This window comes from Lutra lutra, chromosome 1, assembly GCF_902655055.1.
Source record: "Lutra lutra chromosome 1, mLutLut1.2, whole genome shotgun sequence".
NCBI classification, from domain to species: Eukaryota; Metazoa; Chordata; class Mammalia; order Carnivora; family Mustelidae; genus Lutra; species Lutra lutra.
The window spans coordinates 6,313,349-6,385,437 of record NC_062278.1 but is presented as its reverse complement, the minus strand read 5'-3'; positions in this window follow the sequence as shown (position 1 = coordinate 6,385,437).

The window sequence follows — 72,089 nt, the reverse complement described above, 5'->3', positions numbered from 1 at the left end:
GCAAAATCAGGACTTTTAAAAGTCTGTTCTGCTGAGGGACATCGCTCCAGAGGCTTAACTGGGGTGAAGCCCAGGCGGGGTAAGCGCGGCCTCAGGTCCCGCAGGGTCGCAGAAGGATCGGGGGTGTCTCAGTGTCGCAGAGCTTACCGGTATTAGAACGGGGAAGCCGGCTGCAGAGACAGAGCCGAGGAGTGACTCTCAGCTCAGGGTTGCCTTGAACCGGTCACAGGCTCGGTCAGCTCGGAGCGTGGCCGGAGGCCAGGGTGACGGGAGTCATTTGGCGCTGTTCTCTGAGGGCGCACTGAGGAGTGGGGCCCCGGGCTCTCGGCTCCTCCGGGCCGGAGACCGGGAGGCCGCCATCTTTATTCCCGTCCTCCGGACTCTACGGAAAGCGCTCAGGGAACAAAAGCTCCCGAAAGCGAACCCGAGCGGATGACTCAGCGCGGCCCCGGGTAAGGGCGGTGCAACTCCGCCTGGGGCAAAGACGCTTGAGATTCACTACAACGCGCCCCTCCCCCAGAAGATCAACGGGAAACCCAGCCAGGACCAAGTTCACCTACCAAGGAGAGCGGCGGAATTCCAGAGGAGAAGAAAGCAAAGCACGGAACTCATGGCTTTCTCCCCATGATTTTTTAGCCTTGCAGTTAATGTAATTTTTTTTTCTTTTTCAATTTTTTTTTCTTTTTCTCTTCTTCTGCTAAATTTTTTTTTAACTTTTACCGTTTTCTTTTTTTTAACGTTTTTTAAATAGTTTATCCAATATATATATATTTTTTCCTCTTTTTATATTTTTTCTTTATCGGCTTTCTTTTTTTTAATAGTTTTTTTTTTTCTTTCTTTCTTTCTTTCTGAACCCCTTTTTATCCCCTTTCTCCCCCCTCACAATTCAGGATCTCTTCTGATTTGGCTAAAGTATATTTTCCTGGGGTTGTTGCCACCCTTTTAGTATTTTACTTGCTCCTTCATAAACTCTTATCTGGACAAAATGACAAGGCGGAAAAATTCACAACAAAAAAAAGAACAAGAGGCAATACCAAAGGCTAGGGACCTAATCAATACAGACATTGGTAATATGTCAGATATAGAGTTCAGAATGATGATTCTCAAGGTTCTAGCCGGGCTTGAAAAAGGCATGGAAGATATTAAAGCAACCCTCTCGGGAGATATAAAAGCCCTTTCTGGAGAAATAAAAGAACTAAAATCTAATCAAGTTGAAATCAAAAAAGCTATTAATGAGGTGCAATCAAAAATGGAGTCTCTCACTGCTAGGATAAATGAGGCAGAAGAAAGAATTAGCGATATAGAAGACCAAATGACAGAGAATAAAGAAGCTGAGCAAAAGAGGGACAAACAGCTACTGGACCACGAGGGGAGAATTCGAGAGATAAGTGACACCATAAGACGAAACAACATTAGAATAATTGGGATTCCAGAAGAAGAGGAAACAGAGAGGGGAGCAGAAGGTATATTGGAGAGAATTATTGGAGAGAATTTCCCCAATATGGCAAAGGGAACAAGCATCAAAATCCAGGAGGTTCAGAGAACCCCCCTCAAAATCAATAAGAATAGGTCTACACCCCGTCACCTAATAGTGAAATTGACAAGTCTTAGTGACAAAGAAAAGATCCTGAAAGCAGCCCGGGAAAAGAAGTCTGTAACGTACAATGGTAAAAATATTAGATTGGCAGCAGACTTATCCACAGAGACCTGGCAGGCCAGAAAGAGCTGGCATGATATATTCAGAGTACTAAATGAGAAAAACATGCAGCCAAGAATACTATATCCAGCTAGGCTATCATTGAAAATAGAAGGAGAGATTAAAAGCTTCCAGGACAAACAAAAACTGAAAGAATTTGCAAATACCAAACCAGCTCTACAGGAAATATTGAAAGGGGTCCTCTAAGCAAAGAGAGACCCTCAAAGTAGTAGATCAGAAAGAAACAGAGACAATATACAATAACAGTCACCTTACAGGCAATACAATGGCACTAAATTCATATCTCTCAATACTTACCCTGAATGTTAATGGGCTAAATGCCCCAATCAAAAGACACAGGGTATCAGAATGGATAAAAAAACAAAACCCATCTATATGTTGCCTACAAGAAACTCATCTTAAACTCGAAGACACCTCCAGGTTTAAAGTGAGGGGGTGGAAAAGAATTTACCATGCTAATGGACATCAGAAGAAAGCAGGAGTGGCAATCCTTATATCAGATCAATTAGATTTTAAGCCAAAGATTATAATAAGAGATGAGGAAGGACACTATATCATACTCAAAGGAACTGTCCAACAAGAAGATCTAACAATTTTAAATATCTATGCCCCTAACGTGGGAGCAGCCAACTATATAAACCAATTAATAACAAAATCAAAGAAACACATCGACAAGAATACAATAATAGTAGGGGATTTTAACACTCCCCTCACTGAAATGGACAGATCATCCAAGCAAAAGATCAACAAGGAAATCAAGGCCTTAAATGACACACTGGACCAGATGGACATCACAGATATATTCAGAACATTTCATCCCAAAGCAACAGAATACACATTCTTCTCTAGTGCACATGGAACGTTCTCCAGAATAGATCACATTCTTGGTCCTAAATCAAGTCTCAACCGGTATCAAAAGATTGGGATAATTCCCTGCATATTTTCAGACCACAATGCTCTAAAGCTAGAACTCAATAACAAGAGGAAATTTGGAAAGAACCCAAATACATGGAGGCTAAACAGCATCCTTCTAAAGAATGAATGGATCAACCAGGAAATCAAAGAAGAATTGAAAAAATTTATGGAAACAAATGATAATGAAAACACAACAGTTCAGAATCTGTGGGACACAACAAAGGCAGTCCTGAGAGGAAAATATATAGCGGTACAAGCCTTTCTCAAGAAACAAGAAAGGTCTCAGGTACACAACCTAACCCTAAACCTAAAGGAGCTGGAGAAAGAACAAGAAAGAAACCCTAAACCCAGCAGGAGAAGAGAAATCATAAAGATCAGAGCAGAAATCAATGAAATAGAAACCAAAAAAACAATAGAACAAATCAACGAAACTAGGAGCTGGTTCTTTGAAAGAATTAATAAGATTGATAAACCCCTGGCCAGACTTATCAAAAAGAAAAGAGAGAGGACCCAAATAAATAAAATCATGAATGAAAGAGGAGAGATCACAACGAACACCAAAGAAATACAGACAATTATAAGAACATACTATGAGCAACTCTACGCCAACAAATTTGACAATCTGGAAGAAATGGATGCATTCCTAGAGACATATAAACTACCACAACTGAACCAGGAAGAAATAGAAAGCCTGAACAGACCCATAACCAGTAAGGAGATTGAAACAGTCATCAAAAATCTCCAAACAAACAAAAGCCCAGGGCCAGACGGCTTCCCGGGGGAATTCTACCAAACATTTAAAGAAGAACTAATTCCTATTCTCCTGAAACTGTTCCAAAAAATAGCAATAGAAGGAAAACTTCCAAACTCATTTTATGAGGCCAGCATCACCTTGATCCCAAAACCAGACAAGGATCCCAACAAAAAAGAGAACTACAGACCAATATCCTTGATGAACACAGATGCAAAAATTCTCGCCAAAATACTAGCCAATAGGATTCAACAGTACGTTAAAAGGATTATTCACCACGACCAAGTGGGATTTATTCCAGGGCTGCAAGGCTGGTTCAACATCCGCAAATCAATCAATGTGATACAACACATTAATAAAAGAAAGAACAAGAACCATATGATACTCTCCATAGATGCTGAAAAAGCATTTGACAAAGTACAGCATCCCTTCCTGATCAAAACTCTTCAAAGTGCAGGGATAGACGGCACATACCTCAATATTATCAAAGCCATCTATGAAAAACCCACCGCAAATATCATTCTCAATGGAGAAAAACTGAAAGCTTTTCCACTAAGGTCAGGAACACGGCAGGGATGTCCGTTATCACCACTGCTATTCAACATAGTACTAGAAGTCCTAGCCTCAGCAATCAGACAACAAAAGGAAATTAAAGGCATCCAAATCGGCAAAGAAGAAGTCAAACTATCACTCTTCGCAGATGATATGATACTCTATGTGGAAAACCCAAAAGACTCCACTCCAAAACTGCTAGAACTTGTACAGGAATTCAGTAAAGTGTCAGGATATAAAATCAATGCACAGAAATCAGTTGCACTTCTCTACACCAACAACAAGACAGAAGAAAGAGAAATTAAGGAGTCCATCCCATTTACAATTGCACCCAAAACTATAAGATACCTAGGAATAAACCTAACCAAAGAGACTAAGAATCTATACTCAGAAAACTATAAAGTACTCATGAAAGAAATTGAGGAAGACACAAAGAAATGGAAAAATGTTCCATGCTCCTGGATTCGAAGAATAAATATTGTGAAAATGTCTATGCTACCTAAAGCAATCTACACATTTAATGCAATTCCTATCAAAGTAACATCCATTTTTTTCAAAGAAATGGAACAAATAATCCTAAAGTTTATATGGAACCACAAAAGACCTCGAATAGCCAAAGGAATATTGAAAAAGAAAGCCAAAGTTGGTGGCATCACAATTCCGGACTTCAAGCTCTATTACAAAGCTGTCATCATCAAGACAGCATGGTACTGGCACAAAAACAGACACATAGATCAATGGAACAGAATAGAGAGCCCAGAAATGGACCCTCAGCTCTATGGTCAACTCATCTTCGACAAAGCAGGAAAGAATGTCCAATGGAACAAAGACAGCCTCTTCAATAAATGGTGTTGGGAAAATTGGACAGCCACATGCAGAAAAATGAAATTGGATCATTTCCTTACACCACACACGAAAATAGACTCAAAATGGATGAAGGATCTCAATGTGAGAAAGGAATCCATCAAAATCCTCGAGGAGAACACAGGCAGCAACCTCTTCGACCTCAGCCGCAGCAACATCTTCCTAGGAACATCACCAAAGGCAAGGGAAGCAAGGGCAAAAATGAACTTTTGGGATTTTATCAAGATCAAAAGCTTTTGCACAGCAAAGGAAACAGTGAACAAAACCAAAAGACAACTGACAGAATGGGAGAAGATATTTGCAAATGACATATCAGATAAAGGGCTAGTGTCCAAAATCTATAAAGAACTTAGCAAACTCAACACCCAAAGAACAAAGAATCCAATCAAGAAATGGGCAGAGGACATGAACAGACATTTCTGCAAAGAAGACATCCAGATGGCCAACAGACACATGAAAAAGTGCTCCATATCACTCGGCATCAGGGAAATACAAATCAAAACCACCATGAGATATCACCTCACACCAGTCAGAATGGCTAAAATGAACAAGTCAGGAAATGACAGATGCTGGCGAGGATGCGGAGAAAGGGGAACCCTCCTACACTGTTGGTGGGAATGCAAGCTGGTGCAACCACTCTGGAAAACAGCATGGAGGTTCCTCAAAATGTTGAAAATAGAACTACCCTATGACCCAGCAATTGCACTGCTGGGTATTTACCCTAAAGATACAAACATAGTGATCCGAAGGGGCACGTGTACCTGAATGTTTATAGCAGCAATGTCTACAATAGCCAAACTATGGAAAGAACCTAGATGTCCATCCACAGACGAATGGATAAAGAAGATGTGGTATATATACACAATGGAATACTATGCAGCCATCAAAAGAAATGAAATCTTGCCATTTGCGACGACGTGGATGGAACTAGAGGGTATCATGCTTAGCGAAATAAGTCAATCGGAGAAAGACAACTATCATATGATCTCCCTGATATGAGGGAGAGGAGATGCAACATGGGGGGTCGAGGGGGTAGGAGAAGAGTAAATGAAACAAGATGGGATTGGGAGGGAGACAAACCATAAGTGACTCTTAATCTCACAAAACAAACTGAGGGTTGATGGGGGGAGGGGGTTGGGAGAGAGGGTGGGGTTATGGATATCGGGGAGGGTATGTGGTATGGTGAGTGTTGTGAAGTGTGTAAACCTGGCGATTCGCAGACCTGTACCCCTGGGGATAAAAATATATGTTTTTAAAGCTGTAAAAAAAAAAAAAAAAAAGAAAAGAAAAAAGAAAGGATGAATCCCCAAGTTTTGTAGCAACATGGACGGGACTGGAAGAGATTATGCTGAGTGAAATAAGTCAAGCAGAGAGAGTCAATCATCATATGGTTTCACTTATTTGTGGAGCATAACAAATAGCATGGAGGACAAGGGGAGATGGAGAGGAGAAGGGAGTTGAGGGAAATTGGAAGGGGAGGTGAACCATGAGAGACTATGGACTCTGAAAAACGATCTGAGAATTTTGAAGGGGTGGGGGGTGGGAGGTTGGGGGCACCAGGTGGTGGGTATTGTAGAGGGCACGGATTGCATGGAGCACTCGGTGTGCAAAAATAATGAATACTGTTATGCTGAAAAAAATAAAAAAAATTTAAAAAAAAAAAAAAAAAAAAAAAAAAAAAAAAAAAAAAGAAGTGGCCCCCAAATAGTCACAGGGAGCACGAATACTAACAAACACATCATTAAACATATACGACTTCCTTCCAGTACATTCCGTCCAGATGCGGAGGACAGTTAAAGCTTTTATTTTCGGACCACCCTCATTATTGTTCCCGCCTACCCTCGTTTTATTAAGTTGCCTTTGGTCGAAAACAAAAACGAAAAAAGCCATAAAGACCTAAGTTGCTGCTTCTCCTTCTTTTTTTTTTTTTTTTTTTTTCAATTAAATGAAGCTAAGCAGGCAATCGCCAGTTCCAGAAAACGGCTGAAGACATTTCCTCATTTTCTGTTTTGCAGGTCCGGAGAAGCTGAGGCTGCTCCGTAAGCATTGGGGGCTCCCAAGCAAAGTCCGCTTCCCGGGAGGAACAAAGGCTTGAGCTGGGCAGAGCCTGCTGCCCACCTGCCTGCTGCTGCCAGCCTAGTCTGTCAGTGCCGGGTGGGGTGGGCCGAACTGTGTCCCCAAAAGAGTGTGTTGAAATCCCGACCCCCAGTACTGTGAATGGGACCTTACTTGCAAATATAATCAAGTTAAGATTCATCAGACTTAATCAGGCTGAGCCCTCCATCCAGGGACTGGCATCTTCATAAGAAGGATTTGGGACACAGACACACAGAGGGAGGATGGTGTGGGGATGTGGGGGCCCAGGCACAGCGCCCTGCGATGGGTGTGCATCTCTGCAAACCCAGAAGCCAGAAAGGTCTGAGCCCTCCAGAAAGTAGAAGAAGGCAGGGATGGAGTCTTCCTCTGAGCCCCCAAGAAAAAAACGCACTGTACTGACACCTTGGTTTCAACCTCCTGGCCTCCAGAACTGGGAGACCATTGATTTCTGTTGTTTTAAGCCACTCCCTCTGTGGTAGTCTGTGCTTTACAGCAGCAAAGGACACACAGGGGGAGGCCCTCACACGCCCCTTTTGGTCACTTGAACACAAGAGCTGCTGCCTGGCTCTGTTCTTCACATATCCCTTCTGCTTCTCTCGGCCTCTCTGGATGTTTCCTAAGCTTGATTTGGGCTGCAAATCTGAGCAAGAACAACCAACGCCCTCTTGGCGGTTCACCAGCTTTGTAGGGGGAAAATGGGGTGCCTCTCCCAGCCCTTCTTCCCCCAAGCTCTCTTCAGGTAGAAACACAGTACTATCACATCAGTGGTTGGCCAGGGGCTGGCAGAGGCAGGGAAGAAGATGAACTTCTACAGTTCATGAACATCTGAGCACATGCTGGGCATGGCCCCTGGAACCCCTGCACTCACCCTGTGAGGTGAGGGCCAGGGTTCCCGTTCTGCAGGTGCACCACGCGGGAGCCGGATCTGGGCCGGGGCCTCCTGCTGCAGAGGTCACACGGGACTCACCCCCAGCCTAGTCCTTGTCCTCTGTCTTGGGTTCATGCGGATCCCTTACTTTAAAATCAGGTCAGTGTAATCATAGCAGCTGCTTTCAGACTTCCAGGGAGGATCAGAATCGCCTGCGGGACCTGTTTGGACCCCAACCCTCCTCGGCACCCACCCCCAGAGTTTCTGACCCAGTGGGTCCAGGTGGGCCCGAGGCTCTGCATTGCTGACATGTCTCCAGGCAATGGTGGGCAGTCAGTCCAGGCTCCAGAGATTGGGAACCATTGGCTTACGTGACCATGGGATGACATTCGGTGTGGGCAGAGTCCTAGTGCTCCGGCCCTCATGTAATGGGGGCAAAGTGAAGAAAAGTAGGATGTCTCCCTCCTCACTGCCCTCGCCTCCCCTAACCTCTTCTGGACAGTCTATCCCAGCTATCTCCACTGCAGGAAGCTACGTCCTCCATGACCTGCCTCCTTCCAGGCTCAGTTGGCTCAGTTCCCCATGCGTCTTCCACTAGTGGTTTCATGTCGTAAAAGGGTCACTGAGGTGCTCACAAGGAGATGCCACTCCTTTCCCACCTTTTCCTGACCATATTGTGCTTTCTTTTTGGAACTATTTTGCTGTACATTTTATTATGGGCTAAATTGTGTTCACCTACAATTCATGTTGAAGTCCTCACCCTCAGGAAAAAGTGACTGTATTTAGAGAAAGGGATTTTTTAAAGAGGTGACTGAGGTAGAATACAGCAGTGAGGGTGGGCCCTGCTCCAATCTGACTGCGTCCTCATAAGAGATCAGGACACAGGGGCGCCTGGGAGGCTCAGTCAGTGGAGGGTCTGCCTGCGGCTCAGGGTCCTGGGACCGAGCCCTGCCTCGGGCTCCCTGCCCAGCCGAGAGGCCGCTTCTCCCTTTCCTTCTGCCACTCCCCCTGCTTGTGCTCTCTCTCTCTCTCTCTCTCTTGCTCTCTCTCAAATAAATAAATAAATAAAATCTTTTAAGAAAGAAGAGAGGGAGAGATCACAACATAGACACACACACAGAGGGATGGCCATGGAGGACACAGGGAGAAGATGGCACCCACACACCAATGAGAGAAGCGTCAGAAGAATCAGCCCTGCTGGCACCTTGGTCTTGGGCTTCTGGCCTCCAGAACTATGAGTGACTACATCTCTGTCGTTGACGCTCCCAGCCCGTGGTCCTATGTCATGCAGCCCAGGCTGACGACTACATACTGTTGGCATTCCTGTGTCTCCACTGGATCATAAACTCCTGAGCACAAGAACTATGTCTTTTTATCTTCAAATTCCCAGCACTTAGCATGTGCCTGCACAATGAAAAGGCATAAGAGTCATAATGATAATAAAATAATACCAAGAGCTATCATTTACTGAGCATTTACTATGTGCCAGGCCCCATATCTAGCACTTTATACCTAATCTTCATGGCCATAATGTGGACACTATAATGATCTCCATTCTAAAAATGAGGATCCTGGGGTGCCTGGGGGGCTCAGTCAGCTAAGCATCTGACTCTCAATTTCAGCTCAGGTCATGATCTCAGGGACGTGAGATCGAGCCCTACATCAGGTTCCATGCTGGGCACGGAGCCTGCTTAAGATTTTTCTCTTTCCCTCTCCCTCCGCCCCTCCCCCTCTCAATAAACATATTAATTAATTAGTTGAAATAAAACTGAAGATCCTGAGGCACAGTTAGGCGAGGAAACTTGCCTACAGACACACAGCTAGCAAGTGGTGCATGTAGTGGGCTGAATACTGACCTCAAAGGTGTCTGCATCTTAATCCCTGGCACCTGTGAACTTTACCAAAGAGACTCTGCAGGTGTGATTCCCTTAAGGACTTCGATGTGGAAGATATCCTGGATTATCCATATGTACCCTAAATGCCGTCACAAGGCAGAGGCAGAGGCAGGTCCGACAGAGGAGAGGGCAGCAGTGTGACTATGGAAGCAAGAAGCCATGCCACTGACTTTGAGGACAGAGGAAGGGACCTCCAGCCAGAGACCACGGGGACCTCCAGAGGCTGGACCAGCCAAGGAATCGATGCTCCCCTGGAGCTTCTGGAGGCAGCTCAGCCCTGCCAACACCCTGGTTCCGGCTCAATGAAACTGACCTCAGACCTCCAGCCTCCAGAACTGTGAGACAGTTCCGTTTGAAGCCACTAACTCGGGGTGGTTCGTACCGCTGTATGCGGTGGTGGTATTATCCTACAGCGGGGAAAGGATTTAAACCCCTGTATTCTGTCTTCAGAACCTGCATGGTGGTTGTGTTATTTTTTTAAGGTTTTGAAAAGCTTTCTTCTTCTGGTTTTGAGATATGAAACATTTTTTTCCTGAGGCAAATTTCATAGAGTGAAATGCACAATACATTTTGGCAAATGTAAACACCTGTGCAGCCCCCACAGCAATGGGGAAAAAGAGCACACCATCCCCTTTCCAGAAGGTTCATCCCGTGTCCCGAGGCGGCAGCCGGTGTCCCAGTTTCTATCACCAGAGACTGGTTTGTTTGCCTGTTCTTCGGCCTCCTTGAAGAAAACCATACGTTGTGTGTATGCACACTTGCTGCTTCTCCTCCGTACACACTTTATCATTTGTTTGGTGTCCCCAAGAGGGAATTTTGAATGTCTCCTGCACCACTCAAGTCAAGCTAGAGAAAAATGCAGGAGTGGTGCCCATGCCAGCTAGGAGGACCATGTGGTGGGGTTTCCACATGAGGCTGAAATGGGACAGTCCACAAAAGGCCTAGGATCGTGCCTCTCAGGCACACAGTCATTGCCCCAGAAACAGTTCTTCATTAAAGAGAATTCGTCCATCTGAAAAGTAAGCACTTTGGACCATATGGCCACAAAATATGGCCACACATTTAATGAACTATAGGGAAGGAAGGACTTTCTTCTACCTCCGAGGCTCTGTAGCTGTGTGTATGAAAGAAACACACGACAGGCACATTGACAGCAGAACAGTAGACAAATGTATTCATTTGTAATATTAGGTACTCAGGGGTATCATAGAGAAAAAAGAGAAAACCCCAAAATGGGTGAGATTTGAAAGCTTATACATATCTTCATAGGGGAAGACAGAAGCAGAAGGGGCCCTCAGAAGACTTGATGGGGAGTCTGACAGTTTGGGACAGAGTGTGTCTGGGTGCGGTGCCAACTTCTGGTCTCGTGTCTTCCATGATGGAGTCCATCTTCCCTGCGGAAGACACTCCCAGGAGGGGATTGATGATGACTGAGGTCCTTTTGGAGGACCTGCCTTCAGGCAGACGGTGGGGTTCAGAGAGAACCTCACCCCACACCTACTATTGTCCGGTGCCTTCAGCTCAAAGTAATCAGTGGACCAAAGTAGCCCATACTGAGGTAGCGTGTCCTGAAGTCCTTCAAAATCAGATTTCTTTTACTCTTGCTAAAACCCATGGGCTGCCCCTTCTGTGCTCCTGCTACGCAACTGCCATTCACGATTCCAGAGACTCGTCCTCCAGCTCTGCCCAGGACACAGAAGCCTTCGTTTGCGTTCATCACCAACTGTGAACCCTGATAGCATTCCCTTCCAGGGTAACACGTTACAGGGCCAGCGTGAAAGACCACCTGGGAAATAGCCCAAACACGTCCCCCTCTCTCCCTCCCTCTGACCTCAGGCTCACAGAAATGGCTCTCCTGACTAGACATGCATATACGCACGTGCAGGGTCAGAATAAACCCTGGGGCGTCCCAGGCAACAGGAGATCCGGAGCACGAACCAGGACTCACAGCCATTTGCACGCACCTCCCCTTTACAGGCACCACCTACCCTGAAACTTGGGGTTAGCCTTATTTTCTCTAATACCATCATTTTATCGCACATATGTATTCCTAAAAACATACTTTTGAGTTTTAGCTGTCTTCTACTTTTGCCAAAGGTTTATCGTGTTGAACATAATTTTCTGGGATTCACATTTTTCACTCAAGGCTGGGGTGCCAAACTCATTCGCACAGCGTGGATAGGCGTGGATAGTTAGTTGTAAGTCATTCTTCCTTACTACTAAGATTCCTCATTACGTGACTGCCACAATGTGTCTATCCACTGTCCAGCTGGTGGGAGTGGGTTACTTCCAAGGCTTTGCTCTTCCTAACAGTGCTGCTTGCAAAGATGTTTCTGCATGCTTCCCCGTCGGTATGTGCCTGGCACGGTAGTTCAAGTTCACCAGATCATGCCAGAGTCTTCCAACGCAGCTGCACCCATTCCGCATCCACAGTGATCTGTAGTGTCCTCACTGATGAGGAAAATAAGAATGGCTCAGGCGATAGAGCTGGAGCCTTTCCATGCAGAAGGAACGAAACTGAGCCCTCCCCTCATGCTATCCACACGACTCCAGGTGGCTCTAGGACTCAAACGCCAAACTCAGAAAAGTGGAAAAGTGATGTGAATATTTTCCTAACACGGGTAAGAAAGACACCAAAGACACAAACTGTAAATTAAACACTTGACAATTTTGACTCTTTTAAAGGTAGTAACTTCTGTTCATTGTAAAATACCTTAAAGAAGGAGCACTGGGTGGCTCAGTCGAACGTCTGACTCTTGGTTTCGGATCAGGTCATGACTTGCAGTCATGAAATCGAGCCCCGCCTTTGGTTCGGTGTTCAGTGCAAAGTCTGCTTCTGATTCTCTCTCTCCCTTTCCCTCTGCTCCTCTCCACTTTCTCTCTCTAAAATAAATAAATAATACTTTAAAGTGAAAAGACAATACTTTAATACACATAACAAAAAAGGATTAGAATCAGAATATATAAAGAACCCCTATGAAATACGTCAAGTTCAAACAAACACATATGCCAATTTTAATATATAGGTGATATATATACTTTCTTTGACATTTCAGAGAAGACAAAACAAAAGCAATAAACATATAAAGGGATATCAGATCACATTTGTGACCAAGAAACTACAAGTGCAGCCCATAGGGAGCAGTGCCAGGTGCTGGAGGAGGGTCACTGTGGTGGCCACCTCTCCGTCCGCATCCCCAGTCCCTGGAACCTACCACCATCTATGCATCTCCCCACAGACCTCCAGAACCCCCCAGGGGCTCTCTGTTCGTGCTCTGGCCCTTCCACAACTCCTTCTTCGCAGAGTAGGAGTCACACATGGCCTTTCCAAAGACCTGAATCAGGGTCCCTTCCCCTGCAGCTCTTGGGACTTGTTCTTGAAAGAGCCCCTTCTGACCACTCACTCTGAAGTCACTTCCTGGCTGCTTCACTCTGTCACCACACACCACAGTTTCCTGCACAGCTGTCCTGCTCCTCGCTCCCCCCACAGAAGGAAGGAAGGGAAAACACCCCTTCCTGAGCCTGGGTCAGGTCAGCCTGGGGGAACAGGAGTTTTAGCAAATGGAGGTTTCCTCGGGTGTCAGGACAAAGCCCTGTAGCATCCCATGCGTAGCTGTGACCGGGATTCTGCCTAAAGACAGCCCTTCCATTTCAGGGCTCCCCAGCTACCATGGTCCCAGGCGTGGGGACACAGCCTGGGATATCAGGCCCTGCCCACACACATACACACACACATGCACACGCATTCACTGCAGATTAAATACTCCACATACTTTATTTCTTTGAATCTTCACGGCAACCCTCCGTATGAAGTTGCTGTCATTGCCAAGCCCCTTGTCATTGTACAGACGAGGCCCTGAGAAGTGAAGCCTGTTACCTGAGGCATCAGCTCACGAGTGGGGGAGCTGAGCTCCGAACACAGAGCTGACATTGGGTCACTTCCTGGAAACTGCAGGACCCTCACAGCAACCCAGAGAAGGTGCAGGCAAGGGCACACCTCGTGCCCACGCAGACCCCACGACCGACTGCGAATCACCACACATTTCTGTTGACCTGTCAGGAACTTGGCCTTTTCTGTCTGCGTCAAAGGTAGGAGGTAGAGGATGAGAAGTCACTGCTGCATTTAAATATATTTTTAATAGCCTCCCCATTTTCCTTGTTACACAATGGAGAATGTGGGAGGAAACAGGTTGCTTTAGCCCATCTGGTGCCTTCGTCCATATTAGAAAAGCCTCCCCTTCCTCCAGATAGACCAGGTGCTCATCCAGGCTCATAGACTATGTAATGAACAAAGGCAAGCTCAGCCCCACGGAACCCTTCTTTGGGTGCCTGGTGCAGGGTGCAACCTGTGCAACTGTACAGAGCAGCCCTGTGACAGGAGAGGAGATCAGCTTTGGATGCAGTGGCTTGAAGGTAGCTTTCTCTCTGGTTGGTTTTGCCAAACCTCCCGGTGCCATGCTCAGAGCAGAGAAGCCAGCAGAGAGAAGCGCCAGCCTACCCCCAGCATGGGCAGCAAACCTGTTGAAAGAGAAATGTTCCTTTTTCTAATACCACTAACAGCTCCAAAAGTGTTTCTCCCATTCTGTGTGTCTCCTTCTGTTCTCTCCTCTCTCTCTGTTAGGACCTCTCTCTGTGCCCACCCACCACCCCCCCAGCCCCCCGCCAAATTTGCTGCAACAACCACGGAGGATTTGACCGAACCCTTTCGTTCAGAGCGCAGGCCTGAACCCCGCCTGCGATTGGCCAGGGAGCCCGTTGTCTTGGCAACGTGACCGGTGCTTCCTGCCTGACCCCCTGCTCTGGCATCCCCCTCATTACCCTCAGCGACACCACAGATTATTAAAGCACTTTAATTAAGTCCGCCTTCGTGTGGGGTCTTAATCATTGCTGCGGGGCCGGGACCCATCACCCTCTGCAGGGACCGCGGCCGCCCTGCGGCAGCTCAAGAATCAGCTCCGGCCCTTCTCACATTTTGGGCTCGAAGAAATTTATGTCCAAATAGTACTGGATCAGAGAACAGGAAACAGCTCTCGCTGCCTCTTTGGCCTTTTGCTGGTCATGAGGTCCCTATGTCTTTCTGAGACACAGTCATCTAATATAAATACCAATGTCTTTGAGAAGAGAAGGACTCCATTGTTAGATGCACAGAGGAAGAACGATTTGTAGGGGTTCCAGTGCTGGGGGGACCACGGGGACCAGGGCAGACCCCGCCCCTGTCTTCTGGGACCTCACCCGGGAAGGAGGAAGGAAGGGGGGAGGGACAGAGGGGATGCCATGGAGTCAAATCAAGCACGCAGGACTCCTACCTGGATCCAGGAATCTGAAGGGTTAAACCTTGCCTTTTTAATTCCGACCAGCCTCTCACTGAAATTCATCATTTCCTTCCAGTTTGTGTGTAGGCAACAACTGCAGTGTGTGTGCCGTCCTTGCGACCTTGACAATAGAAGTCACAGATCATTCCACACCAGGTTCCAGGTACGGTAGATACCCGGACGCATCATTTATGTCTGTCACCACTTCAAAATGGGTATGGGTGTTAGTCCTACCCATGCGTCCTGTTATGGGTCTGGTTACAACAGAGCATACAGGTGGCTCTATAATTCATTAGTTTTCTAATTATATCTTAATATAACCTATTTCCTTTATAACTCATGTGTTCTATTTCATGCACTTAAAAACCTTATTCTGAGAAGGGGTCCACGGGCTTCATGGACTGCCAAAGAGGGCCACGGGCATACTTGGTTAAGGATCCTGGAAAGGAAAAATTACCATCACTAGTCTTGTTCATTCTTTTTTTTTTTTTTAATTTTTTGCTTATTTATTTTTCAGAGAGAAAGGGAGAGGAGACAGTGAATACAAGCAGGGGGAGTGATGGGCAGAGGGAGGAGACTCCCTGTGTAGCAAGGAGCCTGATGTGGGACACGATCGCAGGACCCCGAGATCATGACCTGAGCCAAAGGCAGCTGCTCGACCGACTGAGCCACGCAGGCGCCCTGTGTTGTCCATTCTTACCAGTGTTTTCCCCTTCTTGTGACCTCATTAAGAAGACATACATGTATATTCATCTATTGCCCAATCCACTGATGAACAGATACAGAACTCTGGATACTTTGGATAAATCTGTGTATGGGGTGTGGACAGAGAAAGGAGACAGTTGGGTATATCTGCAAGGAAAATTAAGATTTTCAACATTTGTTGACCTATGTGTTTGATGATTTTAGTCCTTTACACGTGGAGCTGGGAACAGGTGAATTTGACCTGGGCTTTCTTGTGGGGGAAAAACATATTTAAAAATTAAGACCCAAGGCACAGAAGATCATCTCATGAAGCTCACTGCATGTTTAAAACCATTAAACTGGTTATTTAAAACCTAATTCTGTTTTAATTAATTCTACCAAAGTAGACACCGAAGGAGGATACTTTCCAAGATACATTGCGCACACACAAAGTCCCGGAAATAGTGGTAAGAATTTTATATCTATGACCTCTCATTTACTCATTTCTTTGCTTTGTTCAATAAGCATTTATGTTCCCAGCAACAACCCAGGTGCTCTAAAAGCATTAGCTTATCTAAATTATTCGCCACATGCAGGTAGCAAAGTCTGCCCCTATTTTCAGATGAAGAACTGAGGCACAGCAGTCCAGTAACCCAGTGAAGACCCCATAGACGGGCTTGATGCCCCCACCTCTGGCTCCACACTCCCAAGCCAACCCTCCCCACCCCAGGTACTCCGGGCTTCCCCTCAGGCTCCTGGCCATTCCTAGTCTTCTCATCATTGCTGCCTGGTAGGACTCAAACCCAGGTCTGTCTCAGTGAGCACACACACTAACCAGCAGGGTTTCCCGAGCTGTGGTTCGGGTGGGGGAAACACGTAGCAAAGAGCTCGAGGAGTTTGGTAAGATGCCGTGGGCTACTTGGGAAATCGTCAGGGCAGCTCCCCAGCCTGTCCAGTCATGGGAGGGCATGAAATGTTGAGAGTCTAAAAGGAAACTCCTATTCCCCTGACTTTGCTTGCTGATTTTTCATTCTTCAAAGGATGCCTGTTGTGCAGATACTGAACAAGCACGAGATGAAAGCGCAGGCTCGGTATCTAATGGGTCATCTCTACCCAGCTAGATGCTTCATAGCCACCTGCCCGACAGGTCCATCATTATGAGCGAAACTGCTGCTCAGCACTTAAGCCACACTTGGTAATTGGTTCTAAGTGCCGCGTGATGGCCAGCGAGCATACCAGCCAAGCCCCGTGCCTCGGAACAGGGTCAGGGACATCGCTTCCTCCTGACGATGGAGCAGCAGCACTCAGGGACCTGGTTCAGGTGCAACACAATCATCGGGGCAAGATCCAAATTCAACCCAGACTCTCATTTCTCCCTCCCCCCAAGCAATGACTCTGACGCTGCTTGTTTTTAAGTCAGCATTCTTGATCCGTAATATACACCCGTAACATGCCTCCGTTTTGTTTGTTCAGTTGGATGATCTTTGACCAATGCAAACACTCACATAATCAGCACAACAATAAATACGTAGAAGGATCCCACCCCCTGAAAGTTTCTCCTACCCTTCGTGGTCATTCCCACCCCGGGCCCTAGGCAACCACTGAAGGGCTCTCTGACACACGATTTGACTTCCCTTTTCTAGAACTTCATATAATTGAAATAAAATGGAGCCTGCATAGAGAGGGAAGCAAGATGTCGTGTTTGCTGAGCATTTACAGTTGCCGTGTTCTCCAGAGGTTGGGAGGACGTGTGCATCGGTGCCCTTTGAAGGCACTGCTCCATCCTAAATAGGGACACCTGTCTGGCCAGCTAGGGTTGGAAGGGCCTGATTGAAACGGGAATGACAAAGCGAGGTGCTCAGCCCCCATGACTGAGAACTCGGCCCAGCCTTCTGCACCCAACTCCACACACCCACGTACACCTGTCCCCTTCTCAGTCCGGTTGCTATGGAACAGGCGTTCCATTTCGTCCTCATAGATGGTGTGGCACGTCACCTTGAGTCCCCAGGGTGGCTCTCGTCACATCTGCTTCATTGCCCCTTTCTCAGCTCAAACCCCTTCCTGGGCTTTCGAGCCTCCCAAGCCTCTCTGTTTTGAATCCCCAGTCTCTCACTTCCAGCCTCCTTCTTAGGTTGGACCATTTCCATCACCGACTCCCCCACCTGACCTGGAACGTTACTCATTGTTTTAATTCTGTGTTTTCCCTTGACTCACAGGCAGAAGCAATGCATTTCAATAATGATGAACTTTTTAGATAGGCCAACATCTGTTCTTTCCTGAATCGGCCTGGGGAGGAGGGGGTCCTCATGGGACTCTCCCTAAAGCAGCCCCTGCCACTGTCAGATGAGAGCGGCCCATGTGCCGGAGCCCGTTCCCACATGAAACACCTGTGCTGAGCGTGGTAAGGGGAGCACTCACCACCAGGCCTTGCACGTAGCACGAGCACCCAGTAAGTGTTCACCATTATTCATATACACCTTGCCTTGGTCACAGAGGTACCATGCTGTAGCCAAACCCACAGCATTGCTCACTTTTTTTTTTTTTAAGATTTTATTTATTTATTTGACAGAGATCACAAGTAGGCAGAGGCAGGCAGAGAGAGGAGGGGAAGCAGGCTCCCTGCTGAGCAGAGAGCCCGATGCGGGGCTCGATCCCAGGACCCTGGGATTATGACCTGAGCCGAAGGCAAAGGCTTTAACCCACTGAGCCACCCAGGTGCCCCAACACTGCTCACTTCGTAAAAGCTTCATACTCGGATAATGAAACCATACTCCTCTTTCAGAACCATGGCCAGCGTGATGGTCCCCAAAGATGTCCCTATCTTAAACCCCGGGAACCATGGATATGTTGTGTTTCCAAAGGGACTTTTCAGATATAATTACAGTTCACACTTTAAAAGAGAGAAAAATATCCTGGGTTATCTAGGTGAGGCCCAATCTATTCACATGACCCTTGAGAGCAGAGAATTTCTCTGGCAGAAAGCAGAGGAACAAGGCAGCAGATGGAGAATCAGAGAGACTCCAAGAAGAAGGGTTTGTCATGCCTTTCCTGGCTCCGAGATGCAGGGCGGGAGAGCAGGGACCAGAAAGGGCCCCCAGCTGCCAGCCACGGGGAAATGGGACCTCAGCCCTACAAGCACAGGGAACAGGGATTTCAGTCCCTGAGACCCGAAGCCGAGAAACCAGCGAGCCCACCTGGCTCCCTGACCCTCAGATCTGTGAGATGGTGCATGGTGTAAGGCCCAGGCCTGCCTGTGCTGACCTCAGGGAGGTCAAGTCCCACCTGCAGAATGCCTGAGCCCCTGGCCTCTGTGTGTCCTCCACAGTCCAGCTGCCCTTATCCAGCTGATGGCCTCTCAACTTTGCTGGCACCTGCCATGTGTGCCCCTCTCCCAGGCTCCTTCACCCAGAATGCTCTTGTCCACCATCGCTTCTTCCCTCTCCTCGGGCTCTTTGTTCAAATGGTACTTCTCAGTAAGACCCACCATGGCCCACTCCTTGACCCCGGCTTTATCCCTGTGTAATTTGCATGTAGATTTCCTTATTTGGTTTATTTCTTGTTTGGCTTTTCTATTACGCCAATTGTCAGAAGGGTGTGATGTCTGCCCCAGCCCTACAGCCACCCACAAGAGGACAGATGGCACTGTCTGGAGACATTTCTGATTGTCGGGGACAACTGGAGATGCTCCTGGGCTACTGGTATCAGGCAGGTACAAGCCAAGGATGTTGCCAGACACCCCATGATGCCCAGGACAGTCCCCTGCAGTGAAGAATGGTCCTGCCCAAAATGTCAACAGGGCTGAGGTTGAGAGACTCCATCTTAAACTCAAAGTCCACAAGGACAATCTCCTTTTCAGCACTGTGTCCTAGTGTCTAGAACAGAGCCTGGCACACAGTAGGAGTTCCATGGAGATGCTGACAGAAGAGAATATAGAAGATTGTTCTCTAGGACTCAGAAGTGTTTGCCCATCTGTCACTGACGGGTCCGCGGCCATCCACCATCACCTCTTCCTTTCCCAAAGTCGGAAAACCAGGAACCATGTATGACTTACTTCTTCCTCCTTTCTCTCCAGAGTCCACAGGGACCCCTCATCACTGGGCATGGGCCTCCTACCCTCTCCATCCTCCTCTGCCCACTTCGGTCCTCCCAACCAGCAATCTATGGAAGATGGTAGGATCCCATGGTCCTGAAGGCAAAAAGGGAGCAAAGAAACTGAGGCAGGCCCTTCCTCTCCCTTCCAAAAACAACCCTCTGTTTCCTTTCCCTCCTAGCTCTCAAGAGCATTCAAGAATTCAGGAATGAAAAGAATCAAACGTTAGTCCACCTCACAGTGGGAGACCAGCACTAACATTTTGTTCCCTGGGCTTTGGGATGACCAGGGTCAGGGCATCTTGATTTACTCAAGCTGCTTGAACAAAGTAAGTGAATGGAGGAGCCATGGAGTCCCTGTAAACAAAGTCAGACCTGCTGGCAGCCCACTGAGCTGAAAACCACAGGAAGAAAGAGAAGAGATTCAAGCCACGGCTCTCAAATAAGACTTTCTCCCAGAACCTAATGTTCTGGAAAAATATTCCTAATTATTCATTAATTGGTACATTATCAGCGCCGTGTGCCCAGGATTAAATGGGTAATGGCCATTATTTCCAGAGAGCAAAGTAACGCATCTCTTAGCTGGCAAAGCACTCCTTTGCTTAGGTAACCCCCAACACCCCCCTAGCACTCCCCCAGCAGCGCTGAAGACACTCCTTTCCCACTTGTTGGATGGACCGTTTGGGGAATGGATTTTTCCTCTGAAAGAACGCTTTATGGTGGACCTCTCAGGAATTTCATGTTTCCAACCTCTTGGTCATTCAAGGAGAACACTGCAGGTAATTTTAGCATCGCTAATTGGCTCTGCTAAAGGAACTTATTTTAAACAACTATGATTCAGCTCTTAATCATGGCATTTTGTTATAGTGTCATTATGGGAAAAAAACCCACCCTAGACTTTATTCTCCACTAAAAAAATTGATTAATTATGCATCTTAATGGTTGGCCATATTCTCTATTGGTCAAAACCTTCTATATTTCTATATTATCCAAAATTTTTATAGCCAAGGCACCGTGGTATATGGAGACAGAGAGAGAGAGAGATAGCAGGAGAGAGACAGAGAGAAAGATAGTAAGGGAGAGAGGGAGAGAGGAAGAGAGGACCACTGTGGGAATCAGAAGTCGAGTTTGAGTCCCAGTTCATTCTTCAACCTGATGACTGCATAGACACATCCTCACCCTTCCTGGACCACAGGGACAGCTCTATCTCAATGGCAGGGAGGGGATGATCTCTCAGGAGAGTTGAAGAGGAGCTGCTCTGAGGGAGAAGTGATGAACAGTAATGCCTGGACCACCAGGGAGAGTCAGCACCTAGCCTGGAGATGCTCAGATGCCAGGCTTGGATGGCAGGCTTGGACTATGTCCACCAGTGGGACAGAAGGGCCAAAGAGTGGTGGAGAAGGTTGCAGGGGGACAGTGTCAGGAATTAGGGAGAGCTCAGAGTCTCTTTAGGTTGAAAAAGTAATCCCTTCTCCTCCTTTCTCTTCTCCTCCCAGGACTTTCAGAAACAGAGACACTGAGAAATGGGGACATATGCCCTGTCTTGGTTCCGTGCTTCTTTGTGTCTTTTGTCCCAGCTTGGCTTCCCCTGAGAGGAGGACACCAGTCAGCCAGGGCTGTGATGGAGGTGCACGCGCATCTGGACCAGCCTGCAGGGCCAACAAGGGACCAAGTTCATTAAGTGCTTGACCCTGCTAGGAAGAGGGTGTCGTGGGATCCTCCTGGACACTGTCCTCCCCCCATTTATTTGTTTCTTGCTCCTCTAACTTGGGTTGAGATACTTGGAAGACCTCCTACATCTCTGGGGGCTAAGTTTGTGGCCACTGTTCTGTTCTCCCTTCTTATTGAAGGGTCTGGACATTGGTGCACCCCTTACCACATCTCTGGGGTGTCCTTAGGCAATGACCACACGTGAGAGAACATCGTTAACATCAATGATGCTCTCTTGAGTGATCCAGAAGATTTTCCTTTCTGGATTGGAACATAAGGTCGAGAAAGCTGCAGGGACACGCATTCCACCAAGGGCATCAGTCTAGGCAAGGCTCCCATCCTCTCTAGATGTGTGCACCCTGGGCACCTGGTGGGTGGACCATCAGTCTGCATCACTATTCTGAAAGTCCTCCATCTTAGTCAGAAAAAGGTGTAAGTGTTAAAAGTCAGAAAGGGAAGGATTGACATACTCTATCAGAATAAGTTTGGTGTCAGAGATGCCAAATATCCATGGTTTAAACACATGAATGGGGACTTCCTTCTCTTATAAAGTCTGACAGAAGTTATCCAGGTCCATTCCACCAGACCCTAAGGCCCAACTCCATCTGTCCTTCCAGTTGGCCACCCCTATCATTGGGGTCCTTGTCTCATGGTCCACAATGGAGCCCCAGGCACCACATCTGCATTCCAAGAAGTGGGAAGGCTCCAGGCTCTGTGGGAAGATTCTGTTGCTGTTGTTTCATTGGCAAGATCCAGTCACATGTCTTCACTTTGTGGCAGGGACACTGGGAAATACAGTCTTTCTTCTAGGTGGCACATACCCAGCTAAAATTTTTATTCCTTGGAAGACATTTGAGGGAAACATCAAACTCTTACCTCACATGTAATGGTATGGGCAAGTGGTTCTAGTCCCAGAAAACAAAAATGTCCCCACATACAGTTTCTGTGAGCACCTTCCCACATCATGTCCAGACAAGATAGTAAGAAGACGAGAATAGCACAAGTGCATGTCCTGGTGGGGGTGTAGAGCTGGTGCCATGTCCAGAAAACCCCTCTCCCAGTGGCCAGTGTTTCTCCCTAAATGTCAGTGAGGCTAAGACAGTGCCGGGCAGCCATATGCTTTCTGCAGGGACCCACTAGATGCCTACAACTGGGCTCAGGCAAAGGGGTCTTTCTTTTGCAGTCACCACAACACAAGTCCTATGGGCCACCATCACAGTCCCTCAACTCAACAAACTCCCTACTGGTCCTCTCCCCCAAACCAGAGTTTCCCATCAACACTGTGGGCTACATACATCTCTGTTGTTGGACTGTCCTGTGCCCTGTAGGAGACTTAGCAACATCCCAGTTGTAATAACAAAAAACGTCTCCAGACATAGCATACTGTTTTTTTATCCCCTGGATACAAAAATCACACACAACCCTCCCCTATTAAGACTACCACCCTGAGCCCAGTACCAACTACTTCTACTCCCCCAGCTGAAGCTTCCATGTCTGTAAGACCCAGATAGGGAGGCTGGGATGGGACCTCCTTCACGTGCAAGGAGAGGAGGTGATTTTTGAAGATGGGGCATAGGGTTTCAAATGAAAAGATGGGAAACCGGGAAAAGAGAGAGGCAGAATGAGACAAGGGAATGTCACTAGAGATGTGCTCATCTGAAAACCTAAGGTTAGAGATGGTCCAGAGTTCTTTGGGGAAATTGAAATAGAGCTTAGAGTAAGAAATCATTTTGTCTGTAGGTATAGGAGCTATTAGGGGGTCATCCTGCAACTACATGGAAATATCCGCCTGAGGCTGGAGTTAGGCAGAGGCAGGTAGATGTGAGAGATGGGAGAGAGATTGGCCTGGTGACATCATCGGAGACCCTGGATTCAGCCGGGCCTGAAGCCCCATCCTTCTTCCTTCTTCCGCATCTTCCCTTCCTTTCCCTTCCCTTCCCTTCCCTTCCTTTCCCTTCCTTTCCCCTCCCTCCTCTCCTTATCACCTCTCCTCTCCTCTCCTCTTTTCTTCTCTTCCTTTTCTTTTACTTAAGCCAGTCTGAACTTGATTTCTGTCACTTATACCTGAAGGAGTCCTGATCTAGATAGTTTTAGTGTTTAGGTCTAGATAGCATTAGTCAGCTCTGTGAAGCCTCAGCATCTCCAGGCCTAATTGGTCTTAATATTACTTAATTTCTGTTAATTGAGTGAGATGCTTTCTGATCTAGGATTTGCATTTCCTCAGCAAGAAAGTGAAAAACAAACCCAAATGCAGACTTTATTTCTAACTAGAATCCGGATAGTTTGCTTTGTAGAAAAAAAGAAGAGTAAAAAGCCTTATTGATTTGAGCATGGAGAATGGGCTTAGGGGGTAACTTTGTGTGAGCCTAAGTGGCCTGTGCTTGCTTGGAACTCCCAGGGTAGGCCTCGTCCACACCACTGGTCCAGCACAGAGTGTATTACTCCCCTAACGTTCTTTGCTTCGGAGAAAGCATCTAGATTGTAAGAGTCATGAAGCTTGTGGTGACTTTTGTGTTTTCAACTCCTTTGCTAGATTTGACTCGAGGCCGGTCTAGAGATCACACTCAGTAAGTAGTATTTACGGTTGAAAGAACATAGGTGATAGGAACCAGATACCTGAGATTGGTCTTTGATTTTAACAACCTATTATTCATTATGGTTATTCACTGAAAACCTTCCAAGAAAAAGACACGGTCCTTAGTCTCACACGCCATGGAATCATGTTTAAGCCGCAGAAGAGTATCATATTCGCTACGAAAATTTGCTGAATAAGGAACAATTCAAGTTACGGCAAAGGAAACCCAAAAAGTACCAACAACCAAAAGCTTAGAGATCATTGAAAAGCAAGTTTTAATTTGTAATATAAATAATATCAGCAGTTTTTAATCAGCCAATTGTGTCCCAGAAACACAGCGTGATTCAGAAGATTAATATTATGCTTAGGATCTCAGAAACATTTCGTTTTACCTTTTTTTTTTTCTTTAAACACACGAGTACAATCTCAGAGATAGCGCCCAGTGTTTAGATTTTCTGTCTGTACTAGAGAGATTTTGTGGAGAGAAAACTATCATTTCTGGTTCTGGTAACAGCAAGAATGGACCAACCAAAATAAAAGCCTTGGTTAACAAAAAACTTCATTAGGAGGAAAAACAATCTTCCAAGTTGAGTGAGTTGTCATATGTCTACCATAAAAGTAACCTAGTTTCCATCTTGGAGGTAATAGATATACAGACTGTTCGTTGTATATATTGGCATTGGTTTAAAAAAAAAAAACTTTTGCAAACATATCCTATTAAAACTTAATTGCTACTTTTATCATTTACTCAAATAACATATGAAAGGACTAGGGCACATTCATCACGGAAGTAGTCATTTTATGAATGCTCAGGGACGGTGACTTATTGCACAATGTGCCCTGCCTTCCTGGTTTATGGGACAGTTAGAGTGCATAGCTGGTAAGTGTTATCTGCACACGGCTATAAAGGGCCCTTTAAAGAGGATCCAGAAACATGAACTCATTAAATAGCTCTATGTGTAAGTCTGTGCACATATATTTTTCCATTTCCTGGGTCACGTTTGTTTAAGAAAGATACTGAAAGTATCTTTCAGTCCAAATGTTGGATCTCAACTCTGAATGTGAGGTGAAGTGGGAAACTTTCATCTGGATTGAAACTTAAACCCAGGGCAACCTCCAGGAATCCTATCAATCCCTAAGAGTCCCAAAGGTTAGACTGACATAAACAGATTTCCATAAAGTGATTCCTATGTGTTTGGGGCTAAGTCAGGTCTAGCATCTATTGCTGAATTCCGCAAGATTCTACAGGGTGGGATTTTTTTTTTTTTTTGTCTTCTTTTTATCATCAAGACAGAGCAGCTCTGGGAGCTTTGCCTGGGAGTCAGGTGGCTGACCTTCAGTCTTTGAACAGTCCTTGCTAGCAACATGACAATCACCTCAGGACCATGTGACAATGCAGATTCTGATCAGATTGGGGGTGGGGCTGAGCATTCAGATTTCCAACAAGCTCCCCATGATGCTGATGTATCAATGCCCCAACACAGCTGGAGGCAAAAGTCCCATCTGTCCTTGTTTCCCTTCCTTTCTAGATCTTTCCACCTTCAAATTTCAGCTCTTAACCCACCTTCCTGTTGGTTCTCGACCCTCTTAGGAACTGAAACTGGCCTCCATATGCAGAAGGCAGGGAGTCCTCAAAGAGAGAAATGGCCACCACAGGTCAGTACGTGACAGTTTTAATAAGGGAACCTACACATGAGGCTTTTGTTGGGTGGCAGCAAGATGAATGAATCCCTGCCCCAGCCCTAAGACCGAATCTTGAAAGTCTATAAAGACGCCTTAAGATTCAGTCACATGTACCCCACAGGTATCTCAACTCCATATCACCATCTCAAGGTCGTGTCCTTGGAGCAGCCTCTGGGAGTGGGAAAGGCCAGCGGAACTCACATTCCAAGGATGAGGAGAAGTGAGGAGCCTCCAAGTGCCTGGGTCCTGCTCACGGGTCAATTGGAGGTCATACCTTTTTGATGACCTGTCCCAACACTTCCTCATGAGCCTTCCCTCACCAAACCAGGGTCCCGCCTGCCATCCTTCCTCTAGAATTCACAGCTTTATAATAATCTCCACGGAATCCCACATGCACACTATGTAATCCCACAAAGCCCTCTGTTTCGTGGTATCTTGCTGACCCACGTTGACTGTAAGACCGTGGAGGACAGGAGCTGATGGAGTCTTCTTGACAGAAGCCTATGCAGCAAGGCTGGCAACATCCCATCTGTGGGTGTCCACTCGGGCTGATGTCATGGCTGCTGCAAGTGTGTCGCTGGTGACCACCCACCTCATGAGCTGCAACACTGAAGGGCAGCCTCTCTGGGTTCTGGAACTCTCTATTCAGCACATTATACCACCTGCTGGGGATGGCCATGCTGTGAAGTCACCATGAATGTGCAGAGACATGCAAACTGTGTCAACCTCATCCTGCCCACTTTCCTCCATTACCTGAATGTAGCCGGGAGGGGACTGGACAGTCCTCTGCCCAGCCTTGAATGCAGAGAGGTCTGTGGAGGTCCAGTTGACCAACCAACTTGATGAGCTCTCTGCTGGAGAATCCGGACCTCAGTTTTGTCAGTTTGGGCACTTGATCTTTTATAGAGATGGTTACAGAAGTGTTCTAGGGCTTCTGGGGAAAGACCGATATAAAACACAATTAAAAAAAAAATCCAGCCCAGAGATTTCCATTCTCCAATTGGGTCCTCACTACCTCTGTTTAAAAGTGAGGAAACTAAAGCTTGGGATAACCTCCCAAAGCAAGGACAAGGGGACCAGGTTAGAAGCCCCAAGGCCCTGCTTTCCCCTCACCTGCAAGAAAGCAATGGAAATTTACAAAAGTTTCTGCACAGTGGCTCCTAGTGCTCCAGTGGCACTTTGCCTATGCTCACCACCTCCATGTTCCTCACGTTGGCTGGTCCCCAGGGAGGCACAGGGCCCCTCAACCTCTTCACCTGCTGACAAACCCCATCAACCAAATGACCAGGTGCCAACAGGTACTATGTACACAAGACTCCAATAAGAGGACACCTGTGTGTATCCTATTTGTCACCAATACCAGCTCACCCACAAGGCATGAAGGGGAGGAAAGCTGCTGAGCTCCTTGTCAGATAAATAGTCTGTTTGTCTTCATGCTAGAATAACCCCCTCTGTGGGAAGAAAAAGAACTGTGGATGGGAGAGAGATCAGGGGCCGGAAGCAGACCATTGCAGCTGGGAACCCGCTTGCCCCCTTGTGCGGACAAGTTACTCCCTCTTAGTCTCAGTATTCCTGTCTACGAATGGAGCTAACAATCAAACCATGCTCATATAAAAATAATGTTTGTCGGGGCGCCTGGGTGGCTCAGTGGGTTAAAGCCTCTGCCTTCAGCTCAGGTCATGATCCCAGGGTCCTGAGATCGAGCCCCGCATCGGGCTCTCTGCTCAGCGGGGAGCCTGCTTCCCTTCCTCTCTCTCTACCTGCCTCTCTGCCTGCTTGTGATCTCTGTCTGTCAAACAAATAAATAAAATTTAAAAAAATAATAATAATAATGTTTGTCCACAACGGCCAAAAGGCGAAAGTAATCCAAGTGTCCCCTGACAGGTGAACAGATAAACAAAATGTGCTCTCTACAAACAGTGCACTTGTATCCCATCTCAGAAAGGAAGGACGTTCTGACACCTGCTCCAACACGGAGACACCTTTGCGATGTCGAAACCAGCCAGTCATGACAGAAGGGCAGGTACTGTCTGATTCCACATGGATGAGGTCCCTAGAGGAGTTGGGTCTGCAGACTGAGAGTGGAGCAGGGAATGAGGGGTTAGTGTTTCACGGGGACAGGCTTTCCCTTCCGAGAGCGTTCTGGAGATGGTCTGTGGGGATGGCTGAGTGAAAATTCTGAATGGACCTATATGCTCAGAATTGGTTAAGATGGTTTTGTGCATTTTATCACAATTTTTAAAATAACAACAGTGATGATGATGATGATGATAGCATGTTTGCCCTAATTCTGTATTTGTTGCTGAGGACAAAGGAAAGCCACCCTGCTTCATGGAGCTCCACTCACCGCATGCGTTATCCACCATCTTGGCTGCAGGTTAGAACCCACCCGGAGGCAGCGAGGCAGGACTAAAACCACCACCGACCAACACCCATCCGGACAATCCAAATCAGAATCACTGGTGCTGGGGCTTGAGCGGCAGACTTCCCTCGAAGTCCTACTGTGTGCATGGGCCACGCATCACCCCTAGATGAGAGCTCCACTCAGCTCAGCCGCTTTAGGTCCAATGCTTGTGTATCGTCCCACTGAAGACAACAAGACGCATCGGGGGTGCACAGGCAATGGTGCGCATGGCACTGAATTTTTTTTTTTAATTCAACTCAAGAAACAGGCACTGCCTACACTGAGGGCTGGCACCACAGGCAAGGGTAACCTGTGCAGTGGCACGGGCCTGCCTCCGGAAGGGCCCCACTCTTGGCTTCATGCTCTGTAGTCTTGAAATTCTTAATGATTTTGACCACAGGGCCCCCAAGGTAATGTAGCCAGTCAGCAGGCGAGCAAAGGTCTTTGGCTTTGAAGTCTGCAATTCGGTCACTCATGATAATATACTCTTTGGTTGAACCCCTCCAGCGCCATGTGGCCAAATGCTATGGATTTCATAAGGCAGCATGTGATCTGGCACAAACTCAGCCAGTCCGTAAGTACCGTCAGAGGTCAGTGAACCCACAGATAAATCTAGATCACTCCCCATTCTGTAATTCCCTGTACTTGGTGAACAGTGCTCCTAAGGAGAGAGGCGAGGAGAAAGAACACAGGAGACAAAAGCTCTGTGAAGACAACGCGTTGTAGGCATTTGCTTTCTTCCCTCAATCCAACCAGCCTGCTGAACGAGTAGGGGGGCCAGTCTGTTGGAAGAAACTTAAAAAAAAAAAAAAAAGCGAGTGTGGACAGGTGCACTCCAGATAATGAAACTGAGCGGGGCCATTAAGCCACACTAAAGATAATGCTGCTTTTCTCAGGAATAAATTTCAGGGCGAGGTAAACCGGAAAATATGTAATCTCAGGTAAGAGGCGATGAACACTGTGTTCCGGAGCTTCTAAATGAAGGTTGTGCAGCTGGAGGCTGGGTGGCTCTGGTCTTAGCACCCAGGCTGCAGACGGCTTGGCGTACCAGCCGTCTCTGCTTCTCCGCGATGAAATACCACTCTGTACTTTGCCACCAGCTTCTTCCTCCCTCTTGGTGGAAAACTACTGCCTCCTTCAACTAGTGCATGGAAAAATACATGGTCAGTGCCAGTCCGGGCTAGAAAGACACACATCCCACAGCGATTTCAAACGATGCAGGCTTTCATCGTTTAAAAAAAAAAAAAAAGTCTGTGGGCGAGAAAGAAGGAAGACTCGTGAGGCCCCGAAGCAGATGAGTCACTTCAGAGAGAAATGACACAGTCGTTTTTGAACAGATGGGTTGACAGGACACTGAGCCAGCCTTCTCTTCATTCAGTCCTGCCGGCGTGCATGCATTCATTCAACAAATATTTCTGAGTGCTCACAGAGCACCGGGATCCGGTGTGGGCGCTAAGGAAGTCTCTGCCACGCAGAGAGCAAACCCGCAGCACGGCTCTTCTCTTGGAGCTTCCATTCATGGTGGACAGAGAGGCGACCGTTAGAAAACTGTATCACGTGGTGACGAGCTGGGGGTCTGGGGCAGGGAAGCTGGGAGGGGCTGGAGCAGGGGCTGCCTCCATGTCAAATGGGGAAAGCCTCGGGGGAAATGTGGTGTTAGAGTGAAGAGCAAAAGAAGGTGTTGCAGGAGCTAAGAGGTGGTCTTGGGGGAGAGGGGTCCCTCCAGGCTGTGGGGACGGGACAGCATGGCGGGAGCTGGCCAACGGGTGAGCAGGGTGGGAGGGGAGGCGGGTCTTCAGAGGTTCAGGTGGCCACCATAGGCACCATGGCTTCTACTCTGAGCGACATGGGAGCCACTGCTCCGTGGGAAGGGAACATAGGATAGGACTTGCTTTGTCCCAGGTTCACTCCTGCTGCTGTGTGCAGCGAGGCTGAAGGGGAGCAGGCAGCCGGACCCAGGGAGGAGTACACTGTGGTAATCAGGGTGCAGGATGGTGGACCAGAGCGTGCAGTGGGGAACATGATCTATCTGTGTGTTGATGGGGATGTGATTACTATAGACTAGAGACTCCTCGGGATTGCACTCCCTAGGGACAGACTGATTCGGGAAATCTCACCAGGAAGCCTCCCAGCCTGGCGGCAGCTTGTAACTAACAAAGGTCTCTACCTGTGTCTGTGGCCAGGATTCACGGGCTCCCGGAGCTGTGGCAATGTCATTCCCCACAGCTCCAGGATTAGGTTTATGATCTCTGTTTCCCAACAGAAAAGAATTTGGATGGAGGACTCAAATAGCTGGAAATGAAACGGCAGCCACGGGTCACACGTTGGCCTCTTCTCCGTGTGGCTATCCTGCACGCACACACCCGTCCTGAGCCTGCTGACCCAGCAGGAAGGCTGTTTCTCCTCGCTTCCACGGAACTAAGGTATAGAGTCACACTTTGTAACCTGATCCTTGTTTGCTCCGAAGACAGTCTGTCTTACATCCTGGTTGGGAGTGAGTAAACCATAAGTTTCAAAGTCTTCAGCCATTTATCGTTCTGGGGTTATCAGAATGAAATAAAAAGCAAAACGGTCCAACGTGGAGAAAAGATTTCCTTCCTCATCCAGAAACTTGAAGGCATGTCTCTATTTCCCGCAAACAGGCAATGTATTGATCCCCCGAGGTGAAGAAGCAATTAAGCTGAAACCTCAAATGCAAATTGTTCCAAAGCAAACATCCTAGCAGGTGTCATGTGAGCTAACCTCTGTGATGATTAACTGGGCTTTGCACCTATACCTTCAACCCTTTTCCAGGCAGTAGGACACAATTCTATGTCACGTTTCGGAAGTTGCCGCTCTTGTGCACTGAAGGTCTTCCACTCCCATTGAAATGAGTGTAAGAAGTTTCCCTAATGAAACCCCTAGGGGGCTTTGAGTGAGAAGGTTTTAACCACAGCTGCCCCAATAAAGGCAGCTGGAGTGGGTTGAAGGGTGGCTTCCCAAAAGATATGTCCCGGTCCTAACCCTCAGACCCTGGGTGCGCGACCTGTTTGGGGAAAGGGTTTTTGCACATGAGATTAAGGATCTCAAGATGAGGTCATCCTAGATGGGGGATGGGGCCTAAATCTTTATAAGAGACAGAAAGGAAGAGACAGACACAGAGAGGGGCCACGTGAAGACAGAGGTGGAGACTGGAGCCATCGGAAGCTGGAGGAGACGGGGTTGGCCCTGCCCTGGAGCCTACTGAGGGGACATTATTCTACTGATGCTTTGATATCTGACTTCTGGCCTCCAGAGCTGTAAAAGTACAAATTCCTGTTGTTTGGGGCGACCTGGTTTGGAGTGCTCTGTTGCAGCAGCCCCAGCAAAGGAAGGGGACATAGCCCTTGATTTCAAACTTGCGAGCCCTTGAGCAGAAAACCAGCCAAACCCATGGTGCCCCCACTTCCTCCTGCAGAACCGTGAGCTGAGAAATCATGATATGCTTCCTTACATCAGCAACAGGACACTACCACGGTGGGGATGGCATGGGAGTGGCCCCCAGGGGCATTGGTCTTGCCAGACAGTCGAGGAAGTCCTCCTCGAATGAGTGGCTTCAGGCTGGTAGAGAAGCAGTGGGTCATGGAGAAAGTCCATGATGAAGGTCTCAAGCACCTGAGGGCATCAAACACAGAACTGACATCCTCAGTTGTCACTCATAGTCACAATCCCAGAGCCAGAGAAGCCATTGAGTGTCCTGAAAATAGAGAATAGAGAACCCGAAGGTCTGGAGCAAGACAGTGTCCTCAGTGGCTGCTGCAAATGCTCTCAGTGGCCCAGAAGTTGAAAGTCCTCAGGCCATGGCATTTTATGTGTGTATGATGATAGGCAGCCCCATGACTGACTCCTCCTTACATCACCCAATAAATACGGAGTGAAACCAAGTCAGCTGAGGGTAAATGGCCCTTTTCTGTGGGATTCTGTCTCCTTGGAGATTTTTCCAGCAGAGTGTAAGGCATGATGCCAGCTTTAAAATTTCTCAACAACATCAGCAAAAAATCCTCCAAGGGGTTTCATCTTTCTCCAGTTTCTCTCCAAATGAAATTTAATTCTGCCCAACTGTTTGCTCCAACACGTTATTCAGACGCCAGTGACATTAAGGAAAGTGGCAGCTCTCAGAATATCTTGGGTAAGTGGCTAGAGCTGTGTGCACTTCCTGTACCGAGAATCACACGGAGTCCCCAGCATTTTCGTCATGCCTCGACCGGCTCCAAAAGGCTCTGCACACAGCCTCCATCCACCGCTGCTGAGGGGCGTGGTCCCTGGGGGATGCAACCCCATCACCCACCGTCAGTGAGGTCTTGACAATATTCTAAACCCGTTGGTGATGTCGTTTTTAACTGCTAAATATGAGTCACATCTTGATCAAAAATTAAACAGATCAGAACACCGATTTACAAAATCTTCATTAGTGGTCTTTCTGGCCACATAGAACAAGGCGTTCCTGGTGAGGATTCAGCACAAATCTGACCAGGGTTCTGCTGTCCCCAGAAACAGGTCCAAGACAGGGGTCAGGTCCTGCAGCTTTCCCATTGTGTCTCTGAACCCCCTTCTCACACACATCTGCCCTGTCCAGCTCCCCGTCCACGCCAAAGCTGCAGGTGGGGTTTGGGGAGAAGCACACCTGGGACCCAGAGGCCTCACGGGAACTCACCTGCCAGACACACACAGTGAGCTTATGAAGAATGAGCAGAGATTCTGAAGCCAAAGGAAATTTAGCTTGTGTGTGATTGGCAAAGGCTGGTCTAACACAGGCTACTGCTTCTGGAGTCATGTTCTGTGTGTCTAGGGGAAAAAGAAATCACAGCAAATCCAGCAGCCAAGGGACTGCTCACTGAGTCCCTCTGCCTGGGGACCTCCATGTCACTCAGGACAGAGGTTCCAGTGTGCTTTTCCCTGCCTCCGCCATGGGCCGAAGGAACGGACTCTTGTAAGATGGGTGCCCCCAAATCCCCTTGGATCCATTCGGTGTTTCTTGGTGGGATCTAGTTCCCTTCCTCTCGAATAGTTTCCTACTGCTGTAACACATTATGCAATTTTAGTGGCTTAAAACAACACAAACTTACTATCTGATGGTTCTGGAGGTCAGAAGCTCAAAACCTTAGTCTCACAGGGCTACCATCAAGCTGTTGGCAGAGCCGATCCCTTCTTCTTGACCTTTTCTGGCTTCTAGAAGCACTGTGTGTACCCGTTGGCTGTGGCCTCCCATCTTTAGAGCCAGCTGGAAAACCAGAGCTTCCGCCCACCTCTCTCTCTCTCTGCTTCCAACGTCACTCCCCCCTTTTTTTTTCACATGTCTGCCTTCTCCTAAAGACCCTCATGACCACATTAGGCCCATACAGATCTGAGACTGTCTGCTCATCTCAATATCCTATACCTAACCCCATCTGCAAAGTCCTCTGGGGAACCCACAGCCTCAGTTCTCACTGGGGCCCCAGCTGTGCCATATGGGGCCATGCACATGTGGTGGCAGGAAGAGGGACAGAGCACCTGCGGTCTCCTGGTCTGGCCTCCCATGGTGACAGTATTTATGGCCCAGTTCTCCAGAAAATGACCCCTCCCTACCCTATAAATCCCTTTCTCTGGCCAGCCCAGTGTACTGATCTGACATTTGGAAAATATGGCCACTGGAAGCCAAATGGGAACCCACCCATCCATTTCTGTGGCTCTCACCCCAGAATACAAACACCCACTAAAAAGCTCAGGGCATCAGATGATCTTCACCAGGTCTAGCAGCATTCATGGTCTTACATCCATGTGGGCTATATGCTCATCCTCTACATGTCTGGGCAGCTCCATCAGACCCTGCCCCAAACCCATACCCATCCCCCCTCCCTGCCCACTGCTCCCATGACCCAGTCTTCCAGTCTCTCCCCGGGACAACTTGAACCTTCTCCCGCTGTCCTACATGGCTGTGCTCCACTGCCAGTGTGTTTCCCCAGAATGCACATTCATCCTGTCCCCTACCCCACTGAGAACATTGTACCAGCTTCTCATCACACACAGAGTGAAATTTAACAGGTTCAAACGGACTCAAAGCCCCTGGGACATGGCCTTCACTCCTTCACCAACCCCATCTCACACCTTCCCCTTTCACTCATCCTTCTGGTTTCAAGCTTTTCCTTCTGTCCATCAAGTGAAACTCATTCTGGCATTAGACCTTTGTCCTCAACTGTTCCCTCTGAGTCAATTCTGCCCCCCGCAGCTGGCCCCTTCTGACCTGTGGCAAACAGTGGGTAGACTCCCGGGACCTTCTGTTCCACCCTCCTTCCAGGTACCTCCTTACTGCAGAGGCTGGTTGCTCTGGGTAGAACCATGTGCCCCAAATGCCTACACTGAAGTCCTAACCCCCGGAGCCACAGGACGTGAACTTGTTTGGGAGTATGGTTCTTGCTCATATAATTAATTCAGATAAGGTCATTAGGGTAGCCCTGATCCAGTGTGACTGGTGTCCTTATAAAGAGAGGAAATTTGGACACACAAGTAAGTGCACACGAAGAATACCATGAAAAGATACCAGGCAGAGCCTGGAGTGATGCTTCCATGAGCCATGGAACACCAAAAATGCCAGCAAACCTCCAAAAGTTGGAGAAAGCCTGGGCTAGACTTATTCAGAGCTCTCAGGAAGAACCAACCCTGCTGACTCTTTGATCTCAGACTTCCAACCTCCAGAACTGAGAGACAATACATGTCTATTGTTCAAGCCACCATGTTTGTGGTGATATGCTGGGGAAGCCAACAGTGGCATTTCAGGACGCCCAGGGCTGGACCTCCAGGAGAAGGTCCCACCAGCTCAAGTACCTGCATGAGATTTGGAGGGGGATGAGCCCCTGCCCTGGGGGGACAGTGACAGCATGGGGGGGTGTTCCTGAGGCAACATTCCAAGGCTTTCCTGGGTCCTAAGGCCATTACAGAGGCAGCAGGGGCCGAACTAAGCTCTGTGGGTATCCAGAGGCATTTCTAGGAGCTTCCAGATCCCAGGTTCCAGCCTCCAATGGGTTGCAGAGCCAGGGCTCCCATTGCTGACTGCTGGTTCCATGCTTGCCTGAGAGCAGCCGTGGGCACCGCTCCTGGCAGGCCATTTGAGTGGCCCAGCTCTTGTAAGACTTCTGAAAGCACCCGGTTGCCCGCCTGGAATCTCGTTCAGAATGGCTACCCTTCTACAACTGGATGCCGAGGGGCAGAGAGCAACGCTGCTCTCCTCAAAGGCACTGTCCTCTCTTCTTCACTCTTGTTGGGTTTCCATTTTGATGCCCTCACTGGCATCTAAATGAACTGTGGTTGGTATTTACTGTCTGACGGTGACCTCCATGGAGACACCACTCTTGTCTTGCTCGCCCACATCTCCCTTATCCAGCACGGGGCTCAGCTCACCATCAGGGCTCCTCGGGTGTCTAGAGAGGAACAAAGTGAAGGTAACAGAAGATGCCACCCCAGCACAAGCCTCTTTGGCAGAATGATTATTTTGAGCTGGTTATTTTTAAGAAACTGCAGACACAGGAGAAGCTCTGAAAACAGAGCCGAAGTTAGAGTTGATAAGGCCACTTATGTGGCCATCTCCGCTGGTGGGAATGTCTCCCTCCCTGCACCAGAACAGGGGGAGTCTGAAAAATCGCAGAACCCTAATCAGTGAAGAAGGCTAGACTTCAGTTTGCATAACAGCCTTAGCTTTGTTAGGTGTGTTTTTCCTGCTCACCTCCCATAACTGCCTCCTTCTCCCACCAACGTATTCCTTTTGTCTACAGCGGAAGGTGGTATTTAAGGTGGTGGCTTGGACCCTCTTGGGGTGTGTGTTCATTTTCTCTGGTCTCCCCTATTATCCATGACTTATACACGCTAATACACTTCTCCTCTCCGTCTTGTTAATCTCTTTTTTATGACAGCAGGTCTCAGCCAAGAACCCGAAAGGGTGGAGGGAACATTATTTTTCTCTACAGGAGAGAAAGAAGAAATTGCTAAGTTTAGCTTCCCCTTCACGAAGCTTCCAAAGGCATTGTTAGAACACTTAAAATATTTTAAAATAAGACCTGCATAAAGTAAATGTTAAGTGAATTATGCTGAAGAAGATAGTCTATGGCTGCTGGCTTCTCTCCTCTGCTTTCAAATATGTTTTACCATCTCAGATAAGAAAGTAACAGCTCCAAAATGGTGAAATAGCTTGCTTATCTTTAGAAAGTCACAGGAAGGGCACCTGGGTAGCTCAGATGGTTAAGTGTCTGACTTCATCTCAGGTCACGATCTTAGGGTCCTGGCATTGAGCCCTGGTTGGAGCTCTGGGGTTGAGCCCCAGGTCAGGCTTCATGCTAAGCAGGGAGTCTGCTTCTCCCTCTTCCTCTGCCTCTCCCCTCAACTCATGCTCACTCTCTCCAATAAATAAATAAAGTTTTAAAAAAATAAGTCATAGGAATAACAGAAGTGCTTCAAGGGCTTCTTTAAGTCACCTAATTTACCAAATTCCTGACCATGGCCATTTCTGGCACGTCCACACTCCCTCACTCCGTCCCCCCACCTCACAGTGGCCCTCTCCACTTGGCTTCACTTGGAACCCTATGTTTTTGTTAAAAACACAATTCTGGCTTTTTTTTTTTAATTATGTTCAATTAGCCAACATGTAGTACATCATAGTTTTGGGGGTAGCATCCAATGATTCATTAGTTGCATGTAACACCCAGTGCTCATCACAACATGTGCCCTCCTTAATGCCCATCACCCAGTTACCCCAACCCCCTCCCTTCTGTAACTTCAATTTGTTTCCCAGAGTCCTGAGTCTCTCATGGTTTCTCTCTCTCTTGGATTTTGGCTTTCTAAAGGATGCCCTGGGCCACTCTAAACCAGAGTCAGCAAACTCAGGCCCACCTGTTTGTTAATAAAGTTTTATTGGAACATGGTCAGTTCATTTGTTTACACATTGTCTATGGCTGGTTTCCAGAGCTGAGCAGGTGGGTGTGAGACCTTCTGGCCACAAAGCCTAAAATATTCACTACCTGGCCCTGTAGCAAATGTTTGTCAACTCCTACTCTCAATAACGCTCACTGCCCAAATGGTCTCCAGTCCTGCCTACAGACTCTATGGGTATGGTGGAGATCAACTGTGTTCACTGGCAGCCCATTCCCCTCTCCTTTCTGGCACAAAGGAACCCACACTTACCAGCTCCATGTGACCCATTCTGGCCCATGAAACACAAGCAAAAGTGATATGTGTCCCTTCCAGGCCAAGCAGTGACAAGCCCCTGTGCAATTCTCAGCTCCCTCCCTCTCTGTCTTGGTGGGGACCCTGAGTGTTAATAGAGAACAGAATCCCCACCACTGCTGACAGTAGGTGGCGGTGTGTGCAGTGAGCAAGAATGAAACTTTCACATACTATGCCACTAAGAGTTTAGGACTCTTTGTCACAGCGGCATAAACTTAGCTCATCCTGACTACTACAACAATCTTCTGGGGGGAAAGAATTACCTTGTGTTTCTCAAAGAATAAAAGGGTACATGTGTGCAAAATCTCAGATGGGCATTTGTGAACTTATCCAGAGGACAAAACACAACTGAGATGAACGGGCTTTTTTTCCAGCAAAGATGGCAACTCATTAGTACCTCTAAGTATGTTGAAGACTCCATGACCCTGGTCTCCACAGCATGCCACCTGGCTGGTAAGAGCCCACATATGGACACCCACTGCTACTCTTACTACTACTGATACAACCACCCCTCCTACTAACAACTGTGCAGCGAGAATATTTTGGAATATGCCAGACACTGTGGTAACTGCTTTCCCAGGATTATCTTACTTAATCTGAACAATACCCTGCAAGGTAGAGACCATTCTGATCCCCATTGTATGGATGAGGACTCTGAGGTCCAGAGGAGGTAAGCGACTTATTCAAGGTCACACACAGCTATCAACAATAGCACTGGATCTAAAACAGGCTCCTTTTGTAGGCTTTCAGAGCAAAGGCAGAAAATACAGGATGTAAGAGACACTCATTCACATTGTATCCTTGCAAAGAGAACATGATGAGAGACACAAAGGCAGCTGTCTGGGGTAAGGATGTCACCGGAGGAAAATGAATGGTTATTTCTGACTGTCAGCCAAGGAGGCCTGGGGACACACATGCAAGTCCCTGCCTTACTTTCTATCAGCAATGTCAATGCCATCCCCTTGAGATAATGAAAATAATATTATTTGATTTGGAGTTGTTTTTCTTAATCTTATGAAAATGTGGATAAAAACATCTTGCTCATTTTATTAACTGAAACTTGGCATCTAAGTAAGAATTTGCCAACTTATTATGCAAACCCAAACTTTTCTTCCATCCAGGTTATATCTCCAAGCCTCTCCTTTGGAGAAATTCTGGAACCCAAAACTGCTGTCCAGCCCACCTGTGATACACCCATGGCCCAGGCATTGGGGCAGGGCTCAGGAGTTCATCCCTCTGGTAACAAGAAACCCAGTGCCAGTCTTAACTTCCTGGGTAGAAATCTCTTCCCTGGCATTTGACTTCATGACAACCATCTTTCTTTTGGTACATACGTGTTTTTCACATTTCAGCAACTTTGGTGCTGTTTTGAGATTTGGGGGGGAGGTTTCATGACATTTTTAAATAACCAGAGACGCCATTACCTGATCGAGTCCTCTACAGAAAATCATTACTTTGGGGAGAAGTGATAAAGGCAGCTGACACATCTTTTCTTTTTTTTTTTTTTTAATTCAATTAGCCAGCATACAGTACACCATTAGTTTTTGATGTAGTGTTCAACGATTCATCAGTTATGTGTAACACTCAGTGCTCATCACATCACATGTCCTCCTTGATGCCCATCACCCAGTTACCCCATCTCCTCACCCACCTCCCTTTCTGCAACCCTCAGTTTGTTTTCCTGGAGTCAAGAGTGTCTCGTGATTTGTCTGCTTCTCTGATTTCTTCCCATTCAGTTTTCCCTCCCTTCCCCTATGATCCTCTGCACTATCCCTTATATTCTACATATGAATGAAACCTTATGATAATTGTCTTTCTCTTCTTGATTTGTTTCACTTAACATAATACCCTCCAGTTCCATCCACATCTTTGTAAATGGTGAATCTTTCATCCTCTCTGCTGGCTGAGGAATATTCCATTATATATATGAACCACATCTTCTTTATTCATCTGTCAAAGGACATCTTGGCTTCTTCCACAATTTGACTATTATGCACTGAGACATCTTTGCTTATGAACCAGAATGGCCGTATCTCCCCACCCCCAGATAACCCCACCAAGAATCAAGGGATGATTCTTATGATACCTTAAAGCAATGTAGCTTGGATATGATCACTTTGGAGACCACAGTTCCCAGCACTCCAGCTTGTGTTTTGTGACTATCAAAGTATATACCTGAGTCTTAGGTGGCCCCAAGTCCTGGAGCCATGTGAAAATTGTTCCAGTATAGAGCAGGGAACAGCAAGAGGTGCTGAGTTGCCTGGGAGTCCTGTGGTCCCTCAGAAGGTCCACAGCCATCTCTTTCTTGCCAGCCCACAGGGAGAAAAACCCCAGCTCTGAGGTTTTCAGTCAGAGTAATTCTGCCCCCAATGGTATTTGGCCACATCTGGAATTAGGAGAAGCAAATGAAGAACAAGGAAGAAAGGCAGAAGGCCCTCTCTCTCAGGTCCTGCAAATGCCGGTCACCTTACTCACCCGCCCTTCTGACCCGGGCCTGGAGGCACTCTCAGCTGTCACAACTGGAAGAGGGGTAGCTACTGGCTAGCCTTACTGGGTGCAGTCCAGGGTCATTGCTCAAGATCCCAGAATGTGCACAACAGCCCTCAGGACAAAGAATGGTCAGGTCCAAAATGTCAGCAGTACCAAGGTTGAAAACCCCTGGATGAACTTTGTGTATTTAATAAAGAAATAAGAGCCACAGTTGGTTCTGGAATTCTGAACTCTTACGAGAGCCAACAGCCAGTTTCCACCCTGCTGTAATTACTCAGGCAAAGTGACTTAACAATCTGAGCCTCCCCATAAAACTAGCCCTCTAATTGTTGTGGTTTAACAGACTCAGACCTCAGCCTGAGCAGCAGAGGAAGGAAGGCCTCACTGAAGCCAGACGAGGCCACTGCCACAGGGAACGCTGGGCAAGGCCTATATTCCCCTTCGTCTTACACAATCTCCAAGGCCACCCATACGCCTGACATCACATTAGGGACAAAACAAGTGAAGCTGAGCTGATGATTTAAATTTTCCCAACCATCTACCAAAAGTGTAAGCCCAGCATTATTTTACTACACTAAAAGCACACTGACCTATCACTATGTTACTATCCACAGTTTTGATGAGTAGACTGAGGTTTAGGGAGGTCCAATGACCCATGGGAGGTAGCACAGCTAACAGCAGCCAACCTGGGCAGCCAAGTTCTGCCTCCCCTACCTGCGGTCAGTCCCACATCGATTTCGAAACCAAGGAGGAAAGACGATAGCACCTACTCATCTGTTCCAAACGCTTTCTTTTCCTGGGAGGCCGTGAGAGGTTCTCATTCCAACTTAGCACAGAAAGGTCTTCCTGAAGGTTCGGGCTCACCTTGACTCTCGTAGATGAGAACATCAGGACAGAGCCTTTGAACTGCCTGTACCGAACAGGCCATGTGTCCAGACCAGGGCCACTCAGTAATAAATGGGACACCAAGCTTCATCGAACAAAAGAGTCTATGTCAATTTCAGGCTTGTTTTTCTCTTAAATTGTGTGTACTAATGTCCTTCCGGGTCTCTCTTCTCTGAACGGGAAATGAGATCAGAGTTTTGATCTTGGATTTTTGGGTCATTTCTTCTCCCAGTTCCTAACTCATTCCTCTCCATGGTTTTACCGTAGCCTTCTTGGGTCCTATAAAACAAAACCTGGATCAGCCCAAGGCTGCTTTCAAACAGAAATGAAGAAACCGTGCTCAATGCTGGGGTTTCTGTCTTGGCCCACCGGTGTCCTTGCTTACCACGTAAACGGTACTAATGGCGCTCATGCCCATTCCTGGGACACGGAAGCCAGAAGCTGCTCTCCGGAAAGTGGCATGTACTCGCTCACCTGTGACCCCCATCCCAGCCCCTCTCTGTGATGCCTGCACAGTGGGTACATCTCACAGGGCCGCCGTTAACCATCTTTCGGAGAACCTGCTCCATGCAGGGCCTGGGCCATGGAGGTGTCTGCGCACACTGAGAAAATGGATGGACGCTGGCTATGTACAGGCTCTGCTCACCTCGGGACACACCTCAGGGGGCACTCAACTCACACAGGGGACATGGCGAAGAGGTGCGCGTATCCACTCCGAACTGAATTGCCGGGACTGAATCCTGGCTCCGCCCCTTAGGACCATGTGATCTTGGCAAGCTCCTTGGCTACAATGTGCCTCTTCTACTTCTGTCGAAAAGGGATAAAAACCAGGCTTGCTCCTAGAAGAGGCCTGGGAATTAAATGGGTCACCAGGTGTGAAAGTCTCAGCTGGTGTTGGTCAGGGGAATCTTCAGAATCTGGGACTATTACCGTGTACCTTCACAATAACCCGGGATGTGGGTATTTGGGGCCTCTTATCACAGATGAGGAGCCTGAGACTCAGAAAATATATGTGACTCCCTCAAGTTCACTCAGCTGGTAAGTGGCAAACGCGTGTAACCCTAAAGCCAATGAACCCTTCCCTGGTGCAGCCAGTGCAGGGCTCAGCCCGGTTCAAGACTAACGGGGAAGAAGGGGCTGGCCTTGCTTTTGGTGGCCATACACCCTTCACAAGTGCATTTTTGGGTTGTGAGTCTGACCCGCTTCTGATGGAAATCTGACTTTGAGTCTAACGGGGATGATCACGCTGCCAGGCTGCACCTCTGCTCTTGCGCTGACGGCAAAGCCTAGACTGGAAGGACCCAGCACTGCTTTGCCATGCGCTGGAAGAGCATTTGTGGACTAGATTTGAAAAGCTCTCCCTTCAAGGAGTCAAGATGGCGGAGAAGTAGGAGGCTGAGACTACTTCGGGTAGCGGGAGATCAGCTAAATAGCTTATCTAAAGATTGCAAACACCTACAAATCCAACGGGAGATTGAAGAGAAGAAGAACAGCAATTCCAGAAACAGAAAATCAACCACTTTCTGCAAGGTAGGACTGGCGGAGAAGTGAATCCAAAGCGACGGGAAGATAGACCGCGGGGGGAGGGGCCGGCTCCCAGCGGAGCAACGGAGCAAAATCAGGACTTTTGAAAGTCTGTTCTGCTGAGGGACATCGCTCCAGAGGCTTAACTGGGGTGAAGCCCAGGGGGGGTCAGCGCGGCCTCAGCTCCCGCAGGGTCGCAGAAGGATGGGGGGTGTCTGAGTGTCGCAGAGCTTACCGGTATTAGAACGGGGAAGCCGGCTACAGAGACAGAGCCGAGGAGTGACTCTCAGCTCAGGGTTGCCTTGAACCGGTCGCAGGCTCGGTCAGCTCGGAGCGCAGCCAGAGGCCAGGGTGACGGGAGTCATTGGGCGCTGCTCTCTGAGGGCGCACTGAGGAGTGGGGCCCCGGGCTCTTGGCTCCTCCGGGCCGGAGACCAGGAGGCCGCCATCTTTATTCCCATCCTCCGGACTCTACAGAAAGTGCTCAGGGAACAAAAGCTCCCGAAAGCAAACCCAGCAAACCCAGAGCGGATGACTCAGCGCGGCCCCGGGTAAGGGCGGTGCAACTCCGCCTGGGGCAAAGACGCTTGAGAATCACTACAACAGGCACATCCCCCAGAAGATCAACGGGAAACCCAGCCAGGACCAAGTTCACCTACCAAGGAGAGCCGCGGAATTCCAGAGGAGAAGAAAGCAAAGCACGGAACTCATGGCTTTCTCCCCATGATTTTTTAGCCTTGCAGTTAATTTAATTTTTTTTCTTTTTCAATTTTTTTTCTTGTTCTCTTCTTCTGCTAAATTTTTTTTAACTTTTACTGTTTTCTTTTTTTAACGTTTTTAAAATAGTTTATCTAATATATATATATTTTTTCCTCTTTTTATATTTTTTCTTTATCGGCTTTCTTTATTTTAATAGTTTCTTTCTTTTTTTTTTTTCTCTTTCTTTCTGAACCCCGTTTTATTCCCTTTCTCCCCCCTCACAATTTGGGATCTCTTCTGATTTGGCTAAAGCATATTTTCCTGAGGTTGTTGCCACCCTTTTAGTATTTTACTTGCTCCTTCATAAACTCTTATCTGGACAAAATGACAAGGCAGAAAAATTCACAACAAAAAAAAAGAACAAGAGGCAGTACCAAAGGCTAGGGACCTAATCAATACAGACATTGGTAATATGTCAGATATAGAGTTCAGAATGATGATTCTCAAGGTTCTAGCCGGGCTTGAAAAAGGCATGGAAGATATTAAAGCAACCCTCTCGGGAGATATAAAAGCCCTTTCTGGAGAAATAAAAGAACTAAAATCTAACCAAGTTGAAATCAAAAAAGCTATTAATGGGGTGCAATCAAAAATGGAGGCTCTCACTGCTAGGATAAATGAGGCAGAAGAAAGAATTAGCGATATAGAAGACCAAATGACAGAAGAATAAAGAAGCTGAGCAAAAGAGGGACAAACAGCTACTGGACCACGAGGGGAGAATTCGAGAGATAAGTGACACCATAAGATGAAACAACATTAGAATAATTGGGATTCCAGAAGAAGAGGAAACAGAGAGGGGAGCAGAAGGTATATTGGAGAGAATTATTGGAGAGAATTTCCCCAATATGGCAAAGGGAACAAGCATCAAAATTCAGGAGGTTCAGAGAACCCCCCTCAAAATCAATAAGAATAGGTCCACACCCCGTCACCTAATAGTAAAATTTACAAGTCTTAGTGACAAAGAAAAGATCCTGAAGGCAGCCCGGGAAAAGAAGTCTGTAACATACAATGGTAAAAATATTAGATTGGCAGCAGACTTATCCACAGAGACCTGGCAGGCCAGAAAGAGCTGGCATGATATATTCAGAGTACTAAATGAGAAAAACATGCAGCCAAGAATACTATATCCAGCTAGGCTATCATTGAAAATAGAAGGAGAGATTAAAAGCTTCCAGGACAAACAAAAACTGAAAGAATTTGCAAATACCAAACCAGCTCTACAGGAAATACTGAAAGGGGTCCTCTAAGCAAAGAGAGACCCTAAAAGTAGTAGATCAGAAAGAAACAGAGACAATATACAATAACAGTCACCTTACAGGCAATACAATGGCACTAAATTCATATCTCTCAATACTTACCCTGAATGTTAATGGGCTAAATGCCCCAATCAAAAGACACAGGGTATCAGAATGGATAAAAAAACAAAACCCATCTATATGTTGCCTACAAGAAACTCACCTTAAACCCGAAGACACCTCCAGGTTTAAAGTGAGGGGGTGGAAAAGAATTTACCATGCTAATGGACATCAGAAGAAAGCAGGAGTGGCAATCCTTATATCAGATCAATTAGATTTTAAGCCAAAGACTATAATAAGAGATGAGGAAGGACACGATATCATACTCAAAGGAACTGTCCAACAAGAAGATCTAACAATTTTAAATATCTATGCTCCTAACGTGGGAGCAGCCAACTATATAAACCAATTAATAACAAAATCAAAGAAACACATCGACAAGAATACAATAATAGTAGGGGATTTTAACACTCCCCTCACTGAAATGGACAGATCATCCAAGCAAAAGATCAACAAGGAAATCAAGGCCTTAAATGACACACTGGACCAGATGGACATCACAGATATATTCAGAACATTTCATCCCAAAGCAACAGAATACACATTCTTCTCTAGTGCACATGGAACATTCTCCAGAATAGATCACATTCTTGGTCCTAAATCAAGTCTCAACCGGTATCAAAAGATTGGGATCATTCCCTGCATATTTTCAGACCACAATGCTCTAAAGCTAGAACTCAATAACAAGAGGAAATTTGGAAAGAACCCAAATACATGGAGACTAAACAGCATCCTTCTAAAGAATGAATGGGTCAACCAGGAAATTAAAGAAGAATTGAAAAAAATTTATGGAAACAAATGATAATGAAAACACAACAGTTCAGAATCTGTGGGACACAACGAAGGCAGTCCTGAGAGGAAAATATATAGCGGTACAAGCCTTTCTCAAGAAACAAGAAAGATCTCAGGTACACAACCTAACCCTACACCTAAAGGAGCTGGAGAAAGAACAAGAAAGAAACCCTAAACCCAGCAGGAGAAGAGAAATCATAAAGATTAGAGCAGAAATCAATGAAATAGAAACCAAAAAAACAATCGAACAAATCAACGAAACTAGGAGCTGGTTCTTTGAAAGAATTAATAAGATTGATAAACCCCTGGCCAGACTTATCAAAAAGAAAAGAGAAAGGACCCAAATAAATAAAATCATGAATGAAAGAGGAGAGATCACAACGAACACCAAAGAAATACAGACAATTATAAGAACATACTATGAGCAACTCTACGCCAACAAATTTGACAATCTGGAAGAAATGGATGCATTCCTAGAGACATATAAACTACCACAACTGAACCAGGAAGAAATAGAAAGCCTGAACAGACCCATAACCAGTAAGGAGATTGAAACAGTCATCAAAAATCTCCAAACAAACAAAAGCCCAGGGCCAGACGGCTTCCCGGGGGAATTCTACCAAACATTTAAAGAAGAACTAATTCCTATTCTCCTGAAACTGTTCCAAAAAATAGAAATAGAAGGAAAACTTCCAAACTCATTTTATGAGGCCAGCATCACCTGATCCCAAAACCAGACAAGGATCCCAACAAAAAAGAGAATTACAGACCAATATCCTTGATGAACACAGATGGAAAAATTCTCGCCAAAATACTAGCCAATAGGATTCAACTGTACATTAAAAGGATTATTCACCACGACCAAGTGGGATTTATTCCAGTGCTGCAAGGCTGGTTCAACATCCGCAAATCAATCAATGTGATACAACACATTAATAAAAGAAAGAACAAGAACCATATGATACTCTCCATAGATGCTGAAAAAGCATTTGACAAAGTACAGCATCCCTTCCTGATCAAAACTCTTCAAAGTGTAGGGATAGACGGCACATACCTCAATATTATCAAAGCCATCTATGAAAAACCCACTGCAAATATCATTCTCAATGGAGAAAAACTGAAAGCTTTTCCGCTAAGGTCAGGAACACGGCAGGGATGTCTGTTATCACCACTGCTATTCAACATAGTACTAGAAGTCCTAGCCTCAGCAATCAGACAACAAAAGGAAATTAAAGGCATCCAAATCGGCAAAGAAGAAGTCAAACTATCACTCTTTGCAGATGATATGATACCTTACGTGGAAAACCCAAAAGACTTCACTCCAAAACTGCTAGAACTTGTACAGGAATTCAGTCAAGTGTCAGGATATAAAATCAATGCACAGAAATCAGTTGCATTTCTCTACACCAACAACAAGACAGAAGAAAGAGAAATTAAAGAGTCCATCCCATTTACAATTGCACCCAAAACTATAAGATACCTAGGAATAAACCTAACCAAAGAGACTAAGAATCTATACTCAGAAAACTATAAAGTACTCATGAAAGAAATTGAGGAAGACACAAAGAAATGGAAAAATGTTCCATGCTCCTGGATTGGAAGAATAAATATTGTGAAAATGTCTATGCTACCTAAAGCAATCTACACATTTAATGCAATTCCTATCAAAGTACCATCCATTTTTTTCAAAGAAATGGAACAAATAATCCTAAAATTTATATGGAACCAGAAAAGACCTCGAATAGCCAAAGGAATATTGAAAAAGAAAGCCAAAGTTGGTGGCATCACAATTCCGGACTTCAAGCTCTATTACAAAGCTGTCATCATCAAGACAGCATGGTACTGGCACAAAAACAGACACACAGATCAATGGAACAGAATAGAGAGCCCAGAAATGGACCCTCAACTCTATGGTCAACTCATCTTTGACAAAGCAGGAAAGAATGTCCAATGGAAAAAAGACAGCCTCTTCAATAAATGGTGTTGGGAAAATTGGACAGCCACATGCAGAAAAATGAAATTGGATCATTTCCTTACACCACATATGAAAATAGACTCAAAATGGATGAAGGATCTCAATGTGAGAAAGGAATCCATCAAAATCCTCGAGGAGAACACAGGCAGCAACCTCTTCGACGTCAGCCACAGCAACATCTTCCTAGGAACATCACCAAAGGCAAGGGAAGCAAGGGCAAAAATGAACTTTTGGGATTTTATCAAGATCAAAAGCTTTTGCACAGCAAAGGAAACAGTGAACAAAACCAAAAGACAACTGACAGAATGGGAGAAGATATTTGCAAATGACATATCAGATAAAGGGCTAGTGTCCAAAATCTATAAAGAACTTAGCAAACTCAACACCCAAAGAACAAAGAATCCAATCAAGAAATGGGCAGAGGACATGAACAGACATTTCTGCAAAGAAGACATCCAGATGGCCAACAGACACATGAAAAAGTGCTCCATATCACTCGGCATCAGGGAAATACAAATCAAAACCACCATGAGATATCACCTCACACCAGTCAGAATGGCTAAAATTAGCAAGTCAGGAAATGACAGATGCTGGCGAGGATGCGGAGAAAGGGGAACCCTCCTATACCGTTGGTGGGAATGCAAGCTGGTGCAACCACTCTGGAAAACAGCATGGAGGTTCCTCAAAATGTTGAAAATAGAACTACCCTATGACCCAGCAATTGCACTGCTGGGTATTTACCCTAAAGATACAAACATAGTGATCTGAAGGGGCACGTGCACCCAAATGTTTATAGCAGCAATGTCTACAATAGCCAAACTATGGAAAGAACCTAGATGTCCATCAACAGACGAATGGATAAAGAAGATGTGGTATATATACACAATGGAATACTATGCAGCCATCAAAAGAAATGAAATCTTGCCATTTGCGACGACGTGGATGGAGCTAGAGGGTATCATGCTTAGCGAAATAAGTCAATCGGAGAAAGACAACTATCATATGATCTCCCTGATATGAGGGAGAGGAGATGCAACATGGGGGGTTGAGGGGGTAGGAGAAGAGTAAATGAAACCAGATGGGATTGGGAGGGAGACAAACCATAAGTGACTCTTAATCTCACAAAACAAACTGAGGGTTGATGGGGGGAGGGGGTTGGGAGAGGGGGTGGGGTTATGGATATTGGGGAGGGTATGTGCTATGGTGAGTGTTGTGAAGTGTGTAAACCTGGCGATTCGCAGACCTATACCCCTGGGGATAAAAATATATGTTTATAAAGCTGTAAAAAAAAAAAGAAAAGAAAAGAAAAAAGAAAGGATGAATACCCAAGTTTTGTAGCAACATGGACGGGACTGGAAGAGATTATGCTGAGTGAAATAAGTCAAGCAGAGAGAGTCAATTATCATATGGTTTCACTTATTTGTGGAGCATAACAAATAGCATGGAGGACAAGGGGAGATGGAGAGGAGAAGGGAGTTGAGGGAAATTGGAAGGGGAGGTGAACCATGAAAGACTATTGTCTCTGAAAAACGATCTGAGAATTTTGAAGGGGTGGGGGGTGGGAGGTTGGGGGCACCAGGTGGTGGGTATTGTAGAGGGCACGGATTGCATGGAGCACTGGGTGTGGTGCAAAAATAATGAATATTGTTATGCTGAAAAAATAAAAAAATTTAAAAAAAAATTAAAAAAAAAAAAAGAAAAGAAAAGCTCTCCCTTCAAAGGTCGGCCTCTCTTCAGTCCCTGTTGTAATGCTGGAACAGGGGATTGAATCAGAGAGCGGCATGGGGAGAGATGCCGTTGGCTGCTGACCACTTTGCTTTCTGTCTGGTTGTGTTGCTGTGCCTGAGACGTCTGGCCGAGTTGCCAGCTGGGTACTTGCACCCCACCCTGTAGTCCGGGGTCGATGGGACATCCAAGAGGGGGAAAGGGAAGGCGGAGCTGATGTCCATTCCAAGAGGAGGGAACCGGCCTTCCATCCTAAGTAAGACTCTCCTGACCTCTCCCCACGCAGAACCCCCTGCTCTCCCCACCTCCCTTCTTGGCCCTGTTGATGTCATCCTAATGCAGACCCTATTCGTGGATAGCCTTCATCATGGCAAAGAGAGTAAGCGACTAGTTAGCTCTCCATCAAGGGTGGATGGCCAAGGGAAGGAAGGAAGGAAGGATGGTCAGTTCTGACCTTTGCGTGCTGAAACAATAAAAGTCAGACTTCCCTCATGGCTTCTGTGATGCGTGACTCTGAAGTCCCAAGGCCCCTTTCCTGCTTCCAACTCTGGGCAGCCCGACTTGCTCCCGAACCCTGACCTCACGCAGAGGCCAGACCCGCAGGCCTCTTTCACGTTCTTGCTTTCCTTGCTGTCCTCAGCATTAGGGTCCGGGGGATGAGAGACCCAGAGCGAGGTAGGGGTTTGGAAGAGCCCAGACCTGGCTGGTCTCAGGCAGTGTGTGAGGACAGAGCTAAGGCGTGTGTCCTGCTGGGAACCACAAGAGATGTTCTCACACCTGCATCAGGGCTCCTCTGAGTCCCGTCCGCCGCTGGGACGTGCCCCCACTCTGTGTTAAAGCCCTTAGCCTCTTCATCGTAGCTGCCTTAAATTCCCCATCTGACTATTCCAACCTCTCCACCATACCTGAGTCGAGTTCTGATGCTTGCTCTGTCTCTTTTCTCTCCTTCGGTATGCTTCGTGATTTTTTTACCGAAAGCCGAGGTGTCATACTGGGTGTGGTTCCTGGGTAGGTTTCTGCTTGTATGTTTCTGCTCCCATACTGTGCTTTTCCACCTGTCCGTCTCTCACATTTCAGAAGACATGCTTTGCCTTGGGACCTCTGCCCTCTGATGGTTGTTGAGCTGCTCTCTTGCGGTGTGAAAGGGGGTCATGACCTCCAAGCTCCTGACATGCAGAACCAGGAACCAAGTCTACCCATTCCTTCCTTGCTTCACACAGCCCTCCTGACATCTGTCCCTGCCACTGCCTCCAGGCCTGGTGATGCTGTGAGCTCCCTCTGGGTTCTCTCCCTCGCCTCCTTCCAGTTCCACATCTCAGCAACTCTCGGGTCTAGCTAAAGGCTATCGCTCCCAGCAAAGTCTTCCCTGACACCCCAGTTGCCCTTTCAATGCCTTTGACCAGACCCTCCATCAGCACAACAGACACTGGGCTCCATGGAATCACGCTGCTGGCTGTGGACAGTCCTTCGTGAGACTGAGCATGTGGGCGTGGTCATCCTTCTATCCCCAGGAGTGGATGCTTAGAAAACGTTGATCAGAAAACTAAATGTGGCCATAATTACCATCCTACAGACAACCCATGTCGTATGCACTTCCAAAAACATATTCTCTTGATGTGTTACCAGCATATCACTTAGGGAAGGGGGTTCTCTATTTAGCAACTTTTTATCTTGATGCATCTGCTTGGGGTAGAAACTGAAGACCCAAGGGCATGGCTCAGTGTCAAAGAAGGAGGCCAAGCACAGCCCCGGGGAGCAGAGGATCATCCTAGAAACTGGGGAAAGGAAAGGCACAGAGAAGCAGGGCAGGGGAGGTGAGGGGAGAGGGGCTGAAAGCCACAAAGCAAGCCGTGAGCGGGCGCCGAGCTGGCGGCCCAGGGGACTGTTGCAGGCACAGAAACGGTTCTGCGCAGAGTCGCTGACGTTGCTGTGGCATGAGCGCACCCACTCCCCACGCCACTGGCCAAATCACACACGCTTTGTGTGAGCGAGTTTATAACAGAACGATCCGGAACCTGGTCTGGGTGGACCCTGTGAGAGACGGGGATGGTAGAAGGTCTCGAAAGAGAACCAAAGCCGCTGAAGCAGGAGTTCAGAGGACTCGGGCTTGCCATGGGCCACAGAGCGGGGGAATGCAGCCTGGAAGGGAAGGGGCTGTTACTGCCGCTGACATCTGCAACCTGGACACCCCAGCCAGGCCTGACCACCACGCCGCAGGAGGGCCTGCTGTTGTGGGCACTGCTGTGATGCAGGCGCAGGACAGGCCACCGAGAGAGCGTGAAGGGAACACAGCTTGTGGCATAGACCTCTCTCAGTTTGCTTTGTTCTGTTGCATTTTGCAAAGCAGATGCAACAATGACTTCCTCCGCCCCAAATGGAATGACCCAGGAGGGACGTGCAGCCACAGTTGGCCAGCTGTGAGAGAGGCGCCCAGGCAGGTGAGGAACAAAGACACTCGGAGCCACTGGGCTTGTCAGGCGGGTCCAGTCAGGGGACCAGGGTTACCCGTCCTGCCTCCTGCCTGAGGGGACAGAGCCTGGGCTCAGGGCTGACTCAGGAGTGGGCACTGACCTAGGATGGTTGGCCTGGAGGTGAAGTCTCTCTCTCCCTCTCTCCCCTCCTCTCTCTCATTTCCATCTGGAGCCTGGTTCTGAGAAGACCGTACGCTCACGTTCCACCCTCCACGGAGACCCTCTAGGAACCCCGTTATCCAACACAAGGGAGAAACCCCAAACAGCCTCTGGACACAGAATACAACATAAGCTAATTGCCAGGACACTTGCCCAGCAATAGCACGGAAAGTCCCCAAACGAAAAATAAATCCAAACCAAAAACACTCCCTCTGCAAGAGGCCAAGAGGATGAGGTACGTTGTGGGGCGACAAGGATAATCGTGCTTGGGGAAGCAGAGACTCGGGTAGCACACGGCTGTGAGCGAAAATCCTTGCATGCTTCCAAGCAGCTTCCGCAACAGCGCTTGGTGGGTGAAAACCGTAACTGCAGCTCCAGGTGTGTATCAGGTTCAGACATCTGAGTTCCAGGACCGGGCCCCGGCTGGGCTGGCGGGCTCCTAGCAGACATAACCATCCTACTCACCGCTTTCCTCAAAGTCCCTGTAATTCCCTGCAGGGGTCGTATTTCATGTTTACATCTCCTGGTCTTCTTTGTTCTTAAGAAAACAGCCAACCACTACCAAGCAGACCGAACATTCCCTAGAGTCATGAAATCACAGAAGGTCAGCCCTCGGAGGCGGCTCAGAAATCCAGACTCCCCCTGGGTTCTCAGGGAAGGTATGAGGCCTGTGGAAGGGAAGCAAAAGGCCAGGGGAGCAAGGAGTCTGGGGAGGGAGGGGCAGCCCTTGGCCGAGAACCAGATTCCGGAGCTTACACGAAATGGTGCCTCTCAGTTTCACACCACCTGGGCTCAACAATAAGAAAACCCAGCGTTTGTCTGATGTTTTTTCTGGTTTATAAAGGGCCCTCCATTGGAATCTCTTTTGAGGATCACAATGGGTATCTAAATGTGTGTTTTGTGATGCGCATTTTATAGAGCGGAAAGTGAGGACAATGATGATGGTGATATGGTGAATCTGTGATTCGCCCACGATCCCAAGGCTCGAGCTAATTGGGGGGTTAACCACATCTTCTGTCAGTTTTGAGGGCTGAAGCTCACTGGTGTGAACCACAACTGCTCCACGCAATCCCAGGGGTCGGGTCGCCCCACCTGTGGCTTCAAGCCGTACCAGTGCCACCCAGCCACGTTGCCCCAATGGCACTGTCTGTTGCATTAGGACTCATAGTGTTCAAAGGACTTTTGTGGCTCTCTGGTGCTAAGTGACCCTGTGAGTCAGGCAGGATGGGTGCAGGAAGACGAAAGGAAGCATCCAGAGTCGGCTTTTTCGGGGTGATCCAAGGTCCCTTACTTCTGCTCTAGGCCCATTCCCCACAGGCATTTCTGCCACCCATGAAAGGAGGGCAGTGTGCATTGACTGATAACATATGAAACCAAAAATACTTGTTTAAGAAAGAGAAAGATGGTGGTGGATGGAAGCAGCACCTTCCCGGAGTCAGGCCGCCAGGCGAATTCCCAGAATCCTGCTTGTGAGAGCAGGTTCTGGGACAGCATGCACACCCCTCGAACTGCGAGGGATGAGAAGGATCCTAGGTGCCCACCCACCATGGGGGACACAGCTCTGAGAAGGAAGCGGCAGCCTGGCTCTCTTGGTTTTTGAGGCCAAATCACCCCCTGCCTCAGGCCCCCAGAGCTAGGAATCAGAATCTGGTTGTAACCCGACCTCCAGACAATTCCAGCAGACAGCCAGGTGGGAGCCTGGAGTCAAAGACTCCATCAGCCTTGCAACAATGTCAAAATCTCCCTTTGATTTCGAATGAGACAATGAGGGAAAAAACAGTCAACAAAGTAAAAAGTAAATTACATAATTATTATTTTTATCAAGCACTTTCACGAAGCAGTTTTAAAGTAGGAGAGTGAGGGCTGGATTTGAGGAACAGAAGGTCCCAGGCTGAGACGCTGGCCCTGACCCTGTGGAGCAGGGGACCTCAGGCCAGTCACCCTGTCTTCCCAAACCTTGATTCTTCCAACTGTAAAGTGTTGATGACGATGATGATGGTGATGGTGCTGGAGAGTTTCTATGAGCATCAAATGATACATTGTCTATCAATCACCGTAGCATTGGGAGCATTCAAACACCATAGCTTTGGGCGCCAGGGCTGCCTAGTCGTTAAGTGTCTGTCTTTTGCTCAGGTCATGATCCCAGGGTGCTGGGATTGAGCCCTACATCAGGCTCCCCGCCCAGCAGGAAGCCTGCTTCTCCCTCCCTCTCCCTCTCCCCCAGCTTGTGCTCCTCTCGTTCTCTCTCTGTCAAATAAATAAATAAAATCTTTAAAAAAAATAGCTTTTAGAAAGAGTGTTTTGTTATCATTGTGTAATTTGGTCATCTGGAAAATGCACACCGTGAAGTACAGGACTGTACTTCTCTTGCTGAATCTACCACGTGAGTCCCCAGTTTGAGCCAGCACGGCCGACCGTCTTCTGCCTCGTACTTTGCACCCGGCTGCGCAGTCTGAGCTGGCATCCCCCTGCCCTGGGTTGAAGGCAATTGTAGGAGCACAGAGTAGTTCTTCTGTTGAGTGTTTTCCCCAGTCGGGTTCAGACCCAGGGCCGCAGGGGGAGATGAGGGAGTTTGGTGAATCCCTTCCCATCAATGAAGTAGGAGGAGCACAAGCCCATACACAAAGCAGGCATTCGAAGGCCACAGTGGAGGTTCCAAAGTGTGGCTGGGAAGTGGGATGGGGGGGCGTCTCAACCAGACTGTGATGAACAGGTGAGATCTGGGCACATGGGGATGGCTGGGAGAACTCTCTGGGCAGAGGGAACAGAGCAGACAAGAGCTCAGAGGGAGGTCACAGTGGCCAGGAATTTGAGCAGTCACAAGTTCCCAGCCTGGCTGGTGGTGTAGCCACACTCAGGGAGAGAAGAGAGGGTGGCATGAGGCCAGCTCTGTGCACCTGCTCTGCCTCCCTGCAGAGGGAGCTGGAGAGAGCTGGAGTGGGGCCCTACCCCCCAATCTCTGAAAGATTTTTCATTCCTCAAGAAGGGACAGACCTAAACCAGCAGGGCGACCCACACCAGAATCATGTCTAAGAGCATCCTTTGCAAAATGGGCTTAGAGGGACAAGGGCACCTCGGGCTCTGTCCTTTCTTCTGGTCCATATGTATACTGCTTACATATGGAGCCCAGGATTTCCCCGAGGGTCAGGTTTTGGCTTTACAATTAAACTACCATCAATCCTGACCATGTGATTCTTCCTGAGCGTTTACACCAAGAGTTATCTAAGTTAGACTGGAAGGTACCTGAGTGCTAGAAGCTGCTTGAGGTGCTGGACAGCACTGGCCCAGGTGAGAAGTCACCATGAGGTCTAAGTGACATCCTGCCGTGGTCTTTCTAATGGTTGGCACTGGGATAATATTTGGATTGGCCAAAGTGGTGTTGGTACACAACCTCCCCAACTCCTTTTGAGACACATTTCATTTTGGTTTAGTGCTCAAGACAAGACATTGAGGGGTGGGAGGGGATATTGGTGAGTTTTCCTCCTCCAGGAGCCCGGGTTATGCAACCTTGAACCTAGTCCACTAGGCCGGTACTAGTGATGAGTTCTCAAGTTACTTAGGCATTGAATGCATTCTTGCAATCAGAAGCTTTGTATCCCAAGGCCATGAAATTCAGGAGTCATGTTAAATGTGAAGTGGTCCTTTCTCTGCAAGATGATAGATGCCTCAGCTAAGAGAGGGGCAGAAGGTATAGGAAAGAAAGCAAAGTAAGTAACAAGGCATGATCCTGTTGCATGGAACGCAGCTCCATGAAGGCAGGCCTGGGGCCTGGTCTCTCTCACTCTCAGTCATCTGGGCCTGGCACTCAAAACTGCTCAAGAACTAGTGGTTTAATGGAGGAGATGAAGGGTACAGCTCTAGGTGGACATGAAGGCAAATTTTACAACAGTCTGAAACAGTTATTGGTAGCAAACTTCATGGTCTGGCTTCATACTTAGCCATTGGTGTTTCTTCTTGCCCTTGATTTAGCTCCAGGTAGAACTTTTATCAGCATGGATCTTGTTTTTAAAAACATAAATCATAATATTGACACTGTGGGTCAAAAGACAGGAGAGCCATGTGTCCTCCCTCAGCTTATTCTAGATGGAGGAAATTCTCCTTCTGGACCCACACACATTCTGGTGAATCTGGGGTTCACCTAGGGAACTCATGAGAAAGCAATTTCCTAGTCCCAGTGACCAAACTCCCTGGCCTTGGGCCAGGAATCTGTATTTTTCCAGGCTCCTCAGATGGACATAGCAGACACTAACGTTTGAGAAGGCACGTTGAGTTCGTCAAGCAGTGTCATCATTGACCCAGTAGGGGTCCTCAGGGGGAACATGGTAGGTACCCAAGGCACAGACCCCTTTCCCAGGACCACCCCACCACCCCATTGAGCTCTTTTAGTGATGGAAAGCTCCCAGCTACGAACAAATCCACTCGCCCCCAAAACAAGTAAACCAGGAAAAAAGGACACAGACAAGACCATGAATGGAACAGATGACAAATTTTATTGCAAAAAGAAAAAACTGCAAACACCTCTCATTGATGTCTACAGTGAGCAGAGCTCACCCCCACAGCCTCTGCCACATGAGTGAGCAGGTTTATAAGCTCTATAAATAAATCTGAGCAGTGCTATGATGTAATCATCTTTCCAAAGCTGTATCTCATAGCCCAGAGGCTGACGTTCATCAAGACCATCCCATGGCAGCAACCACCCACCTGTGGGGCAGCGTCCAGTGGCCTCAGATAATCCCTCCCCAACCTTTGCTACCAGCTCTTTCTTCTATCCCATGTGTCCCCATGTAGCACATTTCTCCAGCTAATTGTGGTCATGTGTCTGTAACCTTGGCAATTAGCCATCACAAAAATAAATGTTTCACCTCCTCAAAGAAGACTTCTTAAAGCTACAAAGGAAATCATCCCTCCAACCTCCCACCATTGTTCTACCTTCCTCACAACCTGAACAAACATTTGCACATCCCTAAACTACTGAAGTCATGCAGGAAAGATAGATGACAATTAAAGAAGAATCTAGAATCAGAGACCAAAGTCAGTCCCCCTGGTTCCTGACTGGCTAAGCAGAACTTCTCTGCAAATGCATAGGCACAAGGGGACCTCCTATCTCTTCCTGCTGGATTAGATGAGTGGATCCCAGGACCAGCTCTGGACCCAGCACAGGGAGCCATGCCAAGGGCAGGACATGGATGGGAAAGATACAGAGGATTTGTCCAAGAGTACTGAGGGGCACTTCTGCCTGTTTTCTGGTGTCTGGGTGATAGAATGTGCCCCGTCCCTGGAGGACACTGCTGGATACATTTGGCCCCCATGAGGCTGCAGAAAGCACCTCCTTCTTCCCCAAGTGGGTTCTGGTTGTGGATTTGGCCAGGTAACCCTAGAGAACCAGCTGATCTGGGAGGAACTTGCATAGGTTCAGGGCTTCTGTGTTACTAGTCTGTATCCCAAAGGGCACTTGTTGACATTCAACACGTCCCAGTTTGGTTCATTACTAACTCCCATTCCCTAGAATCTTCCTTCCCAGGGCTCCTTGGGCTGGGAAGGGATGTTCACAAAAAGGAATCTGAGAGACCCAGGCCTCCGACACATCTGCCATGCCCAGCTCAGAGGAACAGACGTGCAGAGTGCAGACATCCAGACACACCTACATATTTTCAGGAAGACAATGCAACTTGACCAAGAGGTATTCAAGCTGCCCTTTTGTAAATGAGTCAGGAAAGTGGCAGCGAAGATGTCCTCAGATGCCCCAAGTTCCAGCCTTTCACAGGCACGGTGGGAACCCAGTGGGCCCTCCCCTAAGAGATGGCCACTCACCTTCGCAGTTTGGCTCAGACTGCACTGTAAACTCAAAAGCAGGAGGATCTCAGTGAGAAAGCCATACAGGGCTCCAAAGGAAACCCAGCACAAAGAGCATAGGGAGAGCTCCCAGCAGGCCCCAGTCCATGGCAGCCTTGCGACTCTGGCACACACGCTCCTCCCCACCCCCGGGGGCAGCAGCTCCAGGTTAGGCGCCCATAGTCCTTCAGTCCCAGGACTCACGTGCTCGCCCTTGGGCCAGTTCTGTGCCTTGACCACATGTTTCCACAGTTTCCCCAGTGGTTTTTGATTCTTATCTTGACCAAAGATGCACAGAGATGATTACCATGGCCTCACCTACAGCTGGAACCTGCCCCACTTACAAAGGACAAAGGCCTTGAAAACCCCACCCCATTCAAAACGCTGAGTTCCCCAGCTCCCCATGGCAGAGCCCAAGACAGGATCTCCTTCCACCTGGCCAGCCGCTGTAAACCCAGGCCACCTGTTCCCACTGCAGGCTCCCCTTGCCCCGTCACCACAGAACCGGCTGCCTCCTCCCCATCAACAAGCCCTGTTCAAACTGTCATGGTTGGAGCATGAACTGTCTGCCTTCGTTTCTTAATTCATTTTCACTAGGGCCATCAAAAACGAAAAATGAAAACAGATCAATGTTCAATTCCCCCAACTGCAAGAACACGAATTGGGTGATCCTGTAGCCAGTGGTTCCCCCTTTCTCCAATCTATGAACACAGTGAAGGTCAATGGAGTGGAATGCACCCAAAAAATGAGGAGTTTAAGGTTTTTTTTTATGTCTAGGTCAAGGACACGATTGCCATCTCTGGACCTTCGTGAGTAAACACAGTCTACCTCTTGCCTTAGGGAATTTACTCATGTGTTCCTGAGCGAGGAGGTCTTTGCTCTGAGGTTGTGGTTCCATGGCTGTCCCACAGGACCCAGCGTGCAACCACATTCTGACATTTCCTGGAATGCGGTAGAATTTTGAAACCTCTCTTCCACTTGTCTGCCTCTCATTGATTCTTTCTCCGCATTATTTGTTGGAAAAATGTAACCTTAACTGAGGATCCTAGGTGTTATGCCATTAACACAGGTATTATTATAAAATAAATATAAACATCAGTCTAGAGGGGTACTGCCCAAAAAACTTTCCATATTGGTGGAAAGTTTCCATGTCTGTGTTGTCCAATATGGTAGCCACTCACCACCACTCCAGTGGAGGAACAGGATTTTAAGTTTTAGTCAATTCTTAATTATTCTACGTTTAAATAGACACAAGTTGGGGCACCTGGGTGACTCAGCCAGTAAAACATCTGACTCTTGGTTTTGGCTCAGATCATGATCTCAGGGTTGTGAGATCGAGCCCTGATTCAGACTCCACACTCAGTGGGGAATCTGTTCAAGATTATCTTTCCTCCCCACCCCTTCTATCACTTGCACTCACTATCTCCCTCTCTCTGTGTCAAATAAATAAATAAAATCTTTAAAAAAAGATATAAAGATTTATTTATTTATTTTAGAGAGAGAGAGAGAGAACAAGTGGGAGAAGCAAAGGGAGAGAGAAAATCTCAGACTCCCCACCGAGCACTGACCACCCCCCCCAACTCGGGGCTCGATCTTATGACTCTGAGATCAGGACCTGCACCACAACCAAGAGTCAGATGCTTAACTGACTAGACCACGCAGGCACCCCTGTGGTGCTTTCTTATGGCCACCCTGAGACATTCTTTCAGGTGTCATTAGTCAGCCTGTCTTGCTTCTCTGGCAAAACTCCATAGGATGGGTGGACCCATCAGATGGGTTCAGTCCTGTATGCAGGAATATACAGGGACTGACACAGACTGGCTTGACACCTTGAAAGGGGTTCAATCTCTAGCCTCATGATGAGGATCCTGTTTAGCTAGGATGGCTTAGGGAAGACAAGACAGGGCTCAGAAATAGCAGGTGGCCAAGGGTCATGGAGCCCCCAGGGCAAGCACGGATGTGTCCACAGGATGGCTGGGGCAAGGCAGCATCAACATGTGCCCAGAGCTGCCACCACCAGGGCACAGAACATGGAAGTGCCCCTGAGTTAGAAGTTTGGCAGCCTGTGAACTTGGATGGGAAAGAATTCCATTTGCATTGTCACTGGCCTCTAATAGAACACTGGCATTTCTTTTCATGAGGAGCACAGGCAACAATGCACAGAGTGCTGACCATGCCTGTGATTGTCCAAGTCACAGGGTCGCATATCGCTTCTCAGTTCCTGCAAACATCTAGAACACTGTCCATGCTTATCTCGATTTTGAAATTATGGTAGTTACTAAACAGATCATTCGTTTTTATTTTTTAAGATTTATTTATTTGAGAAAGAGAGAGCATGTGCGAGTTGGGGTGAGGGCAGAGGTAGAGAGAGACTGTCAAGCAGACTCTGTGCTGAGCGTGGAGCCCAACACAGGACTCGATCTCACAACCCTGAGATCATGACCCGAGACGAAAAGAAGAGTCGCACACTCAACCAACTGAGCCATCCAGGCACCCCTCAATCTTATTTTTAATGCATTAGGACAGAAGCACATGGGGAACCATGTCACCATTCTGATTTTTTATAATGTTTTGTTACCTGTGTTTCAGTATAATGGTTTTCTTTGCTCTCCTGTGTAATTTGTTTCTTGCATTTTAAGTCCGTATTCAAAGGAGGGATCTGTAGGCTTCACAAGGCTGTCAAAGGGATCTCAGACATAATGCAGCTTAAGAACTCCTGATTTTAACATTAGAAACCTACACAAGTGTTCTTGTGTCTCTTTCAAGACAAGTGTTGGGCAGCTCCAATTGTTTTAAAGATGCACCGTCACAAGAAGACAGGTGACTGTCCTTAGGCATTAACCAGAAGCAAACAGATCTGTCTCCATCTTCGTAGAACAAAGCAATTGATAAATAGCCAATAATCTCCACCAAATTGGCCCTGGCCCACTGCCTAAAGGGAACAGGCATATTCATCTCTGTAAATTGCTTTACTATGACGCTGTCTTACTTCCAGGAATCAGGCGATAAAAATGATATATTTTTGTGGTTTGGCATTTGGAGCTTTGCTCTGGCTTTGCTGGCTACTGCCAACATCTGCAAATTATTATACACTTTAAAAAAATAAAAAATGCAACTACCACCGCAAGCAGCACCCGCAGTGCCTGACTGGGCTCGGCCCTCAACAGGGCAAGTTGTGGGACCCGGAGGCAGAGGGGTCAGGACCCGAGGATTCCTAGTAAACCCTTAAAGGCTTGTGGTTCACAGGTCCCAGTTCTCACCACCATTGTTTCATCTGATTGAGGAAAGAAGAAACAAAACCGTGGTTGCCCCCAAATAAAAATTATACATCATGTTCACGCCTGCCTCAAGAGACATTTGGTTTCTAGACACACCGTAGCCCAAGGCCACCAAGACAAGTGAACACAACTCTGGGTGCTTGTCTGCAAATGTCTCAGTGGACACTGCCCATCATAGAAGACCATGCAATCCAACGGAAAGGCTCTGGCCAGGGCCTCAGAAAGTTGGTGGCACCCAGCGCCTCACCCAGGAATCTGTCCCCTACTAGTCTGAGCTGACTGGCTCTCGTGACTGGCTGGGAACAACAGAGCAGATGTTTGTGTGGGAAGCCAGCCACACCCGACATCTGTCCTGCGGTGGGAGGTGTGTGTGTTCACAGAGGGTGCTGGGGTTCCCTAGGGGGTGGGGCGGGCTATTAATGGCCAGCATCACGAGTAATCTAATTACAGGGGAAATGGGGTAGAGCCCCGTGTGATAAGCAGGGCCTCTGCCCCAGGCTGCTCTGTCGTTTTTCCTCCGTTAATTTGCTCCATAGATCACGTGAAAGTCAAACAGGTTATTTAAAGAGCATGGGCAGGCTAGTGTCATCTGCAACCCGACAAAAATGTGCTGCATGCCTGTGTGTGTGTGTGAGGAAGGGAGGACGGAGGAACAGGCCTTGTATGTGGAGTGAGACTGAGGATTCGGGAAACAAACACAATCAGACACACAATGTAGAGCAGTGTACTGGCAAGCACCCGATTAGTATGTACTCAGAGGGATGATGGAAACCGTGAGGGGGAAGGCAGAGGAATGATTCCAGGAAGGCTTCCTGGAAGAGGTGAGCTCTTAAAAGAGATGACGTGCATATTTTGGTATATTTCGACATTTAGATATCGAAAAAAGAAAAGACATGAAAGCCAAGGAAAAAGTAGGAGCAAGATCAAAGGGGCAAGAAGAACCCAGACCACATGGTTGGAACTTCAAGACGAGGAAGTGACTCGAGGGAAGGGTCTCCTTCAGAGGGCCCACCTGACCTGGGAAGGGGTGGAGAGGGTAGAGGATGTCCTACCCCAGGCTCACGACAGACACCCAACGCTTGTGCAACCTGGGTCAGAGCAGCCGAGCATTCCATTCATGTCAGCCAGAGTCCCTGAGACACGGAAGGGACAGACGCTGGCATGCCGGGAACATGTGAGCCTCATAACACCTGCGACTGCACAGAGGAGGCAAGAATGAGACAGGTGTGGTCTAACCGAGGAACTTCGACCTCTGCGCACCACCTCTACTGCTTGTGGGTGCAGTGAGTGAAACAGGCCACGGAATATCTGTGGCAGGCCAGTGCACTGTCCTAAGCAGAAGGTCATGAAACTGGAGGGTTTTTGTTTTTGTTTTTTAAGTTAACACAGGGATTTTCTTTTTTTTTTTAAGTTAGTTTTTTTTTTTAATTTTATTTATTTATTTAACACATAGAGAGAGCGCACAAGCTGGTAGAGCACCAGGCAGAGGAGAAGCAGGCTTCCCACCAAGCAAGGATCCCGACACCAGGCTCCATCCCAGGACCCCAGGATCATGACCTGAGCCGAAGGCAGTTGCTTAACCAACTGAGCCGCCCAGGCGCCCCAAAACTGGAGTTTTTAATTTGTTGCATATGAAATCACATTCAGATTCCTTTGTGTTTTCAGAACGTACCCAACTGATGTCGTTGGAGGGTGAAATGCGACACATATCACCCCTCCCCCGCTCCTCGGAGCAGGAGGTGCGTCCCTGAAAGCCACATTTCCTAAGACGGGGAGGGGTCCTCATACCTAGATGGGAGACAACATTACCAGCGTGAGCCCCCTAATCTAGTCACCTGCCTGACAATATCTCAATCAATTATCTTAATTCGAGACCTCACAATGACGATCAAAGATGACTTGAGTCTGACGCCAGCGGGGAAGGCATCCTACAGAGCACAGTGAATAGATGACGTAACGTTGGTTCATCCGCACACGAACACACACACCTAAGTTAGGACAATCTGACGATGTACTTCTTGGTGTTACCAAGCCTGTGGGGCGCATAAGAAACAGTCCGCCCTAGGTCTGGCCAGCCCCTCCTTATTTTTGTGTCTGGATTCCCTAATCCTGGTAGAGCTGCTCTATGCACCCTGCTACTCCACTACCCCCTGTGTTGGACTAGTCTCTTCCTTGAATTCAGGATTTAGGTTAAACTGGAGGGGATGCTGCGTCTTCTTGTCTGTAGTCAAGTGAAGGTCGCGCTATGGTTTCCCAGGGTTCCTGTGGCCAAACACCATGGGTGGCATGGCTTAACCACCAAAAATTTACTGTCTCACAGTTCTGGAGACCAGAAGTCCAAAATCAAGGTGTGGGCAAAGTTGGTTCCTTCTAAGGGCTATGAAGGCAGAGTCTGTTCCCTGCCTCTCTGAATCACTGTTGTCACCAACAGTCCCTGATGCTCCTTGGCTTGTAGACACATCACTCCTGTCCCTGTCTCTACCAACACGTGGCCACCTCCCTGTGTCTGTGGCTCTTCTCTTCTTAGAAGGGCACCTGTCATTCTGGATTGGATTGACCCTCAGACACAGCATGACGTCATCTTAACTAATTACACCTACAAAGAACCCATTTCCAAATAAGGACACATGCTGGGCTACCAGGGGTTAGGACTTCAGGCATATCAATGTGTCACATTAGGCAACATGACATGACCCAGAGCAGACGTCCTCACCGGCTGCATAGACACACCTACCTTCTGTGGTTTCTCCTGGATGCGCTGCTCTGTCCAAGGCTGAAAATCGAGGAGACCGCCTCTCTGCCAAGGCTGTTTTCACCGGACATTGCCCCCTCACACCACACACCTGTGACAACAGGCTGCACCTGTGTTTTAGACGCACCCACAGAGAGACAGCAGGGCTTTGGTGGGAAGAGAATGACGTCTAGGTGGCGTCTGTGTGAAAGAGCCTTCCCCCAGAAGTGTTGCTACATTTCAATTTCAATTTCAGACAAACAATGAACGGTTTTTCAATGTAAGTCTGAATATCGGGTGTCCTTTATTTTCTGTGGCAACCCTACCCCACGTGGTGGGAAAACCATTGATCTTAAGGCCTGTGGGGTCATCCCCAACCCCGTCTTCCATTCCACACGGCTCTGATAACTCTCTCCACAGACTCGCCAAGGGAATCCTCTTTCTCATCCAGACCTGATGGGAACGATGTCCTCGTCTACCCCGTCCAGTGAATGCAGCTGGGGATGGCTTCATGGTGAGCTGTGACCGCCTCCACCAGTAGCCGGCCCCCACCTTCCTTTCCCCTTGGCCCGCAGAGAACCAGCTCACTTCCTCGCCCCCGTCCCCTGCTCCCTGCCCTCTCCACCCCCGAGGACACACTGGTGAGCTGACATCAACCGACCTGAGCGGCAGTCCAGAGGCCCTGAGACCCAGCTGGGACCACGCCAGGCTTCACAGAGCTCTACTCCTCCGCACCCCCAGCTCCACCTCCCTTGAAATTGAAATTTTGCTCTGTCTTAAAAATCAGAATAGAAATGGCCCCTTAAAATAAGGCTTTTTCAACAACGACAAAGCATGTAATTTTCTAGAACTGCAGACCTAAAATCTCAGGGCTAATTTCCAGGATAGTCTTGCATCTATTCCTGATCTTCCTGTCCATCTGTCCGTTCTGCAGGCCACACCCATGCGCTGCTCCAGCATCCACCCCGCGAAGGTGCCACCCCACTCCCCACCAGACTGGCAGCAGCTGCCTTGTGTGCCCCGATCATCACTAGCAGCTCAGGATCTGATGCCTCTGCTTTACCTCCCTGGTCACAGGTCCCATCCTTGAGGATGGGAAAACAGTGTCCTTCGGGTTGGTCACTTGAGCTATGCCAAGCTGGAAACAACATCAGGGTCTCCACCCCCAGAAGAATGGGAGACCTTATCTGAGCCCCTTGCTATGGCCCCTGACACCTTCTCTAGCCTAGACTCCCCTCTCAGGATAAATGGTCCCCCTGTTAAAAAAAAAAAAAAAAGAAAAAGTGAATAAAATGATAAGAATGAGTGAAAGGTTTTTCCTCAGCTGGGAAATCTGTATCAGCTTCTGTCCCATAGCCTGGGCAGGCCAGGCCCACGGACAACTGAATCGATTGACCCTTTTACCGACACCATCCATCTGGGAGACATCCCCGTGGCAGGAGCCCTGCAAGTGATGTGTGGCGATCAGGTGCCGGACAGCGGCTCCGTGCAGAGCTGCTGCCCACACGCCCGCGGAGGAGGAACGTGCCCAGGTACCTCCCGGGGCCCCAGCAAGGAGAGGCGTGCTGTTGGCAGTGAACTCCCAGAAATGCTGGTGGGAACGGCACTCTGGAAATCAGTGGCACAGGGCTGGTTCACCCCAGTCTGGCTCTGTGTACAGTTGGGCTTTCTGGGGAGCGGGGCTACCCCGCCATTTCCTTTGCTCATGTTCATTTGGGGGCACATAGCCCATTAACCCAGTGACCAGAAAGCACCCCATCACCGGGAACAGCGCTTTTCAGAGAATTCACCAAGTCCACGACATCCCACACAGAAACTCCTCCGCCGATTAGAGGGTGCACGCCCACGTAAGAGTCTGGGTGTGCGTGTGTGCCCGCACGTGTTGGCACATGTGTGCATGTTTAAGGAAAAGCAACCTGCTCGGAGTCCATCAAAGGCTTTGAGAATTAAGTGAGGCTCCGAATGTCTCCACTGCAGAACGAGCACCCTTCGAGGGGAGGTGTTGACGGCTCAGAACACGGAGCCAGAAGTGTGGAATGCCACCCACCCAAACCCAAACCAGCTCTGAGGCAGGGGCGTACACAGCAAGTCCTCTGCTTGTTTTCCCTTCCATCTACAAAAATACAGAAGTAGAAGCCGAAAGGCTAGGAGACCAAAAAGGCTTCTTATTACCTGAATGACAGCATCACTGGAACTGAACAAAGTCAGGGAACTGCTCTGAAGGTTAATGCGGGCACATAAATGTGGACTTGTTATGAGGACTTGTCTCTGAGGACATTACACAGAGCACAGAAGACCTGCATACAAAATGCAGCACGAGGGCCCTCGGCTTTCACGACAGGCCTCCTGATGGCATTCAAGTGACTCCATTGCTGGGGCCGAGAGGAGCTAGCTAGCCCAGTGCTCTTCTTTTAGGCAAAAAAGGGAGACTGTGGGTTGATGGGTTCTACAGAAATCATTGTTGCATGGGAAGCAGAGATGCCAAGGGGAGGAGTTAATGGCAGTCCCTGAAAGTCCCTGAAAATGGGGACATGCAATGACCCCCTTTCCCAGGGAACTCAAAGTCCCTTGAGCAGACCAAGGTGACAAACACCTTTCCTCCACCATCATGTGCAGTTTGATGGCTCTCTCCCAGTCTGCTTGAGAGAGGACATGTCCCAAGGTGGCCCAGTAACCACAGGCTTTTTTTTTTTTTTTAAGATTTTATTTATTTGTCAGAGAGAGAGGGAGAGAGAGTGAGCACAGGCAGACAGAATGGCAGGCAGAGGCAGAGGGAGAAGCAGGCTCTCCGCCGAGGAAGGAGCCCAATGTGGGACTCGATCCCAGGATGCTGGGATCATGACCTGAGCCGAAGGCAGCTGCTTAACCAACTGAGCCACCCAGGCGTCCCCCCCCTTTTTTTTATCATTTTTTTTATCTCTTTTCAGTATAACAGTATTCATTGTTTTTGTACCACACCCAGTGCTCCATGCAGTCCGTGCCCTCTCTAATACCCACCACCTGGTTCCCCCAACCTCCCACCCCCCGCCCCTTCAAAACCCTCAGATTGTTCTTCAGAGTCCATAGTCTCTCATGGTTCACCTCCCCTTCCAATTTCCCTCAACTCCCTTCTCCTCTCCATCTCCCCATGTCCTCCATGTTATTTGTTATGCTCCACAAATAAGTGAAACCATATGATAATGGACTCTCTCTGCTTGACTTATTTCACTCAGCATCATCTCTTCCAGTCCTGTCCATGTTGCTACAAAAGTTGGGTATTCATCCTTTCTGATGGAGGCATCATACTCCATAGTGTATATGGACCACATCTTCCTTATCCATTCGTCCGTTGAAGGGCATCTTGGTTCTTTCCACAGTTTGGCGACCGTGGCCATTGCTGCTATAAACCTTGGGGTACAGATGGCCCTTCTTTTCACTCCATCTGTATCTTTGGGGTAAATACCCAGTAGTGCAATGGCAGGGTCATAGGGAAGCTCTATTTTTAATTTCTTGAGGAATCTCCACACTGTTCTCCAAAGTGGCTGCACCAACTTGCATTCCCACCAACCGTGTAAGAGGGTTCCCCTTTCTCCACATCCCCTCCAACACATGTTGTTTCCTGTCTTGCTAATTTTGGCCATTCTAAGTGGTGTAAGGTGGTATCTCAATGTGGTTTTAATTTGAATCTCCCTGATGGCTAGTGATGATGAACAGTTTTTCATGTGTCTGATAGCCATTTGTATGTCTTCATTGGAGAAGTGTCTGTTCATATCTTCTGCCCATTTTTTGATATGATTATCTGTTTTGTGTGTGTTGAGTTTGAGGAGTTCTTTATAGATCCTGGATATCAACCTTTTGTCTGTACTGTCATTTGCAAATATCTTCTCCCATTCCGTGGGTTTCCTCTTTGTTTTCTTGACTGTTTCCTTTGCTGTGCAGAAGCTTTTTATTTTGATGAAGTCCCAAAAGTTTATTTTGGCTTTTGTTTCCTTTGCCTTTGGAGACATATCTTGAAAGAAGTTGCTGTGGCTGATATCGAAGAGATTACTGCCTATGTTCTCCTCTAGGATTCTGATGGATTCTTGTCTCACGTTGAGGTCTTTTATCCATTTTGAGTTTATCTTTGTGTATGGTGTAAGAGAATGGTCGAGTTTCATTCTTCTACATATAGCTGTCCAGTTTTCCCAGCACCATTTATTGAAGAGACTGTCTTTTTTCCACTATATATTTTTTCCTGTTTTGTCGAAGATTAACTGACCATAGAGTTGAGGGTCCATATCTGGGCTCTCTACTCTGTTCCACTGGTCTATGTGTCTGTTTTTATGCCAGCACCATGCTGTCTTGGTGATCACATCTATCTATGAAAAACCCACAGCAAATATCATCCTCAATGGGAAAAAGCTTGCAGCCTTCCCGTTGAGATCAGGAACATGACAAGGATGCCCACTCTCACCACTCTTATTCAACATAGTATTAGAAGTCCTAGCAACAGCAATCAGACAACAAAGAGAAATAAAAGGTATCCAAATTGGCAGTGAAGAAGTCAAACTCTCTCTCTTCACAGATGACATGATTCTTTATACGGAAAACCCAAAGACTCCACCCCCAAACTACTAGAACTCATACAGCAATTCAGTAATGTGGCAGGATACAAAGTCAATGTACAGAAATCAGTGGCTTTCTTATACACTAACAATGAAAATACAGAAAGGGAAATTAGAGAATCGATTCCATTTACTATAGCACCAAGAACCATAAGATACCTGGGAATAAACCTAACCAAAGAGGTAAAGGATCTGTACTCGAGGAACTACAGAACACTCATGAAAGAAATTGAAGAAGACACAAAAAGATGGAAGACCATTCCATGCTCTTGGATCGGAAGAATAAACATTGTTAAAATGTCTATACTGTCTAGAGCAATCTATACTTTTAATGCCATTCCGATCAAAATTCCACTGGTATTTTTCAAAGAGCTGGAGCAAATAATCCAAAAATTTGTATGGAACCAGAAGAGACCCCAAATCGCTAAGGAAATGTTGAAAAACAAAAATAAAACTGGGGGCATCACGTTACCTGATTTCAAGCTTTACAACCACAGCTTTTGAGGGAATCCTAACTGAGGACCCCAGAGCTTCCCACAAAATCAGGGTGCTTCTTGTGGGAACACACCTCGCACCAGTTGACAGTGAAAGGGGTCCAGCAGGCCTTGAGATCCTCTCAGCGACCTAAAAACTAACAGGATTTCACACAAAGGCCCAGTTTCGGCAACTAGTAAAGAGCACGGCCTGACTGTGGCTCGAGGGTCCCTGCGAGCTAGAAGTGACCAACTTCATGGGACCGCCTCAGTCCTGGCCGCTGGCCTCCATGCTGGGCTGTGGCCGTGGAGAGGGGCGGGCTTCAGAAAATCCCGATGGGAAACCAGGAGAAAAATCGAGAACAGGTGAGTGGTGGGGTAATGACCATCACATCTGCTCTTGGAGGGTTTTCGGTGCAGTTCGCACACTCTGCAGAAGTGTGTAAACGTCACACGGGGGCTGCAGCAAGCCGCCCCTTATCTACTGCTGCGAGCTGAACTGTCTCCCCAGATCTGTGCGGCGAGGTCCCCCAGCACCTCAGAGTGTGACTGTGTGCAGAGACAGTGTCTTTAAATGAGGCCATTAGGGTGACCCTAATCCAACCTGGCCATGTCCTTATAAGAGGAAATTGGGACACAGAGACAGACACCAGGAGTGCTTGCATGTGGAGGGACAGCTGAGGGAGGACACTGGGAGAAGGCGGCCATCTGCAGGCCACAGAGAGAGGCCTCAGGAGGAAGAAACCTGTCAGTACATTGATCTCAAATCTCCAGGACTTTGAGAAAATAACTCTGTTCTTCAAGCCACTTTCTTTGTAGTGTTTTGGCATGGCAGCCCTAGAAGACTAGTACAGCTACATTCAGAGGCCCAGAGGCCACAGCGTTCCCATCAGTTCAAACACCCTGGGCACCACACCCCCACTTGGGGTCCTGTGTGCCCTGTCCTCCCCCCTAGTTGCCCAACATCAGCTCAGGGCTACAACTCCATGGTTCCAGGAGCTGAGTAGGCAGTGCTAGGCAGTGAGGAGAATGCTTACCAGAGATGTCACCTCCACCAGGCAGCCTTTCCTGATTGCTGCCCCCTCCTCTGAGATGGGTGTCCTGTGCTCCTCCTCCAGCCTTTCAGAGAACCCTAGAGTCCCATGTATACACCACTTTGGACACTGTGTGGTAATTCCTTGGTTCCCTCAGCCAGCCCCAGCAGACCCTAATCCTGCGTCTTTTGTTATGCCCTGTGTCCTTGTGCCCAGCTCTGTGCCTGGTACTGGGTGCATGGGGTTCTTTTATCCCATAGTTACCAACTGACTACAATGAGCAGGCCGTGGGGAGAGAGCAGCAATGCACACGCCCAGTTCTTGCAGAGCTGACGTAGCAGGAAATGAGGTGGCTGAACCCAGAGGCTGACCCATGTGGTCCTGCCTATGCCTTCCTAGGAAATTTTGAGGCATGTGGGAGCATGGGGTTGGGTGCCTAATGCATTTGTGATGGCCAAGAATGACCACACTTGGGGGTATTCCATGGAAGCTGGAACATGCTGGAGGAATAGGATATGGATAGGCAAGGCAGGGAAGAGTGTTTTGTCAGAAGGAACAGAACATGTAACAGCCCAGAGGTAAGCAAAGACAGTTCCAGCAGCAAGAAGAAGTTCAGGATGGCTGCAGGGCAGGACGAGAGTCAGTCTGGCCCCTGCTCTGGGAAGACTCCAGTCTGCAGTCTGGGCAGATGATGAGAAGCTGAGTAAATAGCACAATCTGGTCTGCTGGAGATGAGAAATCGAGATGGCTTTTCAGAGAGGAGAAGAAATATGGCATTGCCAGCGTGTCCTTGACTGCACCGAAGGGCCCTGCCGTGGGGTGCTATGCGAACCAGAAACAGCACAACTGGGGAAGTTGACGAGGAAAACATGGAGCTTTCTGAACAAAGGGAGGAAATGGCCAAAAAAACAGGGGAAATGATCATTTCCAAACAGCTCCTGAATCTGCAAAAGATGAATGGGGAAAGAACACGACCGGACAGTGGTTCTCCAAATGGAGCGGCATCAAGCTCCCTGGGAGGGCTTGGAGAGCCCAGACATGTGGGCCCCACTTCAGCATTTCTGACTCGGAAGCCTGGGTGGGGCCAGAGAATCTGCATTTCCAGGGACTCTGAGGCGCTGCTGACCTTTGTGATGGGGCAGGGATGTTCCTCTTAGGAGACATGCCAATAGCCAGGAAGAGGGGGACACAGCCTCCCTGACTGCTCCAATTCACAGGGTGCCAGGCATGGCTTTCCAGGGAACGAGCACCCCAAGGTGTCATGGAACCCAACCTCGGCAATCCAGTTTCCTACACCAATCTGGGGTCACCGAGCTGGGAAACAGACCCTTAGCAAACCCAAGCCAATCCCAATATCACAGGCTTCTCTCCCAGCAGCGGACCCTATGCCCCCAGCCCACGTGACAGGGGGCTGCTGTGCTCTCTGGGATGTGGCCTCAGCCCCTCGTGGTGATAGCGCACATTTCCCATTCGGCTACAGCATGGGAACAGGGAACCTAAAAATTATTTCATCAGGTTCATCCAGTGAACTCCAAGAACCCAGTACTTCTTGGAGGAAATCAGGAGTGCTGATCCAAGAAGTCATCTACTCAAAGCTGGTCCCCAGGGACCCAGGGCGTTTCCAGAGGGGAACTAGCTAGCTACTCCCAGCAAACTCACCCCTCCACTGCCTAAGGAGCAGCCCTGTGCCACCCACCCCCATTGTGATGCCCACTGTAGGATCAGTCTGCCCTGCCCCCACCCATCAGCCTGCCTGATTCCGGCTGCTAGATGATAGGTGGGTAGATGAGAGAGAGAGAGAGAGGATAGTATGGAGATATATGTCATCCTTCATTGTTATTTGAATGTGTGCTTTTCCAAAGTAATCTCTCCCCATTTCTCATTCCCGTGTCCCGCCCCACCCCTACATCTTGACCCAGATGCAGAACATCTTCCTCCCCCAGGAGAGCACTGGGAGCAACTCAGAACCACTAACCCATAGTATATTACAGTTACTGCTTATACAGATACAAAAGCAAATTTATTTCATATTGTAATTATTATTTACTTGAGCATATATTTGTGGTAGACAGAATAATGGCCCCCAAATTATGCCCACGTACCATGCCCCGGGAACCGGAGATGTGCTGCCACACACGGTAAAGGGCCTTTGCGGACTAGGGTGAGCGGGTGGAAGAGGCTTTCTGAGAGGAGACGTGGCCCAAATCAGACCACGAGGGATTGCCTCTCTGGCCTGTAATTACTCCATTTGATAATGACCTGAAACCCAAGCCACTTGGCGCGGGGGGAGCCTGGAGCTGATGAGTCCTGTTCAAGGGCCTTCACCTCCTACTGACCCAGCCCACAGGTGCTCACAGGGACATGGGGGTTGAGCAGCTGCAGGACATCCGAAGGCTGAGTCTGGTCAGAGTGACTGGAAAGGCCCAGGTAGGTGCCAGCTACCTGGCTGCTGGAGATGGGGGCATGGGCGTGGCCGGGGAAGGGCAGGAGGGTGTCCCCACGATGGAGACTCCTCTGGGGAACCCCTGGTCCTGACCCAGTGGCCAGGACACCGGGATTTTCTGCTGAGCTTCAGACCTGGTCGCAGTCTCAGCACCTGGTGTCCCAGCCCAAACTGGCCAGGACAGGAGCACGAGGACAGAGGAGCTCTCCTGATCCCCACAGCGGACCGAAATCAGAGAAACACCAAATCAACAAGTGCAGA